The following is a 72089-nucleotide window of genomic DNA, read 5'->3' as shown; positions in this document are numbered from 1 at the left end:
AACATATGAAAAAATGCTCATCATTATCGGCCATTAGAGAAATGCAAATCAAAACTACATTGAGATACTATCTCACGCCAGTTAGAATGGTGATCATGAAAAAATCTGGAGACAACAAATGCTGGAGAGGATGTGCAGAAATAGGAACACTTTTACACTGTTGCTGGGAGTCTAAATTAGTTCAACCATTGTGGAAGACAGTGTGGCGATTCCTCAAGGACCTAGAAATAGAAATTCCATTTGACCCAGCAATCCCATTACTGGGTATATATCCAAAGGATTATAAATCGTTCTACTATAAGGACACATGCACATGAATGTTCATTGCAGCACTGTTTACAATAGCAAAGACTTGGAACCAACCCAAATGCCCATTGATGACAGACCTGACAGGGAAAATGTGGCACATATACACCATGGAATATTATGCAGCCATCAAAAACGATGGGTTCATGTTCTTTGTAGGGACATGGATGAACCTGGAAACCATGATTCTCTGCAAACTGACACAAGAACAAAATCAAACACTGCATGTTCTCACTCACAGGTGGGTGTTGAACAATGAGAACACATGGACACAGGGAGGGGAGCACTACACACTGAGGTCTGTCAGGCAGAAATAATGAAGGGACAGTGGGGAGTGGGGAGTTGTGGAGGGATAGCATGAGGAGAAATGCCAGATATAGGTGATGGGGAGGAAGGCAGCAAACCTCACTGCCATGTGTATACCTATGCAACAATCTTGCATGTTCTTCAGATGTACCCCAAAACCTAAAATGCAATTTAAAAAAAAAAGACACCTGAAAGAAAAAAAAAGAAATATAGTGATGCCATGAAGGGCTTTATGAAAAATAAAATGATTAGAATATGGTTAAAAGAAAAAAGATTTGCATCATGATCAGTCACCAGTTACACTACTTCTTTCAAAGTTTGTTGGTGATTCATTACTGATCGTCTGTTCAGTTCATCCACAGATAGCAAAACACGAAGTACATAGTTGTGTTGCCTCCTTGACTGAGGTCAGTCTCTGACTTGGTCAGAGATTAAACTCATGACCATTTACAAAAATGGATAATCAAAAGAGGTAATTGGTTAACAAAGGACAGGGCAGCAAAGAAAAGTGATAATGCTGGAAGTGAAATTGGATGTGATCAGAAGATTTGAAAGTGGTGACAGCAATGCAAAGCTAGGTTGAGATCCAGACCTGCATGAAGCTGTAAAGGAACCTGTTGAAAAAGTCTGACAAATGTAAAAAGGTAAAGTTGCTTCAACGTCTTTCAGTTTTAATTGTACTAGGAACAGAAACCTGCTGTGGTTGAAACGGAGTATTTACTTATTCGGATTGAAGACTAATGAAAAAGAAATCTTAAACAGTTTGACTAGCATTTAGGCCAAAGCAATAACTTAGTTACTGCATTGAAAGAAAATGTAATTACAAGAAGGCTAAAAGAGAATACATTACTACCAGTAAAAGCTGGGTTCATCACTTCAGAAGTTGTCATAAATTGAAGTTAAGCTATCTAATGAAGCTGCAAGCTTCAGATGGAATGTTACAGAAGATATAGCTGACTGTAGAAATGTTGACACTGCTACTGTTCAAGAGGCAGTTCTAGATATGTAGGCAGAGGAACTTAGAGTCAAAATTATAGACATAAATTAAGAAAGTGATTGTGACATAAAGAATGGCCATGTCTCAGGAAGTGACGCCAGCAAAAAACTTAACATTAAAGGAGCTTTCAGATACTTCATTACATTGAAAACACAAAGAATAAACTTTTGGAAGCTGATCCAAAGTTAGGAAGGAGTAAGACAATTTGAAAAAGCATAGAAAAAATGCTGGTTAGTAAGTTACATGATAAGACAAGCACTGTTCAAACTACGCTTGATAAATTATAAAGAAATGTTTTAGTGTTTCAATGTTTCTAATATTTTTAAATGACTAAAATTTAGTATAATAAATATTAGTTTTACATTATTAGAAATAATATAATTTTTAAAAATATTTATAACCAACAGGAGGAGAGGTTTGTTTTGTTTTGAGATGGTGTGTTGCTCTGTCACCAAGGCTGGAGAGCAGGGGTGCCATCTCGGCTCATTGCAACCTCTGCCTCCTGGGGTCAAGTGATTCTCCCACCTCAGCGCCCCCCAAGAAGCTGGGACCATAGGTGTGCACCACAATGCCAGGATAATTTTTTTGGGTGTTTTTAGTAAACACGGGATTTTGCCATGTTGCCCTGGTCCTGAGCTCCGGAGTTCAAACAATCCGACTGCTTCGACCTTCCATAGTGCTGGGATTATAGGCATGAGCCACGGTACCCGGCCAGGAGAGTTTTTAATCTGGCAAATTTTAAAGTCACAGAACAATAATAAATGTTTGGATAGATTAAGATTACATTGCATAGTTTCAGTTTGCATGCTCAAGGCCAGGAATCCTTCTATGTAAAACAAGCTAGGGAGTCTGCATATTTAACCAGATATAAAAATGCACATCAAGTCTACAAACAGCTATATATATATGTTTTTTTACTGCATTTTAGGTTTTGGGGCACATCTGAAGAACATGCAAGATTGTTGCATAGGTATACACATGGCAGTGTGGTTTGCTGCCTTCCTCCCCATCACCTGTATCTGGCATTTCTCCCCATGTTATCTCTCCCCAACTCCCCACCCCCAACTCTCCCTCCATTATTTCCCCCTGACAGACCTCAGTGTGTAGTGCTCCCCTCCCTGTGTCCATGTGTTCTCATTGTTCAACACTCACCTATGAGTGAGAACATGCGGTGTTTGATTTTGTTCTTGTGTCAGTTTGCAGAGAATCATGGTTTCCAGGTTCATCCATGTCCCTACAAAGAACATGAACCCATCGTTTTTGATGGCTGCATAATATTCCATGGTGTATATGTGCCACATTTTCCCTGTCAGGTCTGTCATCAATGGGCATTTGGGTTGGTTCCAAGTCTTTGCTATTGTAAACAGTGCTGCAATGAACATTCATGTGCATGTGTCCTTATAGTAGAACGATTTATAATCCTTTGGATATATACCCAGTAATGGGATTGCTGGGTCAAATGGAATTTCTATTTCTAGGTCCTTGAGGAATCGCCACACTGTCTTCCACAATGGTTGAACTAATTTAGACTCCCAGCAACAGTGTAAAAGTGTTCCTATTTCTGCACATCCTCTCCAGCATTTGTTGTCTCCAGATTTTTTCATGATCACCATTCTAACTGGCGTGAGATAGTATCTCAATGTAGTTTTGATTTGCATTTCTCTAATGGCCGATAATGATGAGCATTTTTTCATATGTTTGTTGGCCTCATATATGTCTTCTTTTGTAAACTGTCAGTTCATTCGTATCCTTCACCCACTTTTGAATGGCCTTGTTTGTTTTTTTCTTGTAAATCTGTTTTAGTGCTTTGTAGATTCTGGATATTAGCCCTTTGTCAGATGGGTAGATTGCAAAAATTTTTCCCATTCTGTTGGTTGTCAATTCACTCTAATGACTGTTTGTTTTGCTGTACAGAAGCTGTGGAGTTTTATTAGGTCCCATTTGTTGCCAATGCTTTTGGGGCTTTAGTCATGAAGTCCTTGCCTATGCCTATGTCCTGAATGGTTTTGCCTAGATTTTCTTCTAGGGTTTTTACAGTGTTAGGTCTTATGTTTAAGTCTTTAATCCATCTGGAGTTAATTTTAGTGTAGGATGTCAGGAAGGGGTCCAGTTTCTGCTCTCTGCACATGGCTAGCCAGTTTTCCCAACACCATTGATTAAACAGGGAATCCTTTCCCCATGGCTTGTTTTTGTGAGGTTTGTGAAAGATCAGATGGTTGTAGATGTGTGGTGTTGCCTTCTAGGCCTCTGTTTTGTTCCATTGGTCTATATGTCTGTTTTGGTACCAGTACCATGCTCAAACAGCTTATTTTAATCCTTATGGTATTCAGTTATAATTTAATACTTTTTTTTTTTGAGACAGGATCTTGCTCTGTCACCCAGGCTGGAGTGCAGTGGCATGATCTCCACTCACTGCAATATCCACCTTCTGGGCTCAAGCAGTCCTCCTACTTCAGCCTCCTGAGTAGGTCGGACTGCTGGTAGGTGCTTACACAGGCTGCTAATTTTTTGTTGTTGTTCAGATGAGGTTTTGCCACATTCTCTAGGCTGGTCTTGAACTCCTGAACTCAAGTGCTCTGTCCACCTCAGCCTCCCAAAATGTTAGTATTACAGGTGTGAGCCACTGCACCTGGCCTAACATTTACTTTCCGTATTGCTTTTTTGTGTTGCTGTATCAAAAGCTTTGAAATAAAATTTTTACAATAGTGTAAAAAAACTAGTTAGCTATTACACATCAAAAAGCCCACAACAGAAAGAAACCTGACTGAGATCAAAGATGGCCAATTAGACACAACTCCAGCACGCAAGATCCAATGAGAGAGACACAGAAATCGAGACTTCCTAGCTCCAATCAAGGTACCAGGTGCATTTCAATGGGTCTGGTCTGATGGTGAGCAAAGCCCACTCAGGGCAACTGAGGCAGGGAGGGGTGCTGCTTCACCCAGCAAGTGCATCTGACCTGCAAGTCAGAGGCTCCCCTCTCGCACTCCAGTCCAGATACAGCGCTTCTCCCAAAGCCTCAGCAATACACAGAACAGGGGATCTTTGCTAGTCAAGGGCTGGGAATTACCAGCAAAGAGTTGAATAAGAGCTCGCAGACTGAACTATTGCCCCCTACCTCCGCAAGGAGAGAGAGAGAGCTGTAATCAGGAGCAGCTGAGCAGGCCCCTACCCCATGACCAGAGAGAGAGGAAGCTGAAAGGGGAAGACTGCCGGGTGAAGCTCGGAGGGTCCCTACTCTCCTTCACAAACCCCAGAGGGCTGAAGCTCTGACTCTATTTGGTTGTGCAGCTAGTGCCACGGTCTGAGATGAACTCTGAATGATCCAGCCCAGTGGAGGAAGGGTACAATCCACCACTAGGGGGTGGGACTGGGCTACATGTTTTAACAAAAAACACAGGAAGCCTACATGGCAACAGGACGGCATTCTTGACAACCCAGCAGCCCCTACAGGTCAGTGGAAGAGGCGTGCCTAATCTCCCAGTATAAACAAAAAAGACATAGGAAGCTTGCCTAGTAACCTGAAGGAGTCCCTAAACCCAGTAGCGCCTCCACAGGCAGACAAGCAACTTCATTAAGCAGCTCCCTGACCACACAGCCAGGTAAATCCACAAAGATGGGAAAAAACCAGTGCAAAAACAAGAAACCATCAAAGACCAGAACACCTCTTCTCCTTCAAGGGATTATAACTCCTCAACAACACGGGATCACAGCTTGACCAAGGAGTGTAATGAATGGACAGAAATAGCCTTCAGAAGGTGGATAATAACAAACTTTTCTGAGCTAAAGGAACATATTCTAACTCAATGCAAAGAAACCAAAAACCTTGAAACAAGGTTGGACGAAACGCTAACTAGAATAACCAGCTTAGAGAAGAACATAAATGACTTGATGGAGTTGAAAAGCACAGCACAAGAACTACATGAAGCAAACACAAGTTTAAATAGCTGAATTGATCAAGCAGAAGAATATCAGAGATTGAAGATCAACTCAATGAAATAAACAGAGAAGGCAAGACAAGAGAAAAGAGTGAAAAGACATTAATAAAGCCTCCAGAAATATGGGATTATGTGAAAAGACCTAACCTACACTTGATTGGTGTACCTGAATATGATGAGGAGAATGAATCCAAGCTGGAAAACACGCTCCAGGATATTACCCAGGAGAACTTCCCCAACCTAGCAAGGCAGTCCAAATTTCAAATTCAAGAAATACAGAGAACTCCACAAAGATATCCTCAAGAAGAGCAACCCCCAAGGCACATAATCGTCAGATTTTCCAGGGTTGAAATGAAGGAAAAAATGCTAAGGGCAGCCAGAGAGAAAGGTCGGGTCACCCACAAAGGGAAGCCAATCAGACTCACAGCAGATCTCTTGGCAGAAACCCTACATGCCAGAAGAGAGTGGGGGGCCAATATTCAACATCCTTAAAGAAAAGAACTTTCAACCCAGAATCTCATATCCAGCCAAACTAAGCTTCGTAAGTGAAGGAGAAATAAAATCCTTTACAGACAAGCAGTTACTGAGAGATTTTGTCACCAGAAGACCTGCCCCACAAGAGCTCCTGAAAGAAACACTAAACACAGAAAGGAACAAGTACCACTGCAAAAGCACACCAAATGGCAAAGACCAAAAATGCAATGAAGAAAATGAGTCAACTAACGGACAAGAAAACCAGCCAGTAACAAAATGGCAGGATCAAATTCACACAAAATATAAACATGGAATATAAATGGCCTAAATGCCCCAATCAAAAGACACAGACAGGCAAACTGGATAAAAAGTCAGAACCCATCAGTGTGCTGTACTCAGGGAACGCATCTCACATACAAAGACACACATAGACTCAAAATAAAGTGATAGAAGGTGATTTACCAAGCAAATGGAGAACAAAAAAAGGCAGGGGTTGCAATCCTAATCTCTGATAAAATGGACTTCAAACCAACAAAGATCGAAAGAGACAAAGAAGGACACTACATAATGGTACAAGGATCAATCCAACAGGAAGACCTAACTATCCTAAATATATACGCCCCAACACAGGAGCATCCAGATACATAAAGCAAGTTCTTAAAGACCTAAAACGAGATTTAGACTCCCACACAATAATAGTGGGAGACTTCAACACTCCACTGTCAATTTTAGACAGATCAATGAGACAGAAAATTAACAAGGATATCCAGGACTTGAATGCAGAGCTGGACCAAGGGACCTAATAGACATATACAGAACACTCCACCCCAAATCCACAGAATATACATTTTTCTCAGCACCACATTGCACTACTCTAAAATTGACCACATCATTGGAAGCAAATCACTCCTCAGCAAATGCAAAAGAACAGAAATCATAACAAACAGTCCATCAGACCACAGCACAATCAGACTAGAACTCAGGATAAAGAAACACACTCAAACCCACACAACCACTTGGAAACTGAACAACTTGTTTCTGAGTGTCAACTGAATAAACAATGAAATAAAGGAAGAAACAAAGACGTTCTTCAAAACCAACCAGAATGAAGACAAACTTACCAGAATCACTGGGACACCTTTAAAGCAGTATCAAGAGGGAAATTTATAGCAATAAATGCCCACATGAGAAGCAAGAAAAAATCTAAAATTGACACTCTACTGTCAAAATTGAAAGAGCTGGGGGAGCAAGATAAAAAAAAAAAACTCAAAAGCTAGCAGAAGACAAGAAATAACTAAGATCAGAGCAGAACTGAAGGAGATAGAGACACAAAAAGCCCTTCAAAACATTAATAAATCCAGGAGCTGGTTTTTTGAAAAGATCAACAAAATAGATGGGCTGTTAGCCAGATTAATAAAAAAGAAAAGGGAGAAGAATCAAATAGATGTAATAAAAAACGATAAAGGGGATATCACCCTTGATCCCACAGAAATACAAACTACCATCAGAGATTACTACAAACAGTTCTATGCACATAAACCAGTAAACCAGGAAGAAATGGATAAATTCCTAGACACTTGTATTCTACCAAGACTAAACCAGGAGGAAGTTGAAACCCTGAATAGACCAATAACAAGGGCTGAAGTAGAGGCAGCAATCAATAGCCTACCAACCAAAAAAAGTCCAGGTCCAGATGGGTTCACAGCTAAATTCTACCAGACATACAAAGAGGAGCTGGTTCCATTCCTTCTGAAACTGTATCAAACAATACAAAAGGAAGGAATCCTCCCTAACTCATTTTATGAGACCAACATCATCCTGTTATCAAAACCAGGCAGAGACTCAACTAAAAAAGAAAACTTCAGGCCAATATCCATGATGAACATCTTTGCAATAATCTTCAATAAAATACTGGCAAACAGATTGCACAGCACATCAAGAAGCTTATCCATCATGACCATATAGGCTTCATCCCAGGGATGCAAGACAGGTTCAACATACCCAAATCCATAAATGGAATCAAAGACAAAACCACATGATTATCTCAATAGATGCAGAGAAGGCCTTTGACAAAATTCAACAGCCCTTCATGCTAAAAACTTTCAATAAACTAGGTATTGAGGAACATACCGTAAAATGATAAAAACTGTATATTACAAACCTACAGCCAATATCACACTGAACGGGCAAAAGCTGGAAGAATTCCCTTTGAAATCTGGCACTAGACAAGGATGCCCTCTCTCACCAATCCTATTGAATATAGTATTGGAAGTTCTAGTCAGAGCAATCAGGCAAGAAAAAGAAATAAAGGGTATTCAATTAGGAAAAGAGGAAGTCAAATTGTCTCTATTTGCAGATGACATGATTGTATATCTAGAAGACCCCATCGTCCCAGCCCAAAATATTCTCCAACTCATAAGCAACTTCAGCAAAGTCTCAGAATACAAAATCAATGTGCAAAAATCAAAAGCATTCCTATATACCAATAAGAGACAAACAGAGAGCCAAATCAAGAGCAAACTACCATTCACAATTGCTACAAGGAGAATAAAATACCTAGGAATACAACTAACAAAGGATGTAAGGACCTCTTCATGGAGAACTACAAACCACTGCTCAATGAAATAAGAGAGGATACAAACAGGTAGAGCAACATTCCATGCTCATGGTTAGGAAGAATCAATATCATGAAAATGGCCATACTGCCCAAAGTAATCTATAGATTCAATGCTATCCCCATCAAGCTACCATTGACCTTCTTCACAGAACTGGAAAAAAGCACTTTAAACTTCATATGGAATCACAAAAGACCCCGCATAGACAAGACAATCCTAAGCAAAAAGAACAAAGCCAGAGGTATCACAATGCTGGACTTCAAACTATAGTACAAGGCTACAGTAATCAAAGCAGCATGGTACTGGTACCAAAACAGAGATATAAACCAATGAAACAGAACAGAGACCCCAGAAGAAACACCACACTTCTACAACCATCTGATCTTTGACAAATGCAGCAAAATAAGCAATGGGGAAAGGACTCCATATTTTATAAATGGTTTTGGGCAAACCGGCTAGCAATGTGCAGAAAGCAGAAACTGGACCCCTACCTGTCACCTTACACTAAAATTCACTCCAGATGGATCAAAGATTTAAATGTCAAACCGAACACCATAAAAACACTAGAAGAAAATGTACGGAAAACCATCCAGGACATAGGCATAGGCAAGGACTTCATGACTAAACCACCAAAAGCAATGGCAATAAAAGCCAAGATAGACAAATGGGATCTAATTAAATTCCAGAGCTTCTGTACAGCAAAAGAAACCATCATTAGAGCAAATCAACAACCAACAGAATGGGAAAAATTTTTGCAATCTACCCATCTGACAAAAGGCTAATATCCAGAATCTACAAGAAACTAAAACAGATATGAGAAAAAGACCAAACAACTGCATTCAAAACTGGGCAAAAGATATGACCAGACATTTTTCAAAAGAAGATATATATGAGGCCAACAAACATATGAAAAAAAGCTAATCATCACTGGTCATTAGAGAAATGTAAATCAAAACCACACTGAGATATCATCTCATGCCAGTTAGAATGGCAATCATCAAAAAATCTGAAGACAACAGATGCTGGAGAGGATGTGGAGAAATAGGAACACTCTTACACAGTTAGTGGGTGTGTAAATTAGTTCAAACACTGTGAAAGACAGTGTGGTGATTTCCCAAGGATCTAGAAATAGAAATTCCATTTGACCCAGCAATCCCATTACTGGGTATATACCCAAAGAACTATAAATCATTCTACTATAAAGACACATGCACACGAATGTTCACTGCAGCCCTATGTACAATAGGAAAGACCTGGAACCAATCCAAATGCCCATCAATGATAGACTGGACAAAGAAAATGTGGTACAGATACATTGCGGAATACTACACAGCCATAAAAAATGATGAGTTCGTGTCCTCTACAGGGACTCGGATGAATCTGGAAATCATCATTCTCAGCAAACTGACACAGAACAGAAGGTCAAACATGGTATGTTCTCACTCATAGATGAGTGTTGAACAATGAGAACACATGGACTCAGGGAGAGGAACATCATATACTGGGGACATTTTGGGGGAAGTAGGGGAGAGGCAGTGCGGGGTGGGGATGAATAACATGGGGAGAAATGCCAGGTATAGTATGCACCTAAAGTAAGATAAATGTTTTTAAAAGCCCACAACAAATATTTTTTTGTATATTATTGTTATAAAAGTACAATAAATAATATCATAACATTTGCTTTCATTTAATTTTTTTCTGGTTCTTTGTAATACAGTCCCTAATCAGGTCAAAGAAAGTGTAAAAAGTGTTTTTTGTTTCTACCATGTTCTTTTCTTCTCAAAAGAACAGGTATAACTTATAATTTGAGCAAAACATATGGGACACCCTGCCCCAATTTCTGCCTGCTTTCTTCAATTATCTCCTTCACTGAAATCTCACCTGACACACTAAGTAAGAAGATATAAACACTCTGAACCCAATAGGGTGTAGAAATAAGATTCTACACATCTCTCCTTAGGAGCAGATTATTATTTGAGTCATTTGATTGAAAATATTGAGAAAACGGTATGAATTTAAAAACAAAATGATATCCTATTACTTCTACTTTCCTTAATTCTATATGGTAGCATTTATAAAATGTACCTGAATAATAAATCAGATAAAGAGACAGTGATGCTTACCTCCAATGATGCAGATCAAAGGTAATATTAGAATGATTTCAGGGAGGTCCTCAGAATTACTCAAAAATAAACTCTTGAAATATTCCAGCCATGCATAAGAAAAATTTTTATGAAAATTGATGTCAGAAATTACATCCATATTACCACTCATCTTGTTGTTTTTCACAGTCCATCCAAATCTAAGAAATATAAGATTCGCCTTCTTGGTGGCCTTCTAATAATTTTCTAAAAAACAACAACAAAAAAGCCCTATTATCCTTAAATTATCTCTAGTGATAGCTCATGGTCTGCCTAATTTAGGGATGCCTCTCCCTTCCACGATGTTTTCAAGTTGATGTAATAAAAAAGTCAAAATCCCAAGAGACTACCAGTGTTACCTTATGTTTACTTACAACGTCAAGCACTACTCAGTTGTTACCCACCCTGAATCTGTCCAACTGTCTGAAAGCAGTATTTTCTATCTAACCATTCACACTCACCAGTGTGGTCATTGAAACCACAAGCTGGGGCAGGTTACTTAGCTCTGTGGATAGACAACAAAGGGTTTTGTCCTCAGATTATCTAAGCCTCTGGAAGCATGCTCTGGTAGCTATTCCAAAGTGGGAGTGAAACCAGGGACGAATATTTGGATCTCTTTTGTTGTTCTATCCAGACAGAAATTAATAAATCATGATGATATCCAGTCACAGCCTTCTTTTATCTCATTTGGGACACTGAAAGGCCAGGTGTTGCCTAAATTTATGTATGTATACAGCAACTGAGAATGTAAGAAAAATATTAAAACCAAAAACACTTCCTTAAAACAGGGAAATTGTTACATGTTCTATCTCTTTACTTCTTGGAAGAGGACCAAGCAAGGCCTTGATGAAAGTTTGAAGCAATAGACAGTTAAGACAGTCAAGCAATAGACAGTCAGGCAATCTCGCTTGCTTCCCTTGGAAGGAAAGTTTTGCATCAAAGGTCTTAAATTTCATGCAGGATATTATGATTCTAGCTCTCATAACGGTAGCTTGACATTTTTTAGTGCCTTCTATTAGTATCTCATATGACTGCCTTGCTAAGAAATTACAATTCATCTCATAATCTGGCAATTTATTTTTTCAGTTTCATACACATATACACACACACAACACATATATATGATATACATATATGTTTTCTTATGTGTTCCTTTTATTATAATATTTTGAAGGGGAAAAATAAACAAATACATGTTTATTGTGAACACCTCTTGAAATACATATGTAAACAAGCATTTCAAAAGCAGAAAAGAAATAACCCAGAATCATATCATCTAGTGGTTCTTTTAGGTTTTATTTGCATTGTTGGACTCATTCTTTTATAATTATACTTTGTGCTGTTTTCCTCTTATTATTGTATCACCAGCACCAAAGCTTTATAGATAACTTTCACAAAGGTTATAACATATTCCACCAAGGTAAAAGTTCAGATTCTGGCTGGGCATAGTGGCTCATGCCTATAATCCCAACATTTTGGGAGGCCAAGATGGGAGGATCCCTTGAAGCAAAAAATTCAAGACAAGACCGGGCAACATAGCAAGGCTCCATTTCTATAAAAAAAATTTTTTTTTAAAGCCCAATGTGGTGCTCACCTACCGTCCTAGCTACTCAGGAGGCTGAGTGGGTGAAGGGGAAATTGTTTTGAACCCAGGCATTCAAGACATCAGTGAGCTATGATCATCCCACTGTACTTCAACCTGGGTGACAGAGTGATACCTGTCTCTAAAAAAAAAAATTTTCAGAATCTGCAGACTACTTACATTCATAGCTCTGATGGGCTTCTGCTTGTAGGCTGAAAGACTCGGGGTAACCTACTTCAACTCTACTGGCCTCAGTTTTCAAATCTGCATAATTTTCTAGTTTATGTAATGTGTCTCCCTATATTTATCATTTTTTGGAATTACCTAAGGAGTCATAATAATACTGGTGCCTATGGCCTGTCTCCAGAGATTCTGACTTAATTCAGTCTGGTTTGTAGCCTGGGCTTCTCAAGTAATTTTAATGTGTGGCCAAGGTTAGCAACCACTGTGATCCACAGAATTCAAAGACAACATTGCAATATTTTTAGTCTCAAAGCCAGCTCCTTTTCAATATCCTTGGTGAGGTTTTATGAGAAAGAATGTCAATGCCCTTTAGCCAAATGCTACCAGAAATACATCTGTAGTTAACAAGTTTTGTTTATTATTTGTTTGTTGCAATGAAGAGATAACTCACCATGGGAAACCATGGGGTATATCAGCAAAAGAAAATTAGAAATAACCTGTTAGAGCATCTGAATTTTGTCTAGGTACTTTTGGAAAAGGTCTAAGGAAGTGATGGTTCACTTTAGATAGGGTGCTGTCAGAAAGTGAGGATAATTCTGTGATTATTTCAATAAAACTTTACTGTAAGGAGAGTAGACTAGAGCTAAGATAAAGATGTAATGGGCACAGAAGGACCAGTCACTCATTTTAGCTGAGAGTAAGGGTGTTTGGTGTTGTATTGGTTGCACAATGACCTTTGTGTCTCATTTTGCTAAGGTTTGGAGTGACTTTGTCTGATGTTGATGTTCTATGGGATCATTTACGTCAAAGAGGAGAACAACATTGGCCCAGCTACAAGCATAAGGCCAGCTTGGAGCAACACTGAGTCCTACCTCTGAGTATCAGACCACTTCCTGGATTCGGGGCTGTTTTGGGTTTTACATTTGGTTCTCTTCCTCAAAGGCTTTCTAAATTCTTTAACATTACCTAAACATATAAAGAACTGTAGGTAGACCTGAAGATCTTAAATGTAATATAAGTGATAAAGTAAGCTCAGCTATGCCTCTTAACAGTGATTCTCAACCTTGGCCACACATGGAATCATGTGGTGAGTTTTAGAAAATACTGATTCCTCGGCGCCCATCCTCCAAAGTTAATTTATCTGGGGTGCACCTGAGAACTGGGAACCCTAAAAGCTTTCCAGTGAGTCTAATGAGCAACCAGTGTTTAGAAATGCTGCTCTAGGGAAGCCTCTGACATTAGGAAAGAACATTTTGGTTGATTGGTGATATTTACTCTTAGTATCAAACTATTGAGAAAAATATTGTTAATGTCACCTCTTAACTTCCCCACTCTTATCCCAAGGCTAAGCATCCTGGAGCATACAGGCTAGACAAAATAAGAAAAACTATCTTCTGTACCACAGTTACATATTCCTACCTGCTTTCGTTAAGAAGTCTGTTGTTTTCCAAACTAGGAATACATGTTCCCATGGGCATTTTTATCATTTCTAAAATTATTTTAAAATTTTAGTGTTTACACATTCAATTATAATATTTTTTTTTTCAGAAAATAAAATTGTGCTACTGTCTGAGAAAATAGTTGTTGTGATTTCAGTTCTTTTGCATTTGCTGAGGACTGTTCTTTGACCACGTGGTTGATTTTAGAGTATGTAGAAGAATGCATACTCCTTTGTTTTGGGGTGAAGAGTTCTATAGATGTCTATCAGGTCCATTTGAGCAAGTCCTGAGTTTAGGTCCTGAATATGTTTGTTAATTTTCTACCTTGATGATCTGTCTAAAAGTGTCAGTGGGAAGTTGAATTCTCCCACTATTATTGTGTGGGCATCTCAGTCTCTTTGAAAGTCTCTAAGAACTTGCTGTATGAATCTGAGTGCTCCTGTGTTGAGTAAATATATATTTAGAATAGTTAGATATTATTGAATTGAACCCTTCACCATTACCTTATTCCTTTCTTTTTCTTTTTTTGATCTCTGTTGGTTTAAAGTCTGTTTTCTCTGAAATTAGGATTGCAACCCTTGCTTTTTTCTGATTTTCATTTGCTTGGGAGATTTTCCTCCATCCCTTTCTTTTGATCCTGCATGTGAGACAGGTGTCTTGAAGACAGCGTACCATAGGGTCTGGGTTCTTTATCCATCCTGTCACTCTGTGCCTTTTAATTGGGGCAGTTAGCCCATTTACATTCAAGGTTAGTATTAATATATGTGGCTTTGATCTTGTCAGCATAATATTAGCAGACTTGACTGTGTGCTTGCTTTTATAGTGTCACTGGTCTGTGTACTTAAGTGTGTTTTTGTAGTGGCTGCTAATGGTAACATCATTCTCAACATAGAAATGGGCAAAGATTTCATGACAAAGACACCAAAAGCAATTGCAACAAAAGCAAAAATTAACAAACGGGATCTAATTAAACTAAAGAGCTATGCACAGCAAAAGAAACTAGCAACAGAGTAAACAGACAACCTACAGAATGGGAGAAAATGTTTGCAAACTATGCATTTGACAAAGGTCTAATACCTTCATCTATAATGAACTTAAAATAATCTACAAGAAAAAAACAACATTAAAAGGTAGGCAAAGGACACAAAAAGACACTTCTCAGAAGGCATTCATGCTGCCAACAAGCATATGAAAAAAAGTTTAACATCACTGATCACTAGAGAAATGCAAATCAAAACCACAAGAAAGATACCACTTCACACCAGTCAAAATGGCTACCATTAGAAAGTCAAAAAAATAACAGATGCTGGCAAGGTTGTGGAGAAAAAGGAATGCTTATACACTGCTGCTGGGAATGTAAATTAGATCAACCACTGGAAAACAGTGTGGTGATTCCTCAAAGACCTAAAAACAGACTACCATTTGACCTAGCAATCCCATTATGTGGTATATACACAAAGGAATGTAAATTGTTCTATCATAAAGACACATGCATGTGTATATTCACTGCAGCACTATTCACAAAAGCAAAGGCATGGAATCAACCCAAATGCCCATCAATGGTAGACTAGATAAAGTAAAAGTGGCACACATACACCAGGAAATACTATGCAGCCATAAAAAAGGATGAGATCATGTCGTTTGTAAGAACATGGATGAAGCTGGAAGTCATTATTCTTTTTTTGTTTTTTGTTTGAGACAGAGCCTCACTCTGTCACCCAGGCTGGAGTGCAATGGCATAGTCTCGGCTCACTGCAACCTCCACCTCCCAGGTTCAAGTGATTCTCCCGCCTCAGCCTCTCAAGTCGCTGGGACTACAGGTGTGTGCCACCACGCCCAGCTGATTTTTGTATTTTTAGTAGAGACTGGTTTTCACCGTGTTGGTCAGGCTGGTCTTGTACTCCTGACTTCATGATCCACCTGCTGTGGCCTTCCAAAGTGCTGGGATTACAGGTGTGAGCCATTGTGCCCGGTCCCTGGAAGTCATTTTTCTTAGCAAACTAATGCAGGAACAGAAAATCAAATACTGTGGCTGGGCGCGGTGGCTCAAGCCTGTAATCCCAGCACTTTGGGAGGCCGAGGCGGGTGGATCACGAGGTCGAGAGATCGAGATCATCCTGGTCAACATGGTGAAACCCTGTCTCTACTAAAAACACAAAAAATTAGCTGGGCATGGTGGCTCGTGCCTGTAATCCTAGCTACTCAGGAGGCTGAGGCAGGAGAATTGCCTGAACCCAGGAGGCGGAGGTTGCAGTGAGCCGAGATGGCGCCATTGCACTCCAGCCTGGGTAACAAGAGCGAAACTCCGTCTCAAAAAAAAAAAAAAAAGAAAACCAAATACTGCATGTTCTCACTTATAAGTAGGAGCTAAATATTGAGAAAACATGGACACATAGATGGGAACAACACACACTGGGGCCTACTTGAGGATTGATGGTGGGAGGAGAGAGAGGATCAGGAAAAATAACTAATGTCAGGCTTAATACTAGAGTGATAAAATAATTTATACAACAAATCCCCACGATATAAGTTTACCTATGTAACAAACCTGTACATGTACCCCTGAATGTAAAAGTTAAATTATAATAACATTAATAATAACATTACCACAAATCCTGTTTACCCTTAAATTCAGAGAGATATATGATCAAATTCAACACAATTTATCTCTCTGGCTATGCATATGTGATAAATACCATTTGGCTTTCCCAACGTCTACTCCAAAATATCGTAAGAAATCTTTGAGAATAGATGTCATTTTAAAATAGTTTTTAAAATACTAACATTACTGTCGCTTAATGTGTTAAATGTATGGGTAAAGAAATAGCTATGAGAATAAGCAGGTTTTCAATGAAACTAAAACTCTTCATCTTAAGTTCTTAAGTTGACTTTTGACAGCTTTGTAAAAGTCTATGAGACCAAATCTAAACAAGGAAAAAAATATTGGTTTACCACATAGATTCTCTGCATTAATTTATCAGTAACTTAGCTGGCAGGGCACAGTGTGGCTCAAGCCTGTAATCCCAGCACTTTAGGAGGCCTAGGTGGGCGATCACTTGAGATCAGGAGTTCGAGACTAGCCTGGCCAACATGGTGAAACTCTTTCTGTACTAAAAATACCAAAGAAAAAAAAAATTAGCTGAGTGTGGTGGCACACACCTGTAATCCCAGCTACTCAGGAGGTGGAGGCAGGAGAATCACCTGAACTCTGGAAGCAGAGGTTGCAGTGAGCCAAGATTGCACCACTGTACTCCAGCCTGGGTGACAGAGTAAGACCCCATATATACATTTTATATATATATATATGTTTTATGTATACTCTTTATATATGTGCTATATATATATATGCTAAATATACATATATACTGAAATCTCACTTCTGTGTGGAGGAAATTAATGACTGCCCTCTCAAAAATAACGTGTATTTGTCCTTGTCAGTCAGCCAGCATTGAGAAATTTTCTTTCATAAACTGGAAGTCACACTAATCCACCATGTTCCTGAACATAGAAACAGTCTTTTCTTCCTTCACAGTGGAAACGTTTGCAAGAATCAGGTGAAGAAAGCATCCTGAAGAGGGCAGTGTGGGAGCTCAGTAATCTTCACAAGTCACAAAGCTCATGCTTAAATGGTTTATTTCATGCTGACACCTGGGGCTGGCCTCTCTCCTCGGTAAACTTTCCTACCACACCACGCAGACATCTGACTCACTGACTCTGAAGGTGGATGTTCTATTGCCTTCCTAATACCTCTCCACTCAGAATGAGCCCTTCCTCCAGCTCAGGATCAACTCCACACACCTGAGGCGATTCCCTGAACCAGTGAGCTTTCTCCTGGGGCTGGACTTTTCAGTTTCAGTAACGCAAAAGGAACACATGCCCCTGGATAGTTCACAGAGAGTCGATGTAAAAAGTGTAATGGAGGAGGGGAAGCGGCTAAGGGGCGGAAGTTCAAACCCAGAGGCTAGCTGCCCTTTGGAAAAGTGTTTCATTATCCGCCACAAGAAAGGCAGAATATCTTGCTGAAAAAAAGCGGCTGAATCCCTAGCTGGGATACCGTAGAAGCCTTTGTTCTCTAGGAGGTGAAACTGAGAGAGAAAGTACCAGTAAGAAAGGTCAACTTCCAGAAAGGGAAACTAGAAACTGGAGAGCTTACCATCCGAAGCCTCAGGAGGAGTACCGGGTGCTGTGCAAGCGAGAAGCGGGAGCCATTTCTCCCGCAGCCAAACAGCCGAGACCAACCGCAACCTCGCTGACGGTTACGTGCTCCAAGCTCCGCCCCTAGTCTGCACGCATTGGCTTCAGACCCATAATCTCTGACTTGATTGGCTGATGAAATACAGCATCATTGCTCACGTATATCTCAGGCATTTGAAGGCTCACGGCTTCGTTTTCTTTATTTTTAAAAATAAATAAATAAGGAGTGAAAATGAACCTACAGAAATTGCACCATTATGTTAATTTAAGGCCTTGGGACAGTGAATTTCTGACAGCCATTGAACACTGCTTTCCCAGAATTCTAGTAAAAGGAATTTTCCTGGATAAGATAGGGTGGTAGAGATATGAAGATGCAGGTTGCTGGGTTAGGAAAAAAGTGGATTGGTGTTCTGGGCATGTAAGACAATGAAATGAAGATGGCAAACAAGGTGAACTTTCACTGGGTTACATGTGAGAAAGTTTTCAGGAATAATGATATACTCATTTGTTTTTTCTAAACATAGTATGTAAAAAATATTTTAATGGAAATTAGTTATTACTATAGAGTCAACTTTTCACATTCCTACTCTTGTGAAATATCTTAAAGTTATTTAAAATTTTATTTAATATTTTGTTTTCTGCGTTTCATCTCTTTCTCCAGACCCACAATTTTATAAGTGAATGGTGGTAAAATTCCCAACTTTTCGTTTGGCCTCCTCTAATACTATCCTGATAAGGAAGGCATGAGGCAACTTGTTTGACTGGGTGGGAGTAGAAGTCCAGGCTCCCTGCATGGTCTCCACTGAGGCATGGGCTGCCTCTTTATGGCCTAGTTGTTATGAAAGTTCCAGCTCCCAGTAGGCCTTTTCTGATACTGCTCTGATTGGGGTAGGGGGACACCACTCCCTGTACCCACATGCCAGCAAATACCACAGATATGTGGTGTTTCCAACAATGAGAATAATGTTTGTGTGTTTGTGTGAGACAGAGTCTGGCTCCATCGCTCAGGCTGGAGTGCAGTGGCACAGTCTCAGCTCACTGCAACCTCCACCTCCCAGGTTCAGGCAATTCTCCTATCTCAGCCTCTGAGTAGCTGGGACTACCATCACCTGACACCATGCCTGGCTAATTTTTGTATTTTTAGTAGAGACAGGGTTTCACCTTGTTGGTCAGGCTGATCTCGAATTCCTGGCCTCAGGTGATCCACCTGCCTCGGCCTCCCAAAGTGCTGGGATTAAAGGCATGAGCTACCACACCTGGCAGAGAATAGATTTTTAAAAGACCCAAGAAAACGGGCAGCTTGCATGGTATGGGTGAAGTTTAGGTCTCCTGCTCAGTCTTTGCCGGTATGTGGGTACAGGGTGTGGGTGAACATTTTTCTGTGGTGTTTGGTTAAAATAGAGCAGTTATTGGTACAATTCTCTGTCTTGCTGGGCTGCCAGGCATGGTGTCAGGTGACGGTAGTCCCAGCTACTCAGAGGCTGAGATAGGAGAATTGCCTGAACCTGGGAGGTGGAGGTTGCAGTGAGCTGAGACTGTGCCACTGCACTCCAGCCTGAGCGATGGAGCCAGACTCTGTCTCACACAAACACACAAACATTATTCTCATTGTTGGAAACACCACATATCTGTATGTGGGTTGTGGTTTATGGGTTGATATATATTTAAAAATTAATTAAGTTGCAAACCTAATATTTGCCACTTTATGTATTTGTTTATATAAATGTTTTGTTAATATATATAACATATATGCATTATATATTACATATATATGTGTGTATACATATTTATGTATTTATATTATGTATTGCTATGTATTTGTTTATAAACATGTTTTAAGTTAATATATATCCTGTATATGATATATATTAATATATTATATATAGTATATATTATACATATATATTATATTATAAATTATTAATATATATATAAGCTTATATATACAACATACACACACACACACATAACACAAATGAACAGGAAATTTAAATATTGTCTAACGTTTCTCTTTAGTGATACACTCTAATGACCACACACTGGACATCCTTGTAATTCAGAATCATTCACTTGTTTTTTTTAAAAAGATGGGATCTTGCTCTGTCACTCAGGCTGGAATGTAGTGGTATCATCATAGCTCACTGCTACCTTAAACTCCTAGGCTCAAGCAATCCTCACACCTGAGCCTCCCAGGTATTTGGGACTATTGGCACGTCACCACACCTGACTAATTTTTAAATTCTTTTTGTAGAGATGGAGTCTTGCTATATTGCCCAGGCTGATCTCTGGACTCAAGCCATCCTCTCCTCAGTCTCCCAAAGTCCTGGGATTATAGGCGTAAGCCACCTCCCATGGTATCAGTGGAGATCATGCAGGGGGCAGTAATGGGGCATCCTTCTTTTCCCATCCAGGAAGGTATCAGCAGAGATCTAGCGAAGAGCCGGAAGCCCCACTCCTACCTAGCAGTGAAGACAGCCCTTCTTTGGCTGGGTGTCACTGAAGACTTGAGTAGAGAATTTGAGATTTTATTCCAACATGCCTATAAGAGGTGACCCCACTTCTCTTGCCAGAGCAGTGTCAGTGAATGCCTGGTAAAGCCCAGGATTTAAATAAGATCTGGTGTCTTATAACATCTGCAATGTCCAACTAGAAATTGAAAATCATCACACCAAGAACCAAGGTTATCTCAACTTGAATGAGAATAGATAATAAAGGACACCAACCCCAAGAAGACACAGAAGTTAGAATTACCTAAAAAGGATTTTATCATAGCCATCATAAAAATATTTCAGCAAATACTAATAATTATAAACACTATTGAAATAGATGAAAAAATGGAAACTCTGGGCAAAGAAGTAAAGTTCCAGATTTAAAAAATAGGTGATATAAAGAGAAGCCAAATGAAAATTGCCCAGATGAAAAAAGTACAACAAATTCTTTTAAAAAGCAGCAAATGGACTGCCTTGCACTTCTCTTGTTAAACTTATTCCTGGTCATTTAACTCTTTTTTTCTTTTTTTGCAATCATAATGGAACTGGTTTTTAATTTTATTTTTGCATTATTCATTGCTAGTGTATAGAAGTACAACTGATTTTTCTGTATTGATCTTGCATCCTATAATCTTGGTCAACTCATTTATAGGTCGGTGCAAAAGTAATGACAAAAACCGCAATTACTCTTGCACCAACCTAACATTAGCTCTAATAGGCCTTTTACAGATTTTTAGGGGTTGCTACATATAGAGTCACATCATCTGCAAATATATATACTTCACTTCTTGCTTTCCAAGTGGTATCCCACGCTTTCCCCTTCTTTTAGGAACTCTTGCCTAATTGACCTGGTTAGAACTTCAAATACATTGTTGAATAGAAGTAGAGAGAGTAGACATTGCCGTCTTGTCCCTCATCTTAGGGAAAAACTTTGTTTTCACCATTAAGTATGCTGTTAGTTATGGGTTGTTCATAGATGCCCTTTATTAATTCAAGATAGTTTCCTTCTGTTACTAGGGTTTTGTTTTTTGTGTGTGTGTGTGTTTTTATCATATAAAGGTGTTAGATTTTGTCAATTTCTTTGTCTGCATGTGTTGAGATTATCGAAAGCTTTTCTCCCTTACGGTGCAGTACCTTGATTTTCATATGTTGAACAAAACCTACATTCCTGAGACAGCATTCCTTTGTTTCAAATGGAATAACTCCCTTTATCTTTACATGTAAGGCAGATGTAGTGGTGTGTGAACTCCCAAAGCCTTTTTATATGGTTGCTATATTAATTTAATATTTGATATTTTAATTAATATCAAATATATCAAATAATAAATATATATTCAACACAGAGAAATGATAAATGTATATATTTATATAAATATATACATTTATCATTTCTCTGTGTTGAAAATATTCAATATCACCTCTTTTGGCTATTTGAAACTATGTAATATATTAATGTTAAACATAGTCATCTTACTATAGAATACTAGAACTTATTCTGCTTACCTAGTTATAATTTCATAACCTTTAAGGAATCTCTCTCTATTCTCCCTTCCTACAACCCTTCCTGTCCTCTAATATCTTCTTTTCTTTACTTCTGTGAGATGAACTTTTTAAGCTTTTGCATGTGAGTGAGAACTTGTGGTGTTTAACTTTCTGTTCCTGGCTATTTCCCTTAACATAATGTTCTCCAGGCTCATCCATGTTGCCATAAATGACAGGATTTCATTCCTTTTTATGACTGGATGGTATTTCCATTATGCACATATACCACATTTTCTTTATTCATTCATCTGTTGTTGGACATTGTGGTTGATTCCTTATCTTGGCTATTGTAAATAGGGCTGCAGTTTCTATGAAAGTCGCCAGCCACAATGGCTCACACCTGTAATTCTAGCACTTTGGGAGGCTGAAGTGGGCTGATCACTTGAGCCCAGGAGTTCAAGGCCAGCCTGGGCAACAGAGCAAGACTCTGGCTCAACAACAAATAAAAAAGTTAGCCAGCCATGGTGGTAAGCATCTGTAGTCCCAGATACTGAGGAGGCTGAGGTGGGAGGATTGTTTGAGCCTGGGAGCTTGAGGCTGCAGTGGGCCCTGGTCATGTCACTGCACTCCAGCCTGGACAACAAAGTGAGACCCTAACTCAAAACAAAACAAACAGCCAACATGAAAGTGCAAAAGATATCCCTTCAGTATACTGATTTCCTTTCCTTTGGATAAATATGAGCGTAAATCACAAGGATCCACTGACAAACCAAATAACCTTCACCATTCTCTAGAGTTAAAGAATAATGTATTCACCCCTTCTGACTTCAACAGGTGATCTAAGACAAGCTTTAGAGCAAATACTCTAATTCCTTTATCCTGTAGCCTAGAGTTTTGGTGACTATCTTGCCATAAACTATCCAACTTGAATACACACATACACACACACACACACACACACACACTTATATATATTTTGAGATAGAGTCTCACTCTGTCACCAAGACTGGAGTGCAGTGGTACGATCTCCACTCACTGCAACTTCTGCCTCCCAGGATCAAATGATTCTCCTGCCTCAGCCTCCTGAGTAGCTGGGATTACAGGCACATGCCACCACATCTGGCTAATTTTTGTATTTTTAGTAGAGACGGAGGTTTCACCATGTTAGGCTGGTCTTGAACTCCTGACCTCATGATCTCCTCGCTGCTAGGATTACAGGCGTGAGCCACCGTTCCTGGCCACAACTTGAATATATTAATGGATTGCTAGGAGCCACAAAGAAGGCATTCCAAATATCTGTATAAAAAAACAAAAACCAAATAACGTTTTTCTGGGTTGTCATGGAGCTTTAAATCAATAGTTGTCTCATCTCTGCTCATTCTACGTACCATATACTTTTAATTTGAGCCTTATAGTCCAAGACATTTTAAGTTTCATAAACATGATCTTCATTTCTGGGTGCATTTTCAAATTAATGGGCTACATTTCAGGCTTCAAGAAATTAAGGAAAACATGCACCTGTTCCACTGAAATGCTTCCTCTTCTGTTAAGGCCTCATCCTTTTTAAACTGCATGTGTAAGAAGACAAAATGAGTTACACAGTATCATCGACCTCTCTCTTTTCTTAACTACTCTGGTGATTTCCTCTGAAAAGTGTAAGCATAATGAGTCTGGGGTCTTTGTATCTGTCCCATGTCAGATGCCAAGCTGCATAAACACAAATTTCTGTTTTAACATACTGACAAATTTCAGTATTAACTATGGACTAGCAGACAGATGTATATCAGTATATCACTTAAACAAATCAAACAAGATTTACTTACCTGCAGGACATGTAAGGAAGCTAATAATCAGAATATACAGGAAAATGATTAGAAATATTCTTTTCTTTTTTTTTTTTTGAGATGGAGTTTCGCTCCTGTTGTTGCCCAAGCTAGAGTTCAGTGGTGCAGTCTCGGCTCACAACAACCTCTACCTTCCAGGTTTAAGCAATTCTCCCGCCTCAGTCTCCAGAGTTGCTGGGATTACAGGTGCAACCAGGCTTGGCTAATTTTTCGTATTTTTAGTAGAGATTAGTTTTACCATGTTGGCCAGGCTGGTCTTGAACTCCTGACCTCAGGTGATCCACCCTCTTTAGCCTCCCCAAGTGCTAAAATTACAAATGTGAGACATCACACCCAGCCTGATCAGAAATATTGTGCAAGCAAGATATATGCTCTTTCTGTGAGTCAATCTAATAATAAAATCAAGTATTAAGTACTACTAGTCACAACATGTTTAGCATTCATATAACAATACTCCAAATAATAGACTTTATAATGAGATAGATGAAAATATTGTTTTTTTGAAAATATACAGTGAGAAAGCAAGTAGTTTATCACTGACTAAAAGAAGAGTATAGTACTTCTGTATACCTTTTACTTTACATGCTGTATACACATAAAATCATAAGCTAATGACTTTTTTGGAATCTCGCTTGATGGCACAGCTTGCAATGAGCCTCAGAGTATCTAACTCCCAGTCTTATACCTTGATAGCATTTATAAACTTCTGTGGCTGGGGTGGTGTGAGAATATTAAAAATTTTGGCTTTACTTAAATTTAAGATCTCAAACTATAAAAGTCCTAGAAGAAAACCCAGGAAATAGTCTTCTTGACATCAGCCACCACGGCAGGTGTATACCTATGTAATAAATCTGCACGATCTGCACATGTACCCTAGAACTTAAAGTATAATTTTTTTTAAAAAAGGGATCTTTGTGGGATTCATCGCAGTGACAAATGTTCAACATATGCAAATCAATAAACATAATACATCGTGCTAACAGAACCAAGAAAAAAAAATACGATTAAATAGATAACAAAAAAATTCAGTAAAATTAAACATCCCTGCATGATATAAACACCCCATTGTCTTTGACCATCCATTGATGCCGATAAGTCAAATGTCAATTTCATCATTGTGACAAGCTGTATTTTCTCTTTGGTCACATACTATCTTATTACTATATTTTCTCTTTGGTAACATAGTATCTTCTCTGTATTCTAGTGATATTTAGGTTTTGTTTATTTGTTTGTTTTATCCTTTAATGTGATGCGCATTTTGTTATTTCATTCAATTCAGATACTCAAATTCTTCACCTTTGAATATTTGTTCGTTTTTTAGATAATTTTCCTCCATTCATCTCACTTATTTTCTTCTTTTATACTTCTGATTAAGTGGGCATTAAAACATTTAGATTGGATTTTTTTTCTTTTTAATATTTATATCTTGTTTTCCTCACATTATCTGGGAAGTTTTCTAAAGAATTATTTTCAAACTCATTGATTTTTTTCCCTTATTTTGACAGTCATGTTTTAATCTGGAATTGCTTTTATAATTTAAATTGTTTAATTTTTCATAATCTTTTCTTTCTGTTTTAAGGGAAATAATATCTCAAATATACCTGGGAATAATAATTTAGAGGTATTTTAATTATCTTCTGTTTTCTAAATTGTCTCCTCCCTGCTCACCATTTAAATTTTATTTTATTTTTTCACTGAGACTTCTTACTTTGATTTTAGGCTTTCTTAAGTGTCTGGAATTCCTTTACTGGAGGCTTACAGAGAATGCAATACACAGAGAGGTGGGCGATTGTTTGTAGAGAACAGGCAACAATTAAACAGGAGACCCCAAAAGCTGGAATGTAATGGCCTTCATTCTGGGGCCCCTGACCCCTACTGCTCTAGGAATAATCCCCGTATATTCGATCAATGACTTTCATCACCACTCTATTTTTTGGCTGCAGACTAAGTACCTGGCTGTTCAAAGTTGTGCTTTGGAATATGGAAATGGCTGCTTTTGACTAAAGCTCTAATTCTATTACTGACTCCAGCTTCTTTTGTCCTCAGGGTCCTGGGTCTTTTCAGGTTCCACAGGGCTTTCTCTGCAGGTGTAATCTGCTTTACACATCCATGAGGCTGCAGCTTTTTCATCCTGCACCTTCATAGGTCATTCCTCTGTCTACTTTACATCTTTTGTGAATTTGTTTCTTCACAATCTCTTGCCACTGAAGGTTATTCTTCTGTCTGTTTGTTGTTTTACATTTAACCCTTTTATTTTTGTTACCATAATTTCAATGGCATCTGAAGAAGCATTAGGGATAAATATTTTGGTTGCCTCTGGTTTTTTTTGAAACTGAAGTTAATGAGCTCGCTTTTCCTTGTAAATTTCTGCAACTCATGAGATTGGAATATGCCAATTGCATAGCATATGTATTTTCCATCAATCTACTAGCTAGATATTGGTTAATTTACTTCTTGTTGAAATACAAGTGTCTGTAAAGAAGTTATCAACTATACTCTGGTTTCTCTTCAGATCGTATAAATCTTTTGCCTTTTACTAAAGATTTCCATGGAGAGGAACAACTCTGAGTCTCTCTTTTTTTTTTTTTTTTTTGAGACGGAGTTTCACTCTTGTTACCCAGGCTGGAGTGCAATGGTGCCATCTCGGCTCATCGCAACCTCCGTCTCCTGGGTTCAAGCAATTCTCCTGCCTCAGCCTCCCGAGTAGCTGGGACTACAGGCGTGCGCCACCATGCCCAGCTAATTTTTCTATTTTTAGTAGAGACAGGGTTTCACCATGTTGACCAGGATGGTCTCGATCTCTTGACCTCGGTGATCCACCCGCCTCGGCCTCCCAAAGTGCTGGGATTACAGGCTTGAGCCACCGCACCCGGCTCAAAATAGCTATTTTTTAAAGTGCTGATGCATGAAAAATTGTTTTTCATGAGTGTAGGCACTAGAGTGAAAATTAAATTTGTTTCTCATTTTTTCTACTTAATCATGGTATATTTTTGAGAGATTTTCTGAACAACACAGAGACTCTGGTTTCTCATCTGTACCTAATAACTGCACTTATCCAGTTAATGTGAATAAATGGTCCCAATAAAATGTCTGTCACATTACTTAGTACATTCATCTCGAATATTTATTATCATTATACATTAATTTTCATTCCAGACTCTGGAAATTTTATTTTATTAATATAGTCACCAAGTGACTACATTATTTTTATTATTTTATTATTGAACTTATTTATAAATATACATAATTATAAATTTATATATAATTCTTAATAAAATTATTTATTAATTTATTATATTATATTTTACTTAATCATTTTTTATCGTAAATATTTAGATGATTACATCTTCTTATTCTTGAGAATGTTAAGATTATATTAGATGTTATATATCTTTGAAGAACATGTAGGAGTTTGACTATTCATTAGTTTTTTTTTAATGAAGTGGAATATGGCAAATTTCATATAGTATTAATTTTAATGTCAATGAAGCAATGGAAAATCAAAACAACATTGTAGACTAAAGGTATCAAGAGGGTAATACAGTGTATAGAAAAGAAGTATAGTCACAAAGAATGTTTCTGATTTATGTTTTTCAGGTACATCTAGTTCTTCTATTTGTCTACCTATAGCTGGTACACTCATAACATTTTAATTTATTTCATGTGTTGTCATAGTTGTCCTCTGTATTGTTCTGGGAAAGAAAATGCTATCTGTTTGTGAAAAAGAAGATGAGTGAAACAGGGCTAGTTTCAATTATTAAAAAAAAGAAGTTCTGAGGACTCTGGCAAAATCCATCATGAAAACAGTTGTTCTGAAAAAACTCTTTTCCACATGCTTGGCAATTCCTGCAGTGAAGGATATATCCTGGTTAAAGTGATAGTTCACTCTGGAGTAGTATAAAGATAGGCTGTTAGTTATCATTAATGCTTATGGTAAATTGAGTTTAAGAGTCTTTACTGAGGACAGATTTTTGCATGGGAGAATATGGACCACAGACAACTGGTGGGAGGAAGTTCATTGAGTGGTAAAAAGGTAGAGATTGGAAGGAGATTTTTCAAAGAGACTATTGCAGTAGTCAAGATGAGAGCTGATGGTGGCCTGGACTACAGTAGCAGCAAAGGGGACTGAGGGATTAAGGACACATTTAGGATGGCAAGATTTGCTGTGGTAAAAGAGCAAAATGTAAGAATTGTCCTGAAGATTGTATGTTTTTGGTGTTAGATAAAGAAAACGTTTACAAATATGGGAAAGGTTAGAGGAAGAACAAACCTTGGAAAAAGAATCCAGAGCTCAATTTTGAGTATGTTAATTTTGAAATGCCTATTGACCGGGCGCGGTGGCTCAAGCCTGTAATCCCAGCACTTTGGGAGGCCGAGGCGGGTGGATCACGAGGTCAAGAGATCGAGACCATCCTGGTCAACATGGTGAAACCCCGTCTCTACTAAAAATACAAAAAATTAGCTGGGCATGGTGGTGCGTGCCTGTAATCCCAGCTACTCAGGAGGCTGAGGCAGGAGAATTGTCTGAACCCAGGAGGCGGAGGTTGCGGTGAGCTGAGATTGCGCCATTGCACTCCAGCCTGGGTAATAAGAGCGAAACTCCGTCTCAAAAAAAAAGCCTATTTTACATCCAAGGGAATAAGTTAATTAAGTATCTCTATACATGAATCTGAAATGTATGGAACACATAAGGGCCAGTGGTATAAATTTTAGAGTACAGTGAATATAGTCTCCAAGGGGACAAATCATAAGTAATGACGCTCACTATTATAGAGTGGAAATACTATGCAATCTCTGTAATTGGAGTATTTTTATGCCCAACTAAGCATTTGAAAATCTACTTTGGTCAAGCTCAAGAGAATCTGAATCTGAATCTCCCAGTTTTCACTCATAGCTTACTCTTACTATGTACTGCCATGAGGGGGCGTGTTTGGGCTGTATTCTGTGACTTGAAGTATAGTAACATTAATGTCTAGGTACGTATACCTAGAAGTCTAGGGTCAGCATATGTGTGAACCAAGACTTCATTTGAGACAGCCTCACGCGGAGAATGTAATGAGCCATTCTCTTCTCGCATAGAGGTAATTGGCAGGCTTGTGAATTTGTTACTGTTATCTTGTACACTTCAAATTTAAGATTCAAACTTCCAAATTAAATCATGCATTTGGTAGCAGCAATTATCATTTTAGAAATAAATGAAGGGCCCACCCCTCTCCCGAGAGCTACGCGGCAGTGGAGCGCAGGCCTCGTGCCGTTACGGCCATCACAGCGGCCGTGGCAGCGTCCCGGTGCCTTCCTCAGGCATTACAAAATATTATACCTCTCTGAACTACAATAAACTGACCCAAGATCAGCAAAGAAAGAAGCCATTATGTGACTACAAAAGTAAGAGCAATAATCTTGCTAAATTATGAGCAATTAGATATAAACCACCAATTATGAAAACATGTAACATAATGAAGAATTTAATGTCATAATTAACACAACAAACATTGCTGAAGCTGCTGAAAGATGGCAGAAGAAGCGCTGGTAGTAGCCAAATTTGATTATGTGGCTCAACAAGAACAAGAATTGGACATCAAGAAGAATGAGAGATTATGGCTTCTGGATGATTCTAAGTCCTGGTGGCGAGTTCGAAATTCCATGAATAAAACAGGTTTTGTGCCTTCTAACTATGTGGAAAGGAAAAACAGTGCTCGGAAAGCATCTATTGTAAAAAACCTGAAAGATACCCTAGGCATTGGAAAAGTGAAAAGAAAACCTAGTGTGCCAGATTCTGCATCTCCTGCTGATGATAGTTTTGTTGACCCAGGGGAACGTCTCTATGACCTCAACATGCCCGCTTATGTGAAATTTAACTACATGGCTGAGAGAGAGGATGAATTATCATTGATAAAGGGGACAAAGGTGATCGTCATGGAGAAATGCAGTGATAGGTGGTGGCGTGGTAGCTACAATGGACAAGTTGGATGGTTCCCTTCAAACTATGTAACTGAAGAAAGTGACAGTCCTTTGGGTGACCATGTGGGTTCTCTGTCAGAGAAATTAGCAGCAGTCGTCAATAACCTCAATACTGGGCAAGTGTTGCATGTCGTACAGGCTCTTTACCCATTCAGCTCATCCAATGATGAAGAACTTAATTTTGAGAAAGGAGATATAATGGATGTTATTGAAAAACCTGAAAATGACCCAGAGTGGTGGAAATGCAGGAAGATCAATGGTATGGTTGGTCTAGTACCAAAAAACTATGTTACCATTATGCGGAATAATCCGTTAACCTCAGGTTTGGAACCATCACCTCCACAGTGTGATTACATTAGGCTTTCACTCACTGGAAAGTTTGCTGGCAATCCTTGGTATTATGGCAAAGTCACCAGGCATCAAGCAGAAATGGCATTAAATGAGAGAGGACATGAAGGGCATTTCCTCATTCGTGATAGTGAATCTTTGCCAAATGATTTCTCAGTACCACTAAAAGCACCAGGGAAAAGCAAGCATTTTAAAGTCCAACTAAAAGAAACTGTCTACTACATTGGGCAGCGCAAATTCAGCACCATGGAAGAACTTGTAGAACATGACAAAAAGGCACCAATTTTCACAAGTGAACAAGGAGAAAAAGAAGACCTTGGTCTTCTGTTTTATTGTTTTCTTCTTTGCTGTTTTTGCTTTGCTTCTAATATTACTGTTTTGTATTTTGAAAAAAAACAAATAATGCAGATCAGAATCTTTATATGGAAGAAATCCTTTATTGCCTTTATTTCCTTGAAAAGGCACCCTGTTAGTTCTGTTATGATCTCTCTTTATATAAAATTATTATATCTATATATGACATATGCTAAAATAAATTTCTTGGAGAGTGTTAAAAAAAAGAAATAAATGAAAACAATGAATTGGTTAAATATATAATCCAATTTCATGAATTACTGATTTCAAATGAGGTTATATTAATATTAATGTCTTTGAATGTTTCTATTCATTCCCTGATTCAGGTACCCTCTCATCATCACCAATTGAATGACTGCTTTGATTGGCATTTTTTCGGATTATTAGTAAGTATGAGTATGTATTCATATATTTGTTAGCCATTCAAGTTTCCCCTTCTGTGAAGTTCTTGTCTACATCTTCAAGTAATGTCTGGTTGGCTGTTTATATTTGCAGATTTTTTTTTTTTTAGATGCAGTCTTGCTGTCACCCAGGCTGGAATACAATGGTGCAATTTCTGCTCACTGCAACCTCCGCTTCCCTGGTTCAAGCAATTTTTCCTGCCCCAGCCTCCCAAGTTGCTGTGATTACAGGCATCAGATACCATGCCCACCTAATTTTTGCATATTTTATTGAGACGAGGTTTCACCTTGTTGGGGAGGTTGGTCTCAAACTCCTGACCTCAGGTGATACATCCACCTCAGCCTCCCAAAGTGCTGGGATTACAGGCATGAGCTACTGCTCCCAGCCAGAAATATAACTCTTAATGTAGCAAAAGGATATTTAGCCTAATGAAAGATAAGATAGAAGTAAATATACTAAAATAAAATATAAAAACTTTAAAAGTCCTATTATACCAGCGATCACAAAATACAAATAGGTTAAAGTTGGGTGCAGTGCTGTAATCCCAGCACTTTGGGAGGCCAAGGTGCCAGGCTTTTTTTTCCAAGTGTGCAGTTAATATTTCTCTAGTAGAGGAAGTTTCTTTAATAAGAAAGGTTAAAAATAAAGTGATAGAAAAATATATGGTAAAAAAATGTAATACAAAGATGTACATATGCTTATGAAAAGACATGTATAAGAATGTTTATAGCACCACCACTATGAAAAATCCCTTTAATTTGAAAAACAAAGAAATGTTTATTAACAGAAGAATAGATAAATAGATTGTAATACACAGTATTTATAGAATAGGATACTACACATGAGTGAGAATGAATAAGCCACACTACAGGCAATAACATGGATGGATATTTAAAATCTACTGTGGAGTGAAAAACCCAGATACAAGTGAGGACATATGCTCTGATGTCATTCATATAAAATTCAAAATCGGGTGAGCCTAGTCTACAGTGCTAGAAGTAGGAGAATAGGTCAGGTGCAGTGGTTCATGCCTGTAATCCCACTGCTTTGGGAGGCGGAGGCAGGAGGATCATTTGAGGCTAGAAATTCCAGACCAGCCAGGGCAACATAGCAAGACCACGTCTAAAAAAAAAAAAAAAAATAGTTGGACATAGTGGCTGCACATCTATCGTTCTAGCTACGACTCTGGAGGCTGAGGTGAGAGGATCCCTGGAGCCCAGGAGTGAGTTATGATCGCACCACTTGTACTCCCCCGTGGACAACAGAGTGAGTGAGACCTTATCTGTAAAAAGAAGCAAAAACAAAACTGCAAAACTTTTTCCCAGCTTCTTATGAGAGGGTGGTGGTAGTAAAACACAAAAGGCTTCAGGAGATGAACATTTGGTGATTTCTTTGTCTTTTTTGTTTGTTTTTAGAGCCAAGAACTCTGGAACTTGTTAAGGAGGAGGAGGAGGAGGAGGAGGAGGAGGAGGAGGAGGAGGAGGAGGAGGAGGAGGAGGAGAAAGAAAAAGAAAAAAGAATCCTCATCATTAATGCAAATGGGAGGAAACTTCACTAAAGAATCTATTACATCATGAAAGGTGAAATCATTAAGGAATTATTGCTTAAATATATAATTTGTATCTGGATTTTAAAATAATAAATATGTTTTTTCCTAAAAAAAAAAATCTACTGGTTAAATTCAGCTTGAATCCTTTGTCACTACATCAAGAGCTAACAGTTCAACAATTCATCTCCACAACCTCCTACCTCGTTTCCTTTCTCAGTCCAATTAACAGGAAAATGGAAGAAAAAAATAATTATTCCCCCCAAACACAGTCTCAGTTTCTCTAGCGGTCACCTCTGAAAAGGGAAAAATATCTGAAAATAGACAAAGGTGAATACAAACGTCACTTAATTGCCCCCACACAGACAGCCTCCGCTCCTGGGACGGAGAGGAAGAGCTGGTAGGGAGGAGTAAGACGTGGGAGGGACGGCGGGGGCACAGGTGACGTTCTCTGCCGTCAGCGTTCCAGGCACACAGAATTTCAGGCACACAGCCGCAGTCGGCCACGCGCGCCTCCGGGAGCGAGGATGCCGAGGCCGGTGAGCGGGGACCGGGCTTGGGAAGGAGGGCGCAGGGTGAGCGATGCCGACCGAGGCCCTGCGGCGGGCGGCGAGTCGGGGGCGCGGGGCTTCGGCTCTCGCAACGGTCAGGTCCTCCGGCGACTTGATCTGTGGTGTTGCTGGCAGCGCTTTCCTCTAAGCGCTATCCCTTGCTTAGGAACGGATTTTGCCTTCCAGAGGGTGGTTTACAGGCCGCTGCTGGCGTTGGGGGTTCTCCATTCCAATTCCCGGACAAAAAGATGCATAGGCCGGGGGGCTCCGGAGCCGCTTGTTCCGAGCTGGCGCGGCTAGCGCATCCCCCTGCAGGCTCACGGCTCGGCTGTCGGGCTCCAGCTCCCAAAGCTGGGGAGGCACCCCCTATTTTAAACTGCCCCCAGAAGGGAATGAGGCATGCTGCATTGGTTCGTGTTAACACCAAAAGCTGCGGCGGGGATGCAGATTTCCAGGCTCGCGCTCTCCGGGAGAGCTCCTACGTCTTCTCTTTGTTACTCAGCGCTTCTCCCTCCTAGCCCTTGCCTGGGGGAAGCCATGAGCTGAAGAGGGTTAACTCTGAAGCCTCGCTTGAGAGAACTGAAATGTTCTGTGATCGTGATGCTTGGAAGGGTTAACCCAGGTTATCTAGAGAAACAGACATTTTGTTTATTCGTAACCAGCTTACAAGACAAAAAGAGGAGAAGGTTTTCATATACCCCATTGGTATTTGAAATAAAAATCCAAATACAATGAATGCCTCAAGATAATGTTTTCGTGTATGGTTTGCTGGCAAGACCGCACAGCCAGTGATTTCACTGTCTTTCTTAACAAAGGAGAATGGTGGTCTGTGAGCTAGGTTCTCCTGCAAGCTAGATGCGCTTAATCTTCTTTATAACTATCCTTCTAACAAGGAATTATTACCTGGTTTTACAAATAAACAGGCGGAAAGCTAGTATTTCCAAGTCCATGTGACTACATGTGGGGTGATGTGGATTTGGACATAGAAACTTGCCGAGGAAGAGGCATGAATAGGGGCCATGTAGCTGCCGGTTGGGCAGTGTCAGGTAAGACCCAGGCTTTTGTGAACCCTGGACTGATGGCAAGGGTTATAAATGCGCTTGTTTGTTTTCATGACTGTAGTTCCCTTATATGATTTGATCGATTAATTTTTTTTAGCGGCCTAACACCTGTTGGCTTTTGCTATAAACTGGGCTCATATACTAAGTGCTTTAATTAATGTTTGTGAAACACCTGTTGCTTGGAATTGGTTTGGCACTTCCTCTTTATATTGCCCTCCTTAAGTTTAGGTCATGGCTGTCTCCCAAGGAAAGAAAAGGGCATGTACTGACCAGAATTAAAATGAAGAAATCCAGTGAGTAGGAGGATATTAGAATTGAGTGGCTCCCATTAGACAGGAAAAGGAAGAGAAATCCCTATGGCAGATAAAGGAGGAGAGATTTAGATCCCTGAGAACTCTATTTCCCCACCCACCGCTCCTAAGCCCACAAGAAGAAGGATATCACAAGACAATAAAAATTCCAGAGAAACTGAAGGGCACACAGAAAGATCCAGCTTACAGTGATACGGAAAATGAATTCTAGCAGGGAAGTCATTATATCTAAAAGGAATGGCAAAAACAGGGCTTAGTTAAGGCAAACACTGAGAACGAGGGGATGGGGTTCCCACAGGTAGAATATCACCCTTTAACAATCATCCTGAACGTAAACCAGTGTCATTTAAATTATTATGGTTCAATATTCTAGAAATAAGCTTCAAATTATAGTAGCAGCAGGTGGGGCTAACGTGGAGCCAGTGATCAGGACATCCCGCTAAAGCAACAGGATTTAGTTGTTATTGAGGTTCTTAGGGGCAATGAGACAGGCACAAAGAGACCACTACTTTACAGAAGACTATGTTCATACTGCTAAATACCATAAAAGAATAGACAGAGCCAAATAAGAGACTGTTTCTAACAAAGCAAGCAGCCAATGTCCGTTAGATTGGCTAAAATCTCCGTTATCCACCATTGTCTCCAAAGCGCCTACTATAGTGCCTGGAATGAAGTCAGACCCAATTAGGATGATTAGTATTAGAATCAACAAAAGAAGTACAGTTGTCCCTTGGTATCCATGGGGGCTTTGTTCCAAGACCCTCACCGATACCAGTGGGTGGATGGTGCAAGTCCCTTATATGAAATGCCATAATGTTTGCGTATAAGCTATACGTGTCCTCCCATAGATATAAACTAATGTCTCCATTATTTATAATTCCTAATACAATGTAGATTCTATATAACTAGTTCTTATGCTGTATTATTTAGGCAATAATGACAAAGATCTGTATTTGTTCAGTGCAGATGCTTTTTTAAAAAATATGCAATTTCCATCTGTGGTTATCTGAATCCATGGATACAGAACCCGCAGATACAGTGGATCAACTATATTGACAGAAGTTCAGCTCCAATGGAAGACAAGACTACTGCACAAAACACCCATGTTATGAGCTGAGACTAGGATAGTAAGGGACAAGCACTTCCCATGCGAGAAGCTAATGTGTATAGTGACTAATTACATATCCAGGTAGGGGAAAAGCAAGACATCCTGAATGACTTGAGTGCCTAAGAGATAAAAGTCCAAAAGAGAAGCTCCTCCAGGTAAAATGATGATTAATTTGAAGTTATTCATAGATTTAATTATTCACCATTTGTTCCTTTCTTTTATTCAACTGAGAGCATAAATAAAAGAACAGATGCAGGAAATAGCTTGGTGATTTCAAGTCATTGAAAGAATGGTGAAATGGAGGTTTGGTGTGCAAGGTGTTAATCACAGTGACAGGAGATTGAGTAACACGTCCTTAAGGACTGAGCAGCAGGCAATGACAGATGCGGTCATGCTATTTTGCCAGCAGAGCTTCTGGACAGTGACTCATTGGCTTTCAGAGATTCCTTGGCTCTGTGGAAACCTGTTTGAATGCTTCTTAAATACAGTTTCAAAATTGAATTTAACATATTGTTGCAGGACAATGAAGCAGAGACTGCTGTGTGAATAGCAATTTGGTAATGCCTCACAATCATGATTTGGTCATAGGCAATAACAATCTACTTTTGTAATGATAGGTGGAGGTTTTAAAACGAACAAAACTTTATACATAGCGGAGGCAAGATGATGTAGTGATTATGGTTATAAGCTCTGGAACCAGTCACTTCTCTGTCATTTCATAGCTGTGTGGGCAAGTTACTTAACTTCTCTGTGCCTCATATTCTTTATTTTGAAAATGACGATCATAATAGTGCCTCCTGGCCGGGCACGGTGGCTCAAGCCTGTAATCCCAGCACTTTGGGAGGCCGAGGCGGGTGGATCACGAGTTCGAGAGATCGAGACCATCCTGGTCAACATGGTGAAACCCCGTCTCTACTAAAAATACAAAAAAACTAGCTGGGCGTGGTGGCGCGTGCCTGTAATCCCAGCTACTAAGGAGGCTGAGGCAGGAGAATTGCCTGAGCCCAGGAGGCGGAGGTTGCGGTGAGCCGAGATCGCGCCATTGCACTCCAGCCTGGGTAACAAGGGTGAAACTCCGTCTCAAAAAAAAAAAAAAAAATAATAATAATAATAATAATAATAGTGCCTCCTATATAGATTTATATGAAATATTAGATGAAATACTTTATCTCAAGTGCTAAGAACAGTCTCTAGTACATAATAAATAGTCAATAAATGTTAGTATTCGTGGTTTAGTAACTTTATGCAAAATATAAGCTGGAGTATTATTTTAATGTTTCATCTGGTGTGGTTTTTTATTCCAGTACTTTATTTTTGTCCTCTGGTCTTTCAAATCAGACAGTTAAGCACCCATTGCCTTAGGGGAGGAATTCTAAGCAGAAAATACATTTTAGTTTAAAAATCCAGCATTTTGTAATACCAAGAGCCTTGCCATTCCAGTTTCAAATGCCTAAATGCTAAAAGATCACGGATATAATGTTCATGCTAGAAAGAGTTGATCGGATGAATGCAGAGTGATGGAGGAACCAGCTTTTCTGGCTCAGAGAGATAAATATTTTCTAGGCTGGGACAGCAAAATGGGACTGATTGATGTTTATGCTCAGATACCAGTTTGCATTCCCAAAATAAGGCTCTATGCCCAGCCCCCGGACATGGGAAGTTCAGGAGAGTAGAAAATAGAACCTGCAAGTAGTTGTTGAGATATAAGAAAAAAAAAATGCCTGTGTCTTACAGTCCCTTGAAGGGACTGTAGGAAGCAGCATGCTTGTCCATCATGGCGAGGAAACAGTAAAACAGAGATGGATAGATACATGGGAATTTAGGCAGAAAGCCTTGGAGAATTTCCTTTCACCCAGCACAAGGGGAACCCAGGGACAGCCTGGAAGAACATGAGCGAACACCAGCTCATCTTGTGGGCAATAATTGCACAAATTAATGACAGTGATGACTTGAGGGGAACACAGCCATTTTAGCAAATGCTAGCATAATAGATGGTTGTAATCAATGATTAGTAGCCCTGACTTATAGCTTGGCATTTTTGGAACCCCCAGGAATGTAGATGCAATGCTAGAGATTGGGACAATTATGGGGTGTTGGGTTTGTGGGAGACTGATGAAGATTATGCAACATTTATTGAAAGTAAATTCTTATCTCTAGTTGGAATAGTAACATGAAATAAAACTAAAGTTCAGTTTAAAAAATACAAGTAAAAGTTACATTCTTTACATGTTTCTATCATGAAAAATAGAAATATACAAAACATATAGGAAAAAAATTACATTTCTTGCCTTTGCCCCCCCATAAACATACATACAGACCAAATGAGTGGATCCATGGGACTACTGCAGAGAAAAGTTCAGCTGCCTCTACCCTGCCTTATCATTTTATAGAAGGATGATGCCCAGAATAACATTCCCTTAAATACTCCCATGATTTGTAAGAAGGCCAAGAATTTCTGCCCACACACATGAAAATAAGGCAATGAAGGAAAAAATTAAAGCCAGTGCTGGTTTTTAAAACATGCAGTTTATATATAAGACTTGCAGAATTAAAATGAACCTCAACAAAATTCAAGGCAGTCAAATAATGTTCCTGAAAAGTGGTTACTCCTTGAGTTACATTTTTATTATTAACAGATGTGAATTTTTTTGGCGAGTGGATGCTGTCTAACATTTGTATTCTCAGCATTTTCTGTATTATTTAAGGCAGTTTGTTTTCCCCAGTGATCCTATGTCTTCGAGAGCTTGCTCTTGACAGTGGTGGCTTTAGGAACAAGGTCCCAAGTTGCCAGGGATTGCTATTGTGTTGGAGCCATGCTGCTGCTTTTCCCTCCTCATAACCTGAACACGCTTTGTTATTTCTTGCATTTATAACCTCTAGTTCTGCTCCCACAAAACCAAAGTTCTTTGGTGGGTAAAAACTCAGCTACAACATTCCCTGAAATAGTGATTAGACTGAAGCTTTCTTGGCTTTGTCCAAATCCAAACCCCATTTCTGTACTTTGTTTTCTGTCTTCAGGTGGTCTTCTGTCATCTGTCTACCTACAGCCTGGTTTGGGGTATGGCAGCAGTGATGCTGTGCACAGCACAAGGTAAAGAGGCTCAATTCCCCAGCTTGGATTCCAGCAAACACAATTTCTGCAGTGAAGACATTTGGCCACTATTGTTTGTGTGATGCTAGTTCCATTTATCTGTGTGAATTATTTAAACATTTAAACTGCTTGCAGGAGTGGGAGTGGTTCTTTCTGCTTTCCACATTTTTGTTTTCAATGTAGCAACACACTTTGATATTTAGAAGCTGTTTCCCTAGTAGCTGAACCAGACTTATGAAAAATATCCTCTAAATTAAAATGCAATTTTTTACTTACTGAATTGAAAAACTCTTACAAATAATGATTTCCTGTGTCTATAAAAATATGGTAATGCTTGAATTCAGTCTTTTTGGAAGGTAATCTGGCAGTAAGCCTTGAAATTGGGTGTGTTCCCTTTTTACAGAAAAAAATGTAGAAAACAATGAAACGTAGAAGTTATACAATTATACGTGCTTATATTATCTGTTGTATTACAAATGTGGCTATGCCATCTACTTATCTATGGAAGTTCCTAGTTCTTCCTCCTCGGTTCCTTGGGAGGTCACACTCACTTTGCTAATGGCCTTTTCATCGCTTGCAGTATGATGTTGCTCAGCATCAGCTTCCACAGATGTGGGTGATGCTGGTGAAGATCAAGTGGACTCTGGTCCATGACATTCATCACAGGACTTAACAACTGAACAGAGGAATCTAAATGAGAGGCCATAGAAGTAGCAAAGAATTGTACACGTCCCCTAAATGATTTCGTCCTAGTCAAAAAGAAAAAAGAAAAACTCATCCAAGAGTTGAACTCTAGTTTGAGTCCCCTTTCACTCTGCTTTCTAAAAGCAATCCTTTCTTCAAACCTCTGCTCTGCAGAATCTCAGCAAACTTTAAGGAAACCTCAATCCTAGCAAGAGATATTGTTTACCGGAACTTTTCACATCTTCCAAGAGTGTACATCATTTAGTCTTGAATTATGCAATGCTCAGGGGTTCCAGCCTGTATTTGTTATACCATCTTTCATTCACTGATATTGTTGGGGAGCTGTTTGCTCAGCCTTCTTTTTTTTTTCTCTACTTATACTTAGCAACATTTTATCTATATTATCAGTCTTTAAAAACAAGTTTGGATGCTTGTGATCCAGTTTACATTTTTGTACCATTGTATTAGTTAGTGCCTTTATCTTTATTAATTCACTGCGATTTTTGAAAGGGAGGATAGGAGGTTTGGAAGTAAGTGTATTCATTTTTCACTATCTCTTCTTTTCTATTAAATGTTGCTAGAATTAAATATGTTTCTCTGAGAACTGTCTTGTCCATTTCTTTCTTTTCTCTTTTTTTTTTTTTTTTTGAGACAGAATTTTACTCTGTCACCCAAGCTGGAGTGCAGTAGCACGATCTCAGCTCACTGCAACCTCCACCTCCAAGGTTCACGCAATTCTCCTGCCTCAGCTTCTCAAGTAGCTAGGATTATAGGCACCCCGCTACCACACCCAGCTAACTTTTGTGTTTTTAGTAGAGATGGGGTTTCACCTTGCTGGCCAGGCTGGTCTCAAACTTCTAATCTCAAGTGATCTGCCTGCCTTGACCTCCCAAGGTGCTGGGATTGCAGGTGTAAGCCACTGTGCCCAGCCTGTCTTACCCATTTCTATAGATTTTTAACATATTATGCACTCATTGTCATTCAGCAATAATAATTTATGATTTCTTCTATGATTTCTCATGTACCTAGGACTTAAAAGAAGTGTGTAGATTTCTATTTTTATTGTACTATGAACTGTGTTCAAGGCCATACATAGAGTAACAACTTTTTTGTAGCCTATTTTGAGTTCCGTTTGGAAAAATGTTCTGTGTGTGTTTTGAAAAGATTATACATCCTTTCTTTGAGTAAAGTGTGTGTGTTGCAGGGGTGCGGGAGGGGCTTATGTTATCTTTATTCATTTAGTATGAGTTACTGGGTTTATAGAGTTTATTATATCTCTTTAATTGTATTGACTTTCTCAAAAGTTTGGCTATTTGTTATTATGTTGAGATTTTCCATCAGATAATCTATCATAGTATGAGTTGCTAGTATTGGAGAATGGAAGAAATTTATATATATATATATATGTATATATATATATATATGTATGTATATATACACATGCAGAGAGATATCTACATACATATAAAGTATATAGTGTATATCTATATAAACATATAAAACATTTATCATATTAAATACCTGAAGTGTATATATAAATATATATTGTTTTTCAAATTTTATTTTCTTTATGATATTGTCTTACTTTGTCACCCAGGCTGGAGTACGATGATATGATCATTGCTCACTCCAGCCTTGAACTCCTGGGCTTAGGCAATCTTTCTGTCCTAGGCTCCTGAGTAGCTAGAACTACAAGTACGTGCCACCACAGCTGGCTAATTTTTACATTTTTTGTAGGGATAAGGGTCTCATACTGTTGCCAAGGCTGATCTTGAACTCCTGGCCTCAAGTGATTCTTCTGCTTTGGCTTCCCAAAGCACTGGTATTACAGGCATAAGCCACTGTACCTGGCAGTTTTTGATATTTTCTATTTAACTTATTTGCTTTAATAATTGTTTAAACATATGAAATTGAAGGTTCTCAATATGATTGTGGATTTAAAATTTTTTCTTTGTAATTCTAGTAGTTTTTGCTTTATATATTTCAGAGTTATGTTGTTAGGTGCATAAAGGTTCATAATTAATAGATCTGATTTTAGATTGTTCCTTTTATCATTTTGAAAAATACTTTTTCTCCTCTTATAGTGCTTTTGTCTTCCATTCCCTTTTTCCTCTCCTTTTAGAAGTTTTATTGGACTGATTTTGGAACATTTAAGTCTACTCATTAAATTTCTCCTTAATTCCTGTCATATCATTATCTCTTTGTGCTATATTCTAGAAGAATTTTATGGCCTGGTCTTACTGTTTACTAATTTACTCTTCAGTGGCATCCATTTTGCTAAGCCAGCCAATCTATTGTAATTTTATATTTCTCATTTTTTACATCTCTAATTTCTATTTATAATGCTTTAATTACACTTAGGATATCACATGTATTCATGTCAAAGTATTTATTGGCTTCTGATATCTTTATTCATTTGGTATGAGTTATTGGGTTTGTACAGTTTATTATTTCTCTCTTTCATTGTGCTGGCCTTCCCAAAAGTTTGGCTATTTGTTATTATGTTGAGATTTTCCATCAAATAATCTATTATATTATGAGTTGCTAATATTGTAGAAGGGAAGAAATTATCGCCATAGCGTTTAATGAAAGTGGAGGTGTGTAAATTATTATTTGTGTGTCATCCTCCAGAGCATTGTCCCATACATCTCTCTAACCTATGTTCCTATATACACTCTTGCTTCCTGGAGGCAGACACCTCTGTTCTACCTGCTTCCTTCGGAGAACGTGTGTATGTGTGTGTGTTTGTGTGGAATCCATAAGGCTGCTTCATCTTCTTTACTTGAAGTGATCACGCTGCCTGTTATCCTTTGGCCTTTTCTGGCTCTTTGTTTCTACTTCTCCAAGCATGGACATGCTTGGTGAAGCTGCTATCCTACCTGGCAATTTACATCTTCAATCTCATTGTACCTTCTTTGCAGCTTACAGAGGTTCTTCACAATTTCTTGTAACTGAGAGTTGCTTTCTTGTTTTTCTACTCTGCTACTATTCTTTAAAGATTGAACAAACATATTTGAACCTGTGTATCTCTCTGGAACCATGTAACAATGTAAATAAATGTTTTTTTCTTTGCATTTTCTCTATCTTTTTTATGTTTGACATTGAAAATACATTGTATTTGTAATTAGGAAAAAGTGTATGTGTGTTACAATCTTTAAATATAAATGTTCTTTTCTGATTCCATGGTGCAAGTGGTGACCCAGGATGAAAGAGAGCAGCTGAATACGCCTGCTTCCTTAAGATGCTCTCTGCAAACTACCTACGAAGTCCTGATTGTGACATGGCAGAAAAAGAAAGCTGTAAGCCCAGAAAACATAGCCACCTTCAGCAACAGCTATGGGGTGGTGGTCCAGCCTGCCTATAAGGACAAGTTGAACATTACCCAGCTGGGACTCCAAAACTCAACCATCACCATCTGGAATACCACCCTGGAGGATGAAGGGTGTTACATGTGTCTCTTCAATACCTTTGGTTATGGGAAGATCTCAGGAACAGCCTGCCTCACCCTCTATGGTGAGAGTCTCTGGAATACATTGTCTGTGTCTGGAAATACTCTTTTCAAGAATGTCTGGAACAGGCGTAGGGCCCAGTTTTTCAGGATTTTAACCACAGAAAGGGTCATGAGAAGATAGCTTTTCATGTCTACTATAGCTTTGTTTACAATTATTTGGAGAGTTCATGGGGCTACGCTGAGTTCTTTGACTGGAGCTATCTTATTTCTGAGGGATTCTGCTGTCAACAGGAGTAATTTGAGGACAATCGTGAGGGCAACAAGTTTTCCATTAGCAGTAATAAGGTTCAGACCTGGCTTTGCCACTAGCAATCACGTGACCGTAGAAGAGCCCTATCCACTCTGCACTGGCGTTTCACTGTCTGCACAATATGTGTGAAATAGATCATTTCTAGGGTCACTTACAACTTCAACTTTTTGGATCTAAAGATAGAGCCAGATTGGGCTAGCCTTGAGCCAATACGACTGTCCTTCTCATTTTGCTTCAGGGTACCTCTTTCAGGATTGATAAGGGCACATAGAGCATATCATTTCATACCTGAAATGATGCCAACTAAAGATATACCTGGACAATACGCATTCTTTTAAAATCCAGGAGGTGTAGTTTAATGAGATTCCTTTCCTCTTAACTGACACACAGCTGAGATGAAAGATTAGGAAGTGGGAATAAGAGATAACTTTGGAGCATGGCACACATGGCAGTAGTTTTAGGGAGTAGAGGACAAACTTAGGGTTATTAGGAATATTGAAGGGAGAGTTTAATAATGCCAAGAACATTGCCCACAGGGAAGAAGAGACTTAGTAGATAAAAATGCAAGGGAAATAGCTTAGTAAATAAGGATGTAAGGGAGATAGGACAACACCAAAAGAAATTTCTTTTTTTTTTTTCTTTTCTTTTTTTTTTTTTTGAGGCCTCTTTGTTAATAATCTTCAGTTCATGTAGCAAGTGTATGGAATCTTTTTTTTTTTTATTGCATTTTAGGTTTTGGGGTACATGTGAAGAACATGCAAGATTGTTGCATAGGTACACACATGGCAGTGTGGTTTGCTGCCTTCCTCCCCCTCACCTGTATCTGTCATTTCTCCCCGTGCTATCTCTTCCCACCTCCCCTCTCCCCCGTCCCTCCCCCATTTAACCCCAACGGACCCCAGTGTGTAGTGCTCCCCTCCCTGTGTCCATGTGTTCTCATTGTTCAACACCTGCCTATGAGTGAGAACATGCGGTGTTTGATTTTCTGCTCTTGTGTCAGTTTGCTGAGAATGATGGTTTCCAGGTTCATCCAAGTCCCTACAAAGGATGTGAACTCATCGTTTTTGATGGCTACGTAATATTCCATGTACTTATTTTGCCTATGATGAGTCCTCTCTATAGAATCTTACGCTGTTTCTTTCTTGATTTCCACGTCTTTCATTCTCTCTGTGTCTTTTTCTCTTACTCCTCCCTGTCTCTTTCCTTTCTTGTCTCCTCTCTGCCTTCCTTTCTTCTTCCCTTCCTCCTAGTTTTTCTTATTTTTTTCTTATGTCGTATTTTTCTCATTTCTGTTCCTTTTTGCTCTCTTCCGTTTTCTCTCATCTTTCTTTCTCTTAGTCTCCTTCCTTCACTCATAGACTTTTTGTATTTTTTTTTCCTGAAAACCAGATGCCTCTGAGCTTTAAAGCTAGTAATTCTGTTCTCTTCCACCCTGATCTTTTCCAGACACACCTTGTAACTTTCATCTAAGCCATTCTTTGATACATCATAGGACCTCGACACTCAGTCTGGCCACAACAATATTCATATATTTTCAGTTTTATTTCTCTTCTTCCAGTTCTCACAGGCATTAGTAAGCTGGGCACTCTTTAGTCAGTGCCACAGTTCCAAAGCCCTACTTTCTCCAACCCACTGTCATCTACCTGCCTCTTGAACCTATAAGTACAGCCCAGGCTTTCAGTTAGCACTGGGATTTTACTATATTGTGGGCTCCAAAGTCAATCACAGAAAGACAAGTCTACATTTGCTTAGAAAAGGAAAATTCTATAGTCCAACAAAAATGAGCTCACTAATCAGGGGATTTTCAAGAGGGTACAGGCTACAGCTGGCCTGAAAACAATTTTCTCATGTGCTAGTTATTTTCTCTTAGGTGATTTCCAATACTCTTCCAACAGTCATTTTTACAGCTTTTAAGGTTATTAGCTATGAACTCCAAATTCGCATTTTGTGTAGCTCTTTCAAAAAGGGATTTTTCACCTCTTCCCCATATATCTAATTCACTGGTTCAGCTCTAGGAAGAAAATAACTATCTCTAGGCCGGGCGTGGTGGCTCATGTCTGTAATCCCATCACTTTGGGAGGCTGAGGCGGGTGGATCACCTGAGGTCAGGAGTGCAAGATCAGCCTGGCCAACATGGTGAAACCCCATCTCTACTAAAATACAAAAATTAGCCAGTCATGATGGTGGGTACCTGGAATCCCAGCTACTTGGGAGGCTGAGATGGGAGAATCGCTTGAACCCGGGAGAGGGTGATTGCAGTGAGCTGAGATGACGCCACTGCACTCCAGCCTGGGCAGCGTGGCTGAGCGAGACTCTGTCTCTAAACAATAGCCTTTCTATGGGCTCTCTGTTCTGAAACTGACCTGGTGCTTCTGATAGATACAGGCCACATATATGGCAGTAGGTGGTGCTAATGGGTGTTATTGTCAAGCCATTTAAGACGAATACCTAGAAGAAGGCAGAGATGCCACATTGCCCCCGGAAAAGAACAGAATAACTAGGTTTTGCACTGTTTGCAAGAGAAAAGTAACATCTGATTTCTCAATACTCTATGTCCGTCCAACTAATTTTGCTGCAGACAAATTACAAAGAGGGTCTTTCTCATCACAGGTTTATACTAGGCCAGTCTCCATTCTGCAGATCAGAGAATTAGAAACAAGAAGAACTGGAAAGTCCCCAGTTTGGGTAGGATATGCCACCCTATCTTTCTAGCTTCCACTGTCTTTCTATAAGCATCTTTCCCTCATCTCTCTGAGGAGACGCAGGACTCAGACCAGGTGCTTAGCTGATAACAGGTTGTATTTATTTTTTGTCCCAGTACAGCCCACAGTATCCCTTCACTACAAATTCTCTGAAGACCACCTAAATATCACTTGCTCTGCCACTGCCCGCCCAGCCCCCGTGATCTCCTGGAAGGTTCCTCGGTCAGGGATTGAAAATAGTACAGAGACTGTGTCTCACCCAAATGGGACCACATCTGTTACTAGCATCCTCCAGGTCAAAGACCCTAAGAATCAGGTGGGGAAGGAGGTGATCTGCCAGGTGCTGCACCTGGGGACTGTGACCGACTTTAAACAAACCTTCAACAAAGGTAAGAGAAAGTGAGCAAGGTGGCTGTGGTTGTATCTGTGTGCATACACCTGGAAGGAGGTGAATATCCTACAAAGGTTTTCAGCCTCTTAGCGTAAGAGCTATTTGGAGAAAGAATGGGGCAAATAAGGAAAAAATAAAAAACAGTTGTGAAAACAAATAAAGCAAGTTTTACTTTCATAAATGTGGTTCATTGCCCACACACCAAATGCTGTTGCTGAGATCCATTCATTTATTAATTCCATTCTACTACCATGTAATTAGTTCTGTTCTGGGCCAGATTTTGGGTTGAACATGAAAAACGCAACAATAAGCAAGACTCACTCCCTAAGCTTCTCGTCTACCAGGGAGTACAGATAAGTGGACGGGCAATTGTAAAACTGTGCATTCAATTCTCCAGAGAGAAAGCTATGATGCACCATGAGAGGACTGGAGGTTGGGAAGGAGGGGCTTAATCTGGGAGAGAGATTTGGAAGGTTTTCTGGAAGCAACATCTGTGATGAAACCACTGTGTAATCTACACTGTGAGAAAGGGACCTATCTGAAGTGCTTTCATCACCCATTTTAAAGAAAACTGCCTCTCATCCAAGTTCCTTTTTATTCTCTTGTGTTTTTTATCTAAACTACTGTCTTTGGGCCTCATAGATACAAGAGGTGAGAATGATAGAGGAGAGAATAAAGGGAGCAGAGATTATAAAGACAAGAAATTTTAGCAATAATAGCCAAATCTTTTCTCTATGTAGTTTTGAAGCACTGACTCTAGATGAAGCAGTCAGTAATAAGCCTTCTAAAAAATATTACTGCTCTTTTTTGGAGAAATTATGAGCAATAAAATGGAAAAACTTTCTACACACGTCTCTTTAATGCAGTAGCGTCTAAGGCTCACCTCCTCTAGGCATTTTTGGAGACCCTGAAAACTCAGACTAATCAGAAGTTGGATATTTACATAAATTTGGTCAGAAAGACCTGCAATGTTGAATCGGGATATTTGTGAAGAGATCTTCAGATTCAGCCATGGCAAAGGGTATATTTTCTTGAAAAACAAGAACCTAGAAAAGAATGTCTTTTTTCCCCCCAAGAATGCCAGATTTCACTTATATCACTTACAGTGTTTATATACTACTTATATAATGTTTGTTTATTCTGTGAACATTTACCAAAAATCTTCCATGCTCAAAGCGTCATCCTCAAAGCACTGGAACTGTAGAAATTAGACAAATCCCTGTCTGAAAGTCTGAAGGTGTTCAGTTAAATAATGATGTGGCAAAACCCATTACGGAGGTATGGAGAAGATGTTAGAGAATCCCAAATCAAAAAGTTCCTCATCTGCCTTTGCATTGCAACATTACACTGAGGAGCTGATATTTAGGCTGAGTTGCATTGACTGACTACTGGAAAGAGGTTTAATAACAAAGTCATAGATAAGATATTTAATAAAAACTTTGAGATGAGTTATCTCTGGGGGTAGAAGTAATGAGATTTTTTTTTTTTTTTTTTTTTTTGCTTTATACTTCTCTGCATTTTCCACAATTTCCTCAATAAACATATACTTTTTTTTTTTTTTTTTTTTTTTTTGAGACGGAGTTTCGCTCTTGTTACCCAGGCTGGAGTGCAATGGCGCGATCTCGGCTCACCGCAACCTCCGCCTCCTGGGCTCAGGCAATTCTCCTGCCTCAGCCTCCCGAGTAGCTGGGATTACAGGCATGTGCCACCATGCCCAGCTATTTTTTTGTATTTTTAGTAGAGACGGGGTTTCACCATGTTGACCAGGATGGTCTCGATCTCTTGACCTCGTGATCCGCCCACCTCAGCCTCCCAAAGTGCTGGGATTACAGGCTTGAGCCACCGTGCCCGGCTCATATATTCTTTTAATAGACAGTATGGCAAAGAATATGTGCTTTAGAGGCAAACAGACTTTCCACCAAGCCTTGGTTATTCCATTTGCTATTCTGATTTTGATCTCAGTTAAAGTTTCCAAGCCTCAGTTTTCTTTAAATCTGGTAGATAATAATAATATCTAACTCTTAGGATGTTTTGAGGATTAAATGATATACATTGATACATTTAAAGTTCTTGTTACATAGTCACCAAATAAAACATGTTAGCTATTGCTAATATCTAAATAGTATTAAAATGATATGAAGTCATGCATGTAAACCTCCATATGTATGTAGTTAACGACGATTTCAACTAAAAGCTCAACTCTATTGCTTTATCACTTTTTGCCTCAACAATTTCCTCTCGTGACATCACTTTTTTTTCTTTCTTTCTTAAATATCTATAGGCTATTGGTTTTCAGTTCCACTATTGTTAAGCATTGTTTCCCTGGTAATTCTTCTGGTCCTAATCTCAATCTTATTGTACTGGAAACGTCACCGGAATCAGGACCGAGGTGAGTCACCACAGGGTGTTAAAAGAAAAATGACAGAAATTATATTTTTAATGACAATTTGAGGGTCATTTGAACATATAAATAAGGGATTGACAATGGCAACAATGACAGACATGTTGATACTGTTTTAAAATGCATCGGGGCATTTTCTTGCAATTGGATATTAAATTGAACATTTCTGCTTTTTGTTTGCTAAGATGACTTAAAAGCTAATGGAATCAAACAATGGTGACAGAACCAAAGAAAGAAGTCTGGCACTCATGCAGGATCCTTTCCACTCATCATGAGAATGACAATCTCTTCTCTTTTTACAGCACTTCACAGGCCATCTGCCCATTTAAGAGGCTGAAATTTTCCAATTATGATCACTCATTAAGTAGCACTTTCTGTGCTCTACTCCCACGATGCCTCAAACTCTATCAGCATCATGCAAGTGGTCTATACTTACAGTAACTATGTCATGTCGCTCTGCCTTTTTAGACTGCAAATTTCTCTTTATGTTTCACAACTATCACGATATGTTTTTTTTTTTTTTTTTTTTTTTTTTTTTGAGGCGGAGTTTCGCTCTTGTTACCCAGGCTGGAGTGCAATGGCGCGATCTCGGCTCACCGCAACCTCCGCCTCCGGGGTTCAGGCAATTCTCCTGCCTCAGCCTCCTGAGTAGCTGGGATTACAGGCACGCGCCAACATGCCCAGCTAATTTTTTTTTGTATTTTTAGTAGAGACGGGGTTTCACCATGTTGACCAGGGTGGTCTCGATCTCTCGACCTCGTGATCCACCCGCCTCGGCCTCCCAAAGGGCTGGGATTACAGGCTTGAGCCACCGCGCCCGGCCTACGATATCTTATATATACCAGGTGCTCAATAAATGTTAATTTATTGAATGAACTGATTGAGCACAGAGAGAATTTAAAATTCACTTTCTCCTATTGTAAATTCAGTACCTCATAAGTGCCAATCTAAGATACTGTAAGAAATTATAAAACAAGAGACACTATAAAGCAAGAGAAGTGAGTTAGACAAAGAGGAAGAATGAAATGTCTGGTTTCTGAAGACAGTGCACAATTTACTGAATTGAATACAAAGCTGCAGTTTATGTTTTGTGTAATGGGAATTTGCTAGAGTGAAGGGGTAAGGTGGGAGTTTCCTCCATTTCAGATGACTGCAGGATAGGGGACAGGAAAGAAACAAATGTTGGCTTTGATTGCTATTTTAGACTGATTAAAAGTCTCCCTCAAATATAACCTTTTTTCCTTTCATTTTATGTTTTATATAAATGTTTTCTTTTATTTTATGTTTATACTTTTATGTTTTTGTTAATGTTTCAAGTTTTTGACCACTTTATTTTGCATAGTCCTCCAGATTAATTCTTGTGAATTTATGAAACACACAAAAGCCTTCAGTGTCAGTGGCCCTTTTGCAAAAGTAGGTAAAGGTATTTGTTTTGTCCAGGAGAGAAGATTACAGATCAGTTAATCTTATTGCATAAATTATAAGCCCATAGAACTCATAAGTGCTCCACAAAATAAAATCAAAGGCAGAAGTGTTTGATTCTACTTTATCCCAACATTTTTCTTTTCCAGTTAGGAAACTGAAGCCCAGAGAGGGAAGTTGACTTTTTTCCATAAGTTCATACTGCTTTTTTTTTTTTTTGGAGATGAGTTTCGCTCGTTACCCAGGCTGGAGTGCAATGGCGTGATCTCGGCTCACCGCAACCTCTGCCTCCTGAGTTCAGGCAATTCTCCTGCCTCAGCCTCCTGAGTAGCTGGGATTACAGGCACGCACCACCATGCCCAGCTAATTTTTTTGTATTTTTAGTAGAGACGGGGTTTCACCATGTTGACCAGGATGGTCTTGACCTCTTTAACTCGTGATCCACCTGCCTTAGCCTCCCAAAGTGCTGGGATTACAGGTGTGAGCCACCGCGCCCGGCCCCTACAGCTTCTTGAGAGCAGGCTAGGATTAAACTGTAGTGCCCTGACCTCTGCCAAATGTTCTTCCTGTCGTTACTGATGCCCTAGTGTCTTGACTTGAAAGGAGCTATTGTTGTCAATTGTATTCACTTAATCTGTGCATAATGTTAATGCCCTTTTCTTTTGGAAAGTGCTGGCAGGAAAGTGTAAAGTATTTAAATTCATTTTTAAAAGTCCCTGTTGGGCAAAAGTCTTATAATGCAATCTGCTCAAGCCAGGGGTAAATTCTACTGGAAAGACATATGTAAAATAATTACCCTTGTTCATTAAGCAAGTCTTGGATTTTCTGGGAAATATAATCATTCAATGCTAATAACCGATTCTTGAAGCAAAAAGAATCAGCTTATTTCTCTGCCCAAGTTTTCCCTCATTTATGAAATAAATACCTGAACCTATGTTGACTTTTCCATTTGTTTTGCTTATAAAAGATACCTGAGTCTGGGTAATTCATAAAGAAAAGAGGTTTATTTGGCTTCTGAAGGCTATACAAGAAGCACAGCGCCAACATCTGCATCTGGTGAGGGCCTCAACCTGCCTCCACTCATGGCAGAAGGAAAAGGGGAGCCAGCGTGTGCAGAGATCAGACGGTGAGACAGGAAAACAAAAGAGCATGCTGCTAGGCTCTTTCACCAGCTCTCATGGAACTAATAGAGAGATCTCACTCACCCCAAAGGCATTCATCAGTTCCTAAGGGATCTGCTGCCTTAAACCACTCCCACTAGCCCCTACCCTTAACATTGGGGATCAGATTTCAACACGAGGCTCGTAGGGTCAAGTATCCAAACTATAACAACCAATTTAGATCCTTTTTTGTTTGTTTGTTTGTTTGTTTGTTTGTTTTTGAGACGGAGTCTCGCTCTTGTTACCCAGGCTGGAGTGCAATGGTGTGATCTCGGCTCACCGCAACCTCCGCCTCCTGGGTTCAGGCAATTCTCCTGCCTCAGCCTCCTGAGTAGCTGGGATTACAGGCACGTGCCACCATGCCCAGCTAATTTTTTGTATTTTTAGTAGAGACAGGGTTTCACCATGTTGACCAGGATGGTCTCGATCTCTCGACCTCGTGATCCACCTGCCTCGGCCTCCCAAAGTGCTGGGATTACAGGCTTGAGCCACCGTGCCCGGCGCCCTTTTATTTTTTTTTTAAGTCAGAGTCTTGCTCTGTCACCCAGGCTGGAGGGCAGTGGTGCGATCTTGATTCATTGCAACTTCCACCTCCCGAGTTTGAGCGATTCTCCTGCCATAGCTTCCCGAGTAACTGGGATTACAGGCATGTGCCACCATGCCTGGCTAATTTTTTTTTTTTTTTTTTTTTTTTTTTTTTTTTAGTAGAAATGAGGTTTCTCCATGTTAGTCAGGCTAGTCTTGAACTCCTGACCTCGGGTGATCCACTTGCCTTGGCCTCCCAAAGTGCTGGGATTATAGGCATGAACCACTGCGCCCGGCCCCTGATTTCGAAAATTTTAATAGCCAGATAATTTGGCTTCGTATACTTACAGCTAGTAAAACCGAGTGCCGAATATGCTGGAGCTTAAATGCTCAGGGCTAAGCCAATACTGGTTCATTTAGACCAAACCTTGGGTTATACAAAAAGGTGGGAGAAAGAAAAGAAAAAGGAAAGAATATCTGACTTTTTTTTCTACAATTAACGAATTCTGGTTGATACTTCGTGAGGAAGGGGAATAGTCCTACACATTTGTCTTCCATTTGTTCTCATCCTTACTTTTGTTTTCTTTCTATTTTACTTTCCATCATCTTCTGAAAACATAAAACTTCCAAATGGGCAAAAAAACATGATCAGTCAAAAATAACACAAGGGTTTTGAACTTGGTAACCTCAAAAATGGTGATGTGAACAGAAACAGGAAAGTGAAGAGGTGGAACTGAGAGAGAGAGAGAGAGAGAGAGAGAGAGAGAGCTAGCAAGAGACAGAGTGTGTGTTTACAGTTTACAGAAAAGTAAAGGAGTCAAATGAATCAGTTCTCGAATTTGTGACAGACAAGGAATTATCTTCATGTAACTGTCCAGAAGCCAATAATAAAAATCTGGCAAGTAAGGTAAATCTGTTAAGTAAAGTAAAATCTGTTCTGGATAAATGACCAAAAGGAAAGTTTTAGTCATAATCACTACTCGTTTCTCACAAATGTGTAAGCAAACTTAGAGTTACTGATGTAATTTTTACATAGAAATTAGACTCCCGTTACTTTTCTTGTGATGCTGTGTAATGCTGGAGAGCACGGTGTTGGTGTTTTCATCTGTAAAGCAGCACGGGCCCTTTCTCTGCACCATTCCTGATAGAATTATCACAGTTACTTTCCAGGAGACTACCACAGTAAGACTAATAAGCTTTCAAAGAATATTCTTTTCTCTTTCATGAATCCAGTACTTATAACAAAAACAGAAAGTGAGAAAGAATTAAAATTTCCTAGGGAAATTTTCTACCATCTCGAAATAGTTCTATTAAAACCCAGTGATTTCATAAAATTGTCCCTTCCACATATATGACAATGTAGCTAAATTTGGGGTTGAGAATAATCTTTTATTTCTTATTAATGTCAACCCACCAATAATTACATGCTTCTCAGAAACTATAAAAGAAACTTCACTTTGAGGCAGGTCATCATAGACAATCACCTAATTTTTAAGACAGCTCTATTTTGAGAGGCATTTTTTTTGTTGTTTGGTTTTGTTTGGTTGAGTCAAGTCTGCTTTGGAGAAGAAGAGAAAATTTAGACAATCATTTATAATTTATATGCCAAACTTGACTATTCTTTTTTTTCGAGTACTAGCTAATCCATGTAGAAGTATGCTTTTCATTTGCGTGAGCTGTATATTTACCTTGATTTCCTTCTCTTCACGATAACCTAACCTATTATTATACATTGCCAGGAACCTGAATCCTCAGATGATACACCCATTCCCTTGGTTTTTGGCCATGGGGCTGTTTTAAGGAGATTAGCTGTCAGTATCTGGTAGACTAATTAATGAAAAACAAAAAGGATGAGAAAATCATCCAGCTGAACAATCCTCTAACATCTCTGCTCCTTTTGCATTTTAGCTTGCATGTATCCTTCACCTAGTGTCTATTACCAGTTTGTTTTTGTTTGGAACTGTCATGCATTTAAGTAGTATAGTCACACCCATATACTAAGCTTGCCTCTAAACAGATTCAAGATCTTCTTAGCCTCTACTAACAAAAGAAGCCAACGGTATGCTCTTTAACCTGGAAAAGATTGGGCCACTTAATGAAAGTACTCAACTTGGCTTACAGAGGGGGAAACATCATAAATGCTCTATGAATTTTCTATTGCTTCTTTACCAAATTATCACAAACTTAGTTGCTTAAAACAACACACATGTATTATACTACAGTTCTGGCGATCGGAAGTCCAGCATGGGTTTAAAACAAGGTATCTGCAGGGCTACTATCCTTTCTGGAGGCTCTAGGAATCTTTTTCTCCTCTCTCTGTTTTCATGCTTTTAGTGACTGCCCATATTCCTTGCCTCGCATCTTCAAAGCCAACAATGTCCAGTTGAGTCTTTTTCACATTGAATCCTAAATCTGACAGGTTTGTCTCCTTTTTCCTTTATAAGTACCCTTGTATTACATTGGGCCCAACTGCATAATCCATCTCAGGGTCCTTAATTTAACCACATCAGCAAAATGCCTTTTGCCATGTAAAATAACATATTCACAGATTCCTTGAATTAGGATGTGGATGTCTTTGGGGTGCCATTATTATGCCTACCACAAATGCTAAAAGGATGTGAGAGTGAGTTGCTTAGAGAGATAGCTGTTTACTGACCTGCCAGTAGAAGTATTTTCTCTCTGCAATTCCATAGCCTTGGCTCTGTTCCTGGCAACTCTCTATTAAAGAACTTCAAAACCTGGTCAGAACCTCTGACCAGGCAAGGCTTTATTTTCTACGATTATATGTTGTCTCTCAAATCTATAATGCAAAAGAATCACTTCTGCTTTGTCTTGTTTTCTGTCCCTAACTGTAATATTACAAAATCTATTACTAACTATAATATTACAAAAACTTTTTTTTATTAGAATCTCAGTTCTTGTGTATTTCCTGCTTCTCCCTATTTCCACCTTTTCATGGAGGAAGCAATTCTGACTTCCTTTGTCTTAATCATAAGCATGACGTAGACACATGGGAAGTGTCACAGGGAACTGTGAAAGATCAAAGTGGGAAAATTCTATTCATCACTATCTGTAGTGATAGTAAGCATAACCAAATTGGTCTTTCCCCATTTATCATAACTGGGAATTTCTCAGCACCATACTTGCAGAGTCATGTTATGAAGTCATTATAGACTTTAGGAGCCTCAATACTTTTCATGTCATTTTCAGAATTCTTCAAAATTCCCATTTATAGGCCCTAATTGATTCCAATGGCCCATATGCAGTAGAGCAGTTCTTCCACTAACAATTTTTTAAAAAGACAGAGATAAAATGTGCATATATTTGATGAAGCATATTAAGTAGAAAAAAAGAAATGTCAGAAAAAAATTAAGAAATAAAACTGTTCGTACAATTTAACTTTAATAATTTTAATCTCTAAAAATAACCATATTGTAAAAAAAAATGCAGTTTCTTCTAGTAAACAAAGAAAAAATGAGACTCTGTGCTACAAACATGCAAGACATGTTTTGCAGAAATCACTTCAATGTTAAGTTCCAAATTTCGTGAGGCACAATTATGGAAATTTATGAATGAGAGACTATCAAAAGAGAGCCTCTTGACCTTCTCAGTATTCAAACTAGAATTTCATGGTGACTGACCAGTGCTTCTAGTTCTGAGTCTCTGTTGACACTAGTTTATAAATTCTCCAACCTTCTCCCATTTTTATACAATAAAGAAAAATGCTTGCCTTGTATTTTGAAAGTCCTTTAAAGTTCTCATTAAATACCTTTGGGACGGTGTACACAATTTTCTTTCAATTTTTAAAAAAATGATTACTATGAATTATTTATTTTTTAATTGAAAGTAGATATTGTACGTATTTATGGTGCATGACATATTTGTATATATTGTGGAATGTATACAATTGTGGAATGGCTAAAGGAAGCTACCTACATGTGCATTGCCTCGCATATTTTTTTTGTGGTATGAACACATAAAATCTATTCTGCCAGTAATATTCAGGTATACAATACATTGTTATTAACCATAGTCACCATGTTGTATGATAAATCTCTTGAAGTTATTAATCCCATCTAACCGAAATTCTTTTCATCTTAACAAAGGATGCATGAAATAATTGAGAAACCAAGTGTGGTATTTATTTCTACACTATTTCTCCTTCAAGAGTTTAAAGTTTTCAACTGTTAATTCTGGCAAGGATGCTTGTAAATGACATATAGAGTTGGTTGTTTTCTAGTTAGTCATTTTTATTTGCACCAATGAACCATTACTTAGTGGTTTTGATCAAATCCTGTCTCTTACAAATTTGCTCTGTACCTTTGGGCAACCCATTTAACTTCCCTGCACCTCCCTTTCTTCATTAAGATGGGGATAATAATTATAACTGTATCTCATAAAAACGTTGTGAGGGCTGGGCGCGGTGGCTCACGCCTATAATCCCAGCACTTTGGGAGGCCGAGGTGGGTGGATCACGACGTCCAGAGATCGAGACCATCTTGGTCAGCAAGGTGAAACCCCGTCTCTACTAAAAATACAAAAATTAGCTGGGCATGGTGGTGCACGCCTGTAGTCCCAGCTACGCGGGAGGCTGAGGTAAGAGAATTGCTTGAACCCAGGAGGCGGAGGTTGCGGTGAGCCGAGATTGTGCCATTGCACTCCAGCCTGGGTAACAAGAACGAAACTCCGTCTCAAAAAAAAAAAAAAAAAAAAAAACGTTGTGAAGATTTAAAGGGGAACACATGCAAGTGCTTAGAAAAGTGCCTAAAATGAATAATATGCTAGAACACTGGCTTGGGAGGAGAGGGGTGGGGTGCTTATTTGTAGCTTTTGCCAACTTCTGTGAAGTAAACATTCCCACCACGGCAAATTTCACGCTACTATTTAACCATCAGCCTCACCCAAAGAGCTCTAGCATACCAATGCAGCAGAGTAAGTTTCTAATAAATGTTCTCTTTTGTAATTACTAAATCTAAGGTCCTTTTTAGTTTTATCGATGCACATTTTCATGAATTGTACAAATGTTGAAGGAGGGGCAAGTTTAGAGAGGTAAATAGAGGTAAAAATTTAAGAACTGTAGCAGTTAGGAAAACTTTGAGGAAGATTTCAGAAGTTACCTGAATCTGTTTGGACACATGGGCATAAGTATTTAGAAGGGAGAATACATTAAGTCTTACTGTCATTAATAGGCTCTTGGAAACTGCGAGTTTAAGCAAAATGACATGTAACAAAACAAAATTTGCCATAGGCTAAATGATGGAAACAAGACTTAATTTCCTATGGCGTATTTCTGGTCACAAAACTTCCTCAAACTTTTAATAAAGACCAAAACATTTCTAATATTAAACATTGAAATAAATACTTCATTTATTTCATACATTTAAGAAAGAGTAACAAAAACAAGTAAGATAATTATTTCCTCAAAGCGCATAGGTGGCCAGAGCCTATCCTAGCAGTTCAAGATACAAGGCAGAAACTGATACGGGACAGATGTCATCCCACAGCAGGGGGCATACACACACACACACACACACACACACACTCTGTTACTCAGACTGGGACCATTAGGACATACCAATTTACTTAACTTACAGTACATGTTTGGGATGTGGGGAGAACTAGAGTATCTAGAGAAAACCCATGCAGACTTGGGGATAATGTGCTAACTCCACACAGTGGCCCTGGATTGGAATCTATTGTTTTTCTGGGATTTGAACGAAAAGACATTGTTGGAAGAGCTGCTATATAAGTCATTTCAGTGGTCTTGGAAGGAACTGACGGTGACCCAGTGGGAAGACAGAATCAGGAAAATGTGTCTAGTAAAAGCCTACATGTACTGAAATGAACTTGTGTTGCCAAAATGAACTTGTGATGCCTAAAATTGATTTCCTGCTAGTGCAATCGTATCTCTTTTTGAAGAAGCAAAACTGTTTTGGTTAGATGTTTTTTCTATAGGAGTGTGGGAAGAAAAATTACTCACTGAAGCTAGCACAAGTCAGGGGTAGAAGGAGGACAGTTCCTGTAAGGATGCATATAAATGGATTTCTAGGAAACTAAACAGCCACATGTCAAGAAGAGTGGCTACCTGAAGGTGCCTGTAGATCCAAAACTGCCCTAGGTTCCCTATCAGCACTGATTCATGGATTTTGGATCTAGTTTCTCCTATCCTTATCGTGACTTGGCTATTCTGTCTTCTCTGCACTAAACAATTTCTTCACTCTCTATTCCTTATGCTTTACACTTACCTTATTATTTTTGTTCTCTCATGCACTGGTTCATAGATGACCCAATCCAAAAAGAAAGAAAACAGAAAGAAAGGAAGAAAAGATAGAAAAGGAAAGAAAGAAGAAAAAAGGGAAGGAGGGAGGGAGGGAGGGAAGGAAAGTAAGAAGGGAAGGAAGGAAGGAAGGGAGAGAAAAAGAGAGAGAGAAAGAAAATGAAAGAATATTCCTGGACCACACGAAAAGACAAAGAATCACAGTCTCTAGATGTGTCCTGTGTATTTGCAAATTAACCAGTACTACAGGTAGTCCTTAGGTATTCTAGAGTTGGGAAGAATCCTAAAAAGTTTTGTTCTGGCAGGGGCTATGAGTAAAGTATGGCCTTTGAGGAGTCAGAGGGCAATAGATATATAGAAACTTTATTTTAGAAAAAGGAAAAAACTTCTTCTGACCAGATGCAGAATTAAGAAATCAATTATTCAAATTCAGGCTTAACTTAAGACCTTTTTAAAAAAAAAAAAAAAAAAAAACAGCAACAACAAAAATGTATTCTGGTGATCTCTAAGAGAATCCATGCTATTATTTAGATTACTGTTCTGGATTCCAGTCAGTAATTAGGTCATATAAGAATTATAAATTCTGTTATTGCTAATTGATAGTTCTAAACACATAGTCTTACCTCTCAGGGAAAATAGTACTTAGATTTCAGAAGATAAAATTTTGCAAGTGGGGATAAAAGGAAGGCATGGAGGGTGTTCTTAAACATGTAAGTTATCATGAGACAAAAGGATTAGATCTAGAAATGGTTACATTTAATTCTCACAGCAGTTTATAAGGAAAGCATTTCTGTCTGATAGGTGATAAAACAAAATTCATAGAAGCTCAGTTCAATTACTCACTTTATAAATATTTATTAATAATTTTTAATATGCTTGGCATTGTAATTAGCACAGATTATACTATCATGAACAAAACAGGACCTTGCCATTCTATTGGATATGACAGGTTAGGGGGACAGGCAGAGAAATGACAAGTAAATTAAAACATGAGATTTTAGCACAAGGAAATAATATAGAATAATGTAAAATATGGCATGCAGTGAAAGAGGGTAACTTGAAAAGGATACCAGTTACTTGGAATTTGTTAGGGAACGCTTCACTGCGGTGATGACTTTTTTTTTTTTTTTTTTTTGAGACGGAGTTTCGCTCTTGTTACCCAGGCTGGAGTGCAATGGCGCCATCTCGGCTCACCGCAACCTCCGCCTCCTGGGTTCAGGCAATTCTCCTGCCTCAGCCTCCTGAGTAGCTGGGATTACAGGCACGCGCCACCATGCCCAGCTAATTTTTTGTGTTTTTAGTAGAGATGGGGTTTCACCATGTTGACCAGGATGGTCTCGATCTCTTGACCTCGTGATCCACCCGCCTCGACCTCCCAAAGTGCTGGGATTACAGGCTTGAGCCACCGCGCCCGGCCTCATCGCAGTGATGACTTTTAATCAGCGACCTACAAGAAGAAAATAAGCCAGCCATGGAGAAAACAGGGAAGAGTGGCTTTTAGCAGATTTAATTGCAAATGTGAAAGTTGTAAGGCACAAAAGTCATTAATGTTTTACAGAGCACAGTGCTGCAATCCCAGTACTTTGGAAGGCCTAGGTGGGCAGATCACCTGAGGTCAGGAGTTCAAGACCAGCCTGACCAACATAGAGAAACCCCGTCTCTACTAAAAATATGAAAATTAGCCGGGTGCAGTGGCACGTGCCTGTAGTCCCAGCTACTCAGGAGGCTGAGGCAGGAGAATCACTTGAACCTAAGAGGCAGAGGATGCAGAGAGCCAAGATTGTGCCACTGCCCTCTAGCTTGGGTGACACAGTGAGACTTCATCTCAAAAAAAAAAAAAAAATATATATATATATATATATATATATATTTTTTTTTTTTTTTGAGCAGTGTTACTCCAAGTATAGTCTAAGGATGGTTGCCCATCCAAGAAGTGTTCTTTACCAGTCTGAAGAAAAATATGTACATAATTGAGAATAAATTCTTACATTCTATGATAAGAATTTGATGGTAATTTTATATCTGTTGAATCTAATATTTTAAAAATGAATCGTGTCTGTTATTTTATGTCATTTTTCTAGTAATTTGTTTTTACTATTTAAATTGAAGAGTATTGAGCCATGTTGGGAGAAGATGGTCATTCCATGGTCCATTGATTCCTGCAGTTAGAAATACTGGCAGTATCTAAAACGTGCAGAATTTTTTAGGTTCTGGTAAACAATTACCTAAGATTACACAGAGTGAGAAGTGGTACCAAGATAAAATTCCAAGTCTTTTACTTCAATGTCTATGTGCCTTGGGAGGCCCACAGGCTCCCAGTAGGTGCCAGAAAGCCAGTAGCCCTTGGAAAGGCCTCTATTCATGACCATTTCTACCCTGACATCCAGTGAGTTATTATCCATGAGAAACAAAGCTTCTAAATAGAATATATTTTGATCATTTGGCATTTTTCAACATGTTCTTTTACTTATAGTCTTAGGTGATTTGCCAAGCCAGTATTTCCTGGGATTATGTATGTTCTTTTATTTTTGTTTTAGTTTGTTATTTTTTTTAGAGATGTCTTGCTATATTGCCTGGGACTGGAGTGCAGTGGTGAGATCATAGCTCACTGCAGCCTCAAACTCCTGGACTCAAGCTATCCTCACGCCTCAACCTCTTGAGTAGCTAGGACTACAGGTGCATGCCACCATGTCCAGCTAATTTTTTTATTTTTATTTTTTGTAGAGACAAAGTCTTACTATGTTGCCCAGGCTGATCTGGAACTTCTGGGCTCAAATGATCCTCCTAAAACACTGGGCTTACAGCCATGAGCCACTGCATCCAGCCTACTTGTGTTCTTGTAAAGAGTCATAGTGCCCTCACATCATACTGGGTCTGAAATGTCTACTTCCTTATCTTTGCCAATGAATATGCAGTAGAATAATTATGTGTTTCTTAATCTTTCTGTTTTTTATCTTCTTAAAATCTATTAGGATAGAATTTATAAGTGTCCAAAGTTAATACCTTGGTTTTCTTTTATCCAGAACCCTAAATGAGTCACACATGACCCTGAAAGTGATTCCCTGGTCTACTTGAATTTGACACAAGAGGAAAGCAGGAGGAAAAGGGACCATTCTCCAAAGGACCTGAAAGAGGATAAGAGGTGGGAGCGAAAGCCTTAAGGGATCCTGCCACTTTCTACTGCCATCTGAGCTACTCAGTGTTTGAGTTCCAAGAGGAAGTCATTTTACCTCTCCAGTCTGTTGTAGGACTTGATTTTGTAAAGCAGTGCCATGTTATGTGGTTGAAAGGGCACTGCACTTAATATCAGGAGCGCTGAGCTCATAGACTGACTTGGGCTCCTACTGGTGGGGACCTCTGTTAGTCACTTTACCTCATCCGAAGTATAAAGGTGTTGGACCAGATAATTTACTGTGTAGCTCTAAAACTTAACTTAAAACATAATTGCAGAAAGAAAAAAAAAAGAATAAGCAAAGGAGGAAGAAGTGAAAGAGAGAAGAAAGAATACAGAAAGGTCCAAAGAACTTTTCTGAGATTATCTTTTGCCTTTCTGTTGAGGTTACATCTCTTCTTCCCTTGTTCTTGGTCTGTGAGGCTGTTTTCCCTTATTTGGTTTCATTTAGGAGGCAAATTATGAGCATACCTTCCCCTTGTTCTAAACATACTGTTCCAGCTCTTTTATTGAATCTAGTTCACTTCCTGCTTACTGTTTTGCTAATAGCTGACTTTGCTAGAATCCTTGGTTTCACTGCTATTCTTCATGTGCTTCTCTGAAATTTACTCCAACAAATATAGGACTGAATTTATTGTGGAATAATATTGGCAATCTTAACTTACTCATTTAACTTATCTATTTTTATAGCAAGATAAATATTGTTAGTCTTAGACAATAGCTCACATTTTTTGAGAAGCATGCTTTCCCTTTCCATTTATCGTATAACATGACCCAGCCCTACTGTAGGTCATTCAAAAGTCAGCCTCGCATAATGAAAATATATTATGAAAACAGATGTTGAGATTTCCTGTACAGCAGTCAGCCAGTTCATATGCTTTGCCTCTGCTGGCTTCTTTTACCGTGAATTAACTTTTCACAATAGCAGCAGAGGCAAATATGGACATACATTTCCTTTGTTCTAAAGATACTGTTCCAGCTCTTGGAATAATATTGAATCTAAAAACCGTACGACCAAATTAGTTGCTTTTTCAGTATGTTTTGCTTCATCTGTGTCTATCCTAGGAATTAAAGTGTAAGTTGTTTTCACTGTTGAACTGGATATTTATATATTTAGCCAGATTTTCATGTGTTATTTAATTCTGTATTGTTTCTTATATTTGTAGTAAAATATTGAACAATTAAAAGTGTTGACTCCAATATTTGGTTTATGATATTCTCTTGGGAATTGTGGAAATGAATGATAATCCTTGTCTTTTCCCATAATGTGCGTAAAACCCTCCCCTCCTCTCTATCTCCTGCCTCTTAAAAGATCAGCTTATCTTTCTGACTAATCACAAAAACACAAATTGGATGTCTGGCCATTGTGAGCTCCTTTGAGTTGGTGCCTGTGTCCTTTTGACATGACCCTATCAGTTCTGCAGCACTTTCTTATATGTGTTCTCTTGATTTTGCTTTTAGTTACCAACCTTTGCAGACTGATGAGCTCACATAGTTTCAAATTTAGTGGGAATCATTCCCTTGTATTTTTCTGTATTTCTAGTATCTCAGCCAATTGGTGCTAGATCAGGCAGGATGACTTAATGCAACAGTTCTCAAACATTTTGGTCTTAGGACCCCTTTCACATTTAAAAACATCATTGAGGATCCCAAAGAGCTTTTTCTGTAATGTGAATTATATCTTTTGATATTTATCATATGTGAATTTAAAACTAATAAAATGTAAATACAAAAATATATAACCATATATCCTATTAGCTGTCAGAGTGATGCCAACATCATACATTGTATAGCTTCTGGAAAACTTAAGAACACATTTATTAAAGAATGGGAGTGAAAAAGTCAAATAATTTGTTGGTGTTATCATGACAACAAGTTTTGATTATGTGGACCCCGTGAGATGGTCTCAGGGGCAATGCTAAAGACTGCTAATTTAAAGTACAGGCAAAGAAGAAAACCACCTTAGGGGAAGATTTCATGAGTCTTTCTCAGAGGAACTCCTTGCTAAACATCTATTTTCATGGTACCTAAGCATTTCACCTTTTAGCCAGGACTTTAGCCATTACATTACTGGGAGCTCCTCCTCAAAATGTAGAGATCTCAGAAAGCCCAAGGACTAATTCTTATCTATAGTTAATAATTCAATTTAAATTAGCTTATTAAATGGCTCTTCAGTTAAGGATGTTCAGATACTTGAACTTAGGATACGTATGTTTGATGGGGAAGACTTGGGAAGTTGTAGAGAAATAAAGAGAAGGAAGGAGTAATTGGGAGCATGCCCCTGTCTAAGAAGGTGGTTCCATGTGGAACACCACAGCCTTGCTTTCTCTTTTCTGTGTCTCCTGCCCTCTCACCGTGGCAGGCTGCTCACCAGCCCTCTCATACCTATCCTGAACTCTCAATTATGGGTGCTTCTTTTTGTATTTGTGAACTAGAAAAAGATAGCATGGGCTGTGCATATTTAAGCATAATTGGGAAAGTTGTAAACTTTTGAGTCCCTTACAAGAATTCAATCATGTATCTCTTTTCTTAGTAAAAATTTAGAAAAATTCCACGGTAGTAAAAACCTGCTTAGAGAAAACAAAAGGAGTCTATTGTGCTTAATGGAAACTGAAATTGCAAATAAGGTTTTTTTTTCTTTGGTCCTTTTTTTCTGGTTTATACTCTCCAATCTATGACTTGATAACAATTCGTAAGTCTAGGTTCAAAGAGTTCAAAATCCATATTACTACTAGGAATCATAAGGCTTTGATGAAAACTAATCATTGTTTTTCATAGGAGAAAGAACTAACTTTATTCTAGAGCTATTCTGAACTTAGAAAGAGTATTTTATTTAACTTTTGTTGTAGAGACAGGGTCTCACTCTGTCACCCAGGCTGGAGTACAGTGGTGCCATCATAGCTCACTGCAGCCTTGAAATCCTGGGCTCAAGCGATGATCCTCCTGCCACAGCCTCCTGAGTAGCTAGGACTACAGGCACGCGCCACTTTGCCTGACTAAGTTTTTATATTTGTTGACATAAGGTCGAACTATGTTGCCCAGGCTGGTCTCAAACTCCTGGACTCAAGCAATACTCCTCGCTTGGCTTTAGCTGGGATTTAAGGGGTAAGTGACTTTGCCCAGCCTTTGCATTTTAAAATAAAGTTTCTTAAATTATTTCTTCACAGCAGTGATATCTGTATTTTCTGTGTTTGTTCTCAAAATATTCCAGATTTGATTTCATCATCACCTCCACAGTTGCTCAGGCTAACTCACTTGCACAAAGTCACATGGAGCAGTGACTCAATCTAAACAAGCCAACGTTCACACAGGCATCATAATCATTTGTCTTGTGAGGTCCTGAAGGTAATTCATCCCATTTTTGTAGGTGTGAAAATGAGACTTCATACTTTTCAATGACTTTCTTCCAGAAGCACTGTAACTGTGTTTTGAGCTGGAACACCAACTCAGAATTCCTGACTTCCTGTTCAGTGAACTCTCTTTTCTCCCCACCCTGCAGTGACTTATCTCACTTCTACTTGCCAGCATACCCTGTTTGTTCTGTCAATATATTGAGAATCCAGCTCCTACACCTGGCCCAAACCATTATTGTTTTTCTCCTAGATCATTGTTACTGCTTTCTAATTAACCTTCATGCTTCTGCATTCTTCCCCTTTCAGTCTATTAGAAACAGTAACTGTTCTAAAATATGTCAAGTCAAATCACATCATTCTTCTGACTAAGATTTCCAAGTGCTCCCCATCTCACCTACAATAGAAGCCAAAGTCTTTAGGTAGGTATAAGGCTCTAGACAATGGGGCTCGCTGATATTCTCTGAAGTCACCTTCTACTATTCTGTCTCCTGATCACTAGTCTCCCTGCTATCTCACTGACATTTTAGACATGTTTCCATCTCAGAGACTTGGCATTTACTCTTCTCTGCCTGGAATGTTCTTTCTGCGGGTACCTGCATGGCTCATATGCCTTTTCCCGTGAAAAATACCCCATAGATAATCAAAAGATACTTTACTCTTTTAGCCAGACTCATATTAATCTAAATAGTAGGACACTCCTCTCAGAAAGCTGGAACTCAAAAAGAGAGAGAGTTTTGTGTTTCTTGGAGTATCTTTCCTGTTCCAGTCCAATTAGAGAGGTACTGAAGCCCAGGTGCTCAGGTAAAGCATTTCAAATAGCACATGATTCTAGATCTGGTTGTGTTTAGCTCAGTATCAAGTAACTTCCTTAACTTGTATTTATGCTAGTTTATCTTCTAATAAATCATAGGCAATATTGTAAAGACAGCCCCCCCCCATATCTGTGGGTTCCACATTCGTGGGTTCAACCAATCACAGATCAAAAATAGTTGGAAAAAAAAAACCAATACAACAGTAAGAGTAATACAAATTTAAAAACAATACAGTATAACAATGATTTGTATAACATTTACATTATAATAGGCTTATACGTAATCTAGAGATGATTTAAAGTGTGTGGAAAGATGTGCATAGGTGATATAAATATACTATGCCATCAGGAACTTGGGCATCTGTGGATTTTGGTATCCATGGAGGTTCTGGAACCAATCTCCTAAGGTTACCACAGGACAACTATATTGCATTTAAAAATAAGTCAGGTGATGGCTTTAATTAAATGCTGTTAGTTGAATATTGATTAACAGGCCAGATGGCTCTAAAATTTCAGCAACGAATTGGAAAAACAGCGAGCAGTCCGATGGAAACACACTGATTTTACTGTGTACCTTTAAGGGTGGGTAGAATTGGCCTACAAGTGTTTGTGCCACATAGCTTACAGATATCCTGTAGTTTATATCCCCTTTCCACTTGTCTCAGTGGGCAGTTCTGGGACTAAATATACGTTGTTGCAGCTTCTCATGGAAAGGAGATGTTTTCTCTACTTCATCTTGGAGTTAACTTTAATTTACAGATACCTTGGAAAGACAGAATGTATTCCTTGAGAGAATTCCAGACCTAGCAAGTTGATACTGCATTTATTTGACAATGTCCTATCTTCAAAATGTCATCAAAAGCCACCATTTGCATAAACAAAGGTAAAGTGACACTTTGAGACCTAGTGTCTTAAGATTTGGCTAGCACAAATTCTCCTAAGTAAACCAAAACTCTTGATGAAACCAAACGATGTCCTATGAATCTCTGAGGAAGAAAAAGAATCATAGAAACACTAGAAGAGATTGCAGAGATGAAGAAACTGAGGCAAACAAAGCTCAAATAACTTACTGAGATCACCCAAGCCTCACTTCCTCACCAGGACAGATGAGAGAACCAGACAGCAGTACCACTCCTTGTTACGAGGGCTCTTCTGTGGTCTGGCAGAATCTGGTTTTGTGCCCTGGCTCAGCTGAGAAAACCACTTCCTAAGTTTACATATATATACATATTCAGGACCTGAGAGCTTACTGGAACCCAAAACTTTCCTGAATCGCTTTGCCTTATGTGAGGTTCAGTGTTCCCATCACTGGTGTCTGATGTCCCTCCAACTACTTTGGCAGTGAGAAGGTACTCTTCCTGTTTGAGAGATAATATGCACAGTTTTGACACTGTACTTTATTCTGCAGAATCCCTTTTCTGTTGCGTAGATTTCCCTTGGCTAGGGAAAGGAATGTTGAAAAACGCGCTGTTGAAAACACATTGTTTTTTCAACAGCGTGTTTTTTCCTTTGGGTCTTGAGGAGAGAAAGCAAGAGTGACCATCAACAAGTAAAAGTGTATTTTTGCCAGGAGGGGGAACATTTGCAGATACATCAGGTTAAAAACAACAAATGAAAAACCATGAACCAGTCATAAAATGAGCAGTTATAAAGCCAAACTTGAAGGAATTTCCATTCGCTCTCATGAAGTTTCAAAAGCTAAACATACTGGAAAAAACATTTCAACAGCGGGGAAAAGATGAAGAGAAAGACAACAAGTAACTTCATATAATTGGACCACATTTTTTGTTTGATTTATTTAACCAAGAGATGGAATAGAGATGCTGATATTACTAGGTGAAGGTTGTGATTAATTTATATTAAATATATAATTTTCTTGTCATAAACTTTGTTTTAATGAATAGTTTTCATTAGAAAGAGACACTGCCTTTCTCATCATTACATTATATGTTTCTGCCAGCAGCATTTATGGTGATCAGAACAGCAGCACATGCCTCGCAATAGATACAATTTTCTTTTCTTTTTTTTCTTTTTTTTTCTTTTTAAAACCAGAACATTTATTGCGTGACTAATCGGTGAATTCTTAAGATGAACTGGATGCTGCAACAGCTGCTGCCCTCTTGGGTTTAGGTGTTGTTCCTTCACGAAATCCATGCCTGAATCTGCAGTATACAATTTTTAGGTGCCTCACTGGACCAGTCCCGGTGGTATTTCGTCTTTAGCCTTGGCACTCCGGTTATACTTCCTCTTGCGCTTGGTGGAGTAGCCACATTTGCCACAGGTTGACTTCTGAAGGTGGTTGGCCTTAGAGCCACAGCGGTGGCACAACGTGTGCATCTTACTACGACACTTCCCAAACGATGACGTTCCCTTCGTTATCCTGCTTCTGCGACCCAGACCAGAAAGCTAGACAGCAATTTTCAAGCACCATTTCAAGCATCTCACTGTACTGGGTCCTGAGAGGTATCTGCAGAGGAAGACACTACTAAAATCCTGGTTCTGAAGAAATTAAATATTTAATAAAAGGTGAAATAAATCTACTTGCATGTATTTAGAAATGATTTGTGCAAATTCATGAAGTACTATCATGAATAGAAAATGAAATACAGCAATAAGTTTTTTGTTGTTTTATTTTTAAGACAGAGTCTCACTCTGTTGCTCAGACTGGAGTGCAGTGGTGCAATCTTGACTTATTGCAGCCTCTGTCTCCCGGGTTTAAGCGATTCTCCTGCCTCAGCCTCCTGAGTAGCTGGGATTACAGGCGTGTGCTACTATATCTGGCTAATTTTTTTATTTTTAGTAGAGACGGGATTTCACCATGTTGATCAGGCTGGTCTTGAACTCCTGACCTCAGGTGATCTGCCTGCCTCAGCCTCCCAAAGTGCTGGGATTACAGGCAGAGCCACTGTGCCCAGCCAGGAGTGTGTTCATTATAATTAAATCTATACTTTGATTCTGCATAATTACAGATGTAATGCTATGATGTTTTGGATATGGATGACAGGGAATAAAATTGGCATACGTTGATCGTTGTTGAAATTGAGGCCCTTATATTCTCCTCTCTATTTTGGCATGTGATTGAAAATCTCATAATCCAAAGCTTAAAAAATACTCATACCTTACTTTGCTATGCAAGAACACTAGTATCTCCTCTTTGTTCACAATATATTCAACTCTGCCACATTTTCATCTGGTTTCCAAATAAAATATTTCCTCAACAACCTTGAATTCCATTATTATAGACTTTTATCAATGAAAATACAATTCCAAACACTCTGCACTCAGTCATTCATCAACATGTGGTTGTTAAAATGAGAATACAATCATTCTCTTGAGAAGTGTCGGAGCAGGAAAGAGTTAACAGAAAGACCAGGTACCGACACAGTTTGGGTAAGCAAACAGAATCCGGTTTTGGATCTAGAAAAAAAAATAAGTGTGGCCAGGATACATAGCAGAGAGGTTTCCAGTGGTTTCTCTTACCAATTGGTGTGACTCTCTGGACCACCAATGATTTATCGGAGGATACACTATTGCAGACAATGAAGTCGCGATGATATTCTCTTTACACTTCTGGCAGCATCACTTCTTCCTCTATGACCGGACTATTCCTGCTAGTAGCTTGAAATAGATACAGGTGAGAGGTCACTCATCTGGGAAGGAGCCTCAGAATTTCTGGTCTTATCCTTTACACAATGTAATTTCAAAACTTTAAACACATTTTATTCATTGTTCTCAGACACTCCAAGCTATTATATAGCCAGTTCCAAACATTTTCAAATTCAGTACTGTTAAATTAGACATAGTAGTCATGCCTTTACACTCACTCCTGGGCTCCTTTGACAGTGATCCTTAGGGATATTTGGCTGAAAACACAAAATCCATGTAATTGGCATTTATTCTTGAACCATATAATCTTAGTCCATTACAGAATCGCTCATAACCCTTGCATTTCGGGAACAATGTTGCAAGAAGCATTTTCAGGCATTGTCAATATATTCGCTGAAAAATTATTCTGAAGTTAAGTATATTATACTTCTTAGTATTCCAAGTGAAAACCCATACTAGAAAAAAAACTACTTTCCTGAAAGAATTGGCACACTGTCTCCTTTAAAAATTTTTTTTTTTTTAGATTCTGGGGTACATGTGCAGCACGTGCAGGTTTGTTACATATGTAAACATGTCCCACTGGAGTTTGCTGCACCTATCAACCGATCCCCTATAGGTAATAAGCCAGCAGGCATTAGCTCTTTTTCCTAATGTTCTCTCCCCTCCACCAGCCTTCCCTAGCATGTGTTGTTCCTCTCCCTGTGTCTCCTTTTTCATTCTAACGATACACAATCACATTTGCATAATGATGTTTCTGTCAATGACAGACTATATATTCAAGAGTGGTCCCTTTGGATTATGTAATGGAGCTGAAAAAAATCCTACCACCTAGTGATGTCATAGGCATCATAACGTCATAGTGCAATGCATTACTCACAATATCATGGTGATATTAGTGTATACAAACCTACTCTGCTGCCAGTTATATGAAAGTATAATACATGCAATTATGTATAGCACATAATACTAGATAATGATAATAAATGATTATGTTACAGGTTTACGAATTTAGTATACTTTTTATCGTTAGAGTATACTCATTATACTTTTAAAAATATTCTTAATTATACAACAACCTCAGGAAGGTCCTTTGGGAAGTATTCCAGCAGAAAGCATTGTTAACATAGGAGATGACAGTTCTTTGGATGTTATTGCCTCTGAAGATCTTTCAGTGGGACAAGATGTAGAGGTGGAAGAGAGTGATACTGATCATCCCAACCTTGTGTAGGTCTAGGCTAATATGTATATTTGTGTCTTCATTTTTAATTAAAAAGTTGAAAAAGGCTGGGCGCGGTGGCTCAAGCCTGTAATCCCAGCACTTTGGGAGGCCGAGACGGGTGGATCATGAGGTCGAGAGATCGAGACCATCCTGGTCAACATGGTGAAACCCCGTCTCTACTAAAAAACTACAAAAAATTAGCTGGGCATGGTGGCGCGTGCCTGTAATTCCAGCTACTCAGGAGGCTGAGGCAGGAGAAATTGCCTGAACCCAGGAGGCGGAGGTTGCGGTGAGCCGAGATAGCGCCATTGCACTCCAGCCTGGGTAACAAGAGCTAAACTCCGTCTCAAAAAAAAAAAAAAAAAAAAAAAAAAAAAAAAAATTGAAAGAGTAAAAACAAATTAATAATTGTTAATATGCAAAGTGCTTATGCAAAAAGAATATGAAGAAAGACAATTATTTTAGTACAGCTGTATAATGTGTTTGTGGTTTTTTTTTGAGACGGAGTTTTCGCTCTTGTTGCCCAGGCTGGAGTGCAACGGCACGATCTCGGCTCACCGCAACCTCCGCCTCCTGGGTTCAGGCAATTCTCCTGCCTCAGCCTCCTGAGTAGCTGGGATTGAAGGCACACGCCACCATGCCCAGCTAATTTTTTAGTATTTTTAGTAAAGACGGGGTTTCACCATGTTGACCAGGATAGTCTCCATCTCTCGACCTCGTGATTCACCCGCCTCGGCCTCTCAAAGTGCTGGGATTACAGGCTTGAGCCACCGCGCCCGGCCTGTGTTTGTGTTTTTTGCTTTTGTTTTTGTTTTTGTTTTTTTTTTTTTGAGATAGAGTCTTGCACTGTTGCTCAGGCTGTACTGCAGTGGCGCTATCTCGGCTTACTGCAATCTCCACGTCCTGGGTTCAAGCAATTCTCCTGCTTCAGCCTCCCGAGTAGCTGGGGCTACAGGTATGTGCCACCACGCCCAGCTAATTTTTTTGTATTTTTTTTTTAGTAGAGACAGGGTTTCACCATTTTCGCCAGGATGGTCTTGATCTCCTAACCTTGTGATCCGCCCCCCTTGGCCTCCCAAAGTGCTGGGATTACAGGCGTGAACCACCACATCTGGCTGTGTTTGTGTTTTAAGGTACATGTCACTACAAGAGTCAAAAGGGTAAAACAAATTTCAAAGTTTGTAAAGTAAAAAAGTTATAGTAAGCTAAAGTTAATTTATAATTGAAAACAAAATATTTTTATAAATTTAGTGTATCCTAGGTGTACAGTTTTTTAGTCTACAATAGTCTCTGGTAATATCCTAGGCCCTCCTATTCATTCACCACTCACTCACAGACACCCAGAGTAACTTCTAGTACTGCAAGCTCCACTCATAGTAAGTGCCCTATACAGATGTACCATTTCTAAATCTTTTCTATCATATTCTTATGGAACATTTTCTATGTTTGGATATGTTTAGATACACAAATACCATGATGTTACCATTGTCTCCAGGATTCAGAACAATAATATGTTGCACGGGGTATGTAGCCTAAAAGCAACAGGCTATACCAGGTAGCCTGGGTGTGTAGTAGGCTATACGGTTTGGTTTGTTTAAGTATACTCTATGATGTTTTCGCAATGACAAAATCACCTAACAACACACTTCTCAGAGCATGTCTCCAATGTTAAGTAATGTGTAACTATAAATGACTCATTTTTCCTTCTTGCCTTGACCATCAAGAAGCTAAGGTCCAATTAAGACACTTCTTGGTGATTATTAAAAATAATACATGCTCATTATAAAAAATTGTGAAGTACAGAATAAAAATAAAGGAAGTAGAGACATAAAAATATTAGTCCATTATACTATCATCCGGAAAAGTCACTATTAATTTAAGA

At 38.9% G+C, this 72089-nt stretch overlaps 1 protein-coding gene, 1 long non-coding RNA gene and 3 pseudogenes across 7 annotated transcripts in view; 3 read left to right on the top strand and 2 right to left on the bottom strand.

Annotated features, from left to right (window-relative positions):
- Nucleotides 1-26482: 26482 nt before the first annotated feature.
- LOC120367309 (U5 spliceosomal RNA) lies at nucleotides 26483-26591 on the top strand (annotated as a pseudogene).
- Nucleotides 26592-29501: 2910 nt separating this feature from the next.
- On the top strand, nucleotides 29502-31008 carry LOC101047922 (SH2/SH3 adapter protein NCK1 pseudogene; annotated as a pseudogene).
- A 1999-nt stretch (nucleotides 31009-33007) lies between these two features.
- Nucleotides 33008-62405, top strand: CD200 (CD200 molecule). Of its 6 annotated transcripts, XM_074404387.1 has the most exons (7): nucleotides 33033-33140; nucleotides 34076-34198; nucleotides 38651-38723; nucleotides 42600-42920; nucleotides 45987-46259; nucleotides 48543-48650; nucleotides 48965-51922. In XM_074404387.1, exons 3-7 carry the CDS (start codon nucleotides 38693-38695, stop codon nucleotides 48997-48999), a joined length of 768 nt encoding a protein of 255 aa, XP_074260488.1. In that variant the 5' UTR covers nucleotides 33033-33140; nucleotides 34076-34198; nucleotides 38651-38692; the 3' UTR covers nucleotides 49000-51922. The 6 variants fall into 6 exon arrangements, with proteins under 6 accessions (XP_074260490.1, XP_074260488.1, XP_074260485.1 ...); XM_074404389.1 differs by lacking the exon at nucleotides 34076-34198 and having other exon boundaries at nucleotides 33008-33176; XM_074404384.1 differs by lacking the exon at nucleotides 34076-34198 and having other exon boundaries at nucleotides 48965-51921.
- A 4066-nt stretch (nucleotides 62406-66471) lies between these two features.
- On the bottom strand, nucleotides 66472-67971 carry LOC104652566 (large ribosomal subunit protein eL37 pseudogene; annotated as a pseudogene).
- Nucleotides 67972-68565: 594 nt separating this feature from the next.
- The window catches only part of LOC141585366 (uncharacterized), a 9311-nt gene continuing 5787 nt past the window's right edge, over nucleotides 68566-72089 (bottom strand). Inside the window, exon 3 of the long non-coding RNA XR_012518782.1 lies at nucleotides 68566-69000. This is a non-coding gene — a long non-coding RNA (uncharacterized LOC141585366). The remainder of the gene's footprint in view (nucleotides 69001-72089) is intronic.

Source organism: Saimiri boliviensis, chromosome 8, assembly GCF_048565385.1.
Source record: "Saimiri boliviensis isolate mSaiBol1 chromosome 8, mSaiBol1.pri, whole genome shotgun sequence".
Taxonomy (NCBI): domain Eukaryota; kingdom Metazoa; phylum Chordata; class Mammalia; order Primates; family Cebidae; genus Saimiri; species Saimiri boliviensis.
The sequence above is the reverse complement of the archived record's forward strand: the minus strand, read 5'-3'. Positions and strand labels throughout refer to the sequence as shown.

Excerpts from the sequence above, each read along its gene's own strand:
- CD200 (XM_074404389.1), top strand. The coding sequence starts at position 33,129 with ATGCCGAGGCCGGTGAGCGGGGACCGGGCTTGGGAAGGAGGGCGCAGG. Across the intron at positions 33,177-38,650 it reads CTTGGGAAGGAGGGCGCAGG|GTGGTCTTCTGTCATCTGTC; the intron begins GTGAGCGATGCC and ends TTCTGTCTTCAG. Across the intron at positions 42,921-45,986 it reads AGCCTGCCTCACCCTCTATG|TACAGCCCACAGTATCCCTT; the intron begins GTGAGAGTCTCT and ends TTTTTGTCCCAG.